Source organism: Gossypium raimondii, chromosome 1 (genome assembly GCF_025698545.1).
Source record: "Gossypium raimondii isolate GPD5lz chromosome 1, ASM2569854v1, whole genome shotgun sequence".
NCBI classification, from domain to species: Eukaryota; Viridiplantae; Streptophyta; class Magnoliopsida; order Malvales; family Malvaceae; genus Gossypium; species Gossypium raimondii.
In genome coordinates, this window is record NC_068565.1 from 2711092 (window position 1) to 2772039 (window position 60948).

The window sequence follows — 60948 nt, forward strand, 5'->3', positions numbered from 1 at the left end:
ATGACCTTTTTTAGTGTGGAACTCATAGTAACTCCTCATCCCTTTTGGTCTCTTCTCTGAATTTTGAATGATTAATCCCATGTCTATCATTTGTTTCAAAACCCATTTCAGTGGGGTTTTTACTTCTTCAACATTGGTTTTGGTTCTCTTTCCTCCATTTTTAATTATCGCGTTTACCCCTGGGTCTAGATGACTGGGTAATAGATTTCCTACCACATTAGGTCCTGATGGATCGTTAAACTTCACGATGCCTATCTTGATGAACCTTTCAACTAACTTTTTAAATGTAGTACCGTTTTCAATTGAGCGTCCTGTTATTCCCGCGTGGTATTCGCATTGGGCATTCGCATCATACCATTTTGGGAACGGAAGTTGCACGGGTTCCGAGTAGAACGGAGATACCACATGCGCATCAAATAGATTTTGATACAACACTCTATATGTCATCGGGATGGGTGTGAATTGGAGTCTTTCTGTGTTTGGCCTCAAGTTAGATTCTTGCCTTGATGTACCTTGATAGCTAGTGGTTACGACCCTCAGTTGGCCCATAGTGAACGATTTGGAATACCCTTTGTTATACATGCTCAGGTTATTCACTTCATTTTCTTTGTTCTTTGGGGTTGATCTTTTGATGCTTTACCCCGCATCTATCTTCTCACTTCTTATGGTGCTTTCAATCATCTCGCCAAACATTACAATATCTGAGAAGCTCTTCAGAGCACTTCTCAACATATGGTTAATGAATGGGGCTTTCAGAGTGTTGATGAAAAGCATCGTGGTTTCTTTTTCTAGAAGAGGTGGTTGGACTTGCGTCGCTACCTCTCCCCATCTTTGAGTATATTGCCTGAAGCTCTCACTTTGCTTCTTTTCCATATTCTGCAGTGTAATTCTGTCAGGTGTCATGTCTGTTACATGGCTGTATTGCTTCATGAAAGCCTGTGCCAAGTCCTTGCATGAGTGGATTTTTGCACGGCTCAGCTGGTTGTACCATTTGGCAGCCGACCCAATCAGACTATTTTGGAAGCAATGAATTAATAATTGATCGTTATTAACGTATCATTCTTCGGCAGAACATCGTGATGTGCTTCAGGGCAGCTAGTCCTATTATACATTTCAAATTCTGGAGTTTTGAATTTCGGCGAGAGTACTAGATCTGGGACCAAACTCAGATCCTTGGTGTCAACCCCGCAATGGTAATCAGCATTTTCTATTGCTCTGAGGTTTTCCTCCAACCACATGTGTCGATCTTCGAGTTGTTTTGGCAGTTCCACCCTTGCTTTTTCTATTTCTGCCATTTCGTCTAGATCAGGAACTATAGGATTGGTTGGATTGTCCCCCGGATTGGAACTTGAACCTGTCGGGTAGTTCATGGATGCCGAGGTACCGGTTTGATATTGTTGGGGTCTGATAGTAATGGGTGCCCCTTGAGGATGCTCGTCGGGTTAGACCTGGACACTTATCGGGGTAAAACCTGAAGGATGGGCATGGTCTTCATTATCATCTCCAGAGTTGACTGCTGAGCTTTTCCCTTTTTCAAGCCCCCCGGCTAGTAACTATATTAATTGGTTCATCATACTTCTTTAGGATTCCAGTATCTGATCTTTCATCTCTTGTTGTACCTTCGCTATTTGTTCTTGTATTTGCGCTTGCAACTGATCTTGCATATCCTTCTGCATTTGTTCTAATCTTTCTAATCTTTGATCCATTTCTTTGGTTTTGCAGTGGGTACCATAGCAATATTTAGTTGGTGGATTTTCGTTAGTTTCCAGGGTAACTGTAACAATTTTGATTAATTAGGTTCCTTTTGTGAAATTTAATGCGTGCAATGTAATACAGATGAATAGAATAAATGGAAAAAGAGGCGTTGATTCTGATTCAATTCTATTAGAACAACTTTACTAGAAAACAAATCTCTTTACATAAAATAGATATTTACATATACGTCCTTGCCCTAATACTCAAAGTGAAGACATCGATCATTTTCCTCATATCCGTACGTTAAGATTGAATCTCGTGAACTCTCTAAAGTGGTGCCTCCTCTATCTCTTTTTTGCTTGATCCAAGCCGCGACCCATTGTTCACTCATCCTCGTGATGCTTGTTAGCTTCTTTAAGAAAGTTGGAATGTTGGCGGCTCTCAAATAATCTTTGTCAGCTTGAATCTTTGGGTAATGAAGCAAAGTCGTGTACTTATTCACCAGACTATCACCATTCCCTCGTTACGTTTTCTTGGACCCTATTCGGACGACCGTATTGTCTTCCACTTTATCAAGAAATCCATTTTCCATGACAAGCTCTCTATTTAGCAACTAAACATGAATCAACACCTCTTTTCTATTATGAAAATGCAATGCAGTCACAGTCAAAGCAAAACAAAACAAGTCAGTACATTATACAAAGCTAAAGTGAGCAAGGAATAATAAACAAAGCACCTATTTGGGTGACCACTAGGGTTTGGTGTAGTTTTTCCTAGGGTGGGCTATTAGGGCTCACTATATGCGGTTTGGTTCTAAAGTAAACGTACCTAAACTGGTAGATTCCTCGATCCTTACCCATTATAGGCTCATATGGACCGAGTTCAGTTCAGGGGAACACATTTCCCTATGACTATGCGCAGATGAAAATCTCACGAAGACATAGGTATGGATATATCCCGAAAGTAATCCACTATCCCATGTGGAGGTGAAAACCTCACGAATGCGTAGTTTCTCACTCCTACTTAAAAGGGTATAATCGAGTGGTCATGCGATGCAATGCGCAGAAAGATATCAAAACTTAAACTGACATAACAATTAAACCATAATGATGAAGATCGTAATAAAGACAGATGAAATACAACGCAAGGATCGTACTTTTTAGTGTCTCCAGTGGAGTCGCCAAGTTGTCGAAACTATTTTTTTTGTAAAAGGGGCCGACTTTTTATTTTTTATAAACAAAAATGGGAGTCGCCACCAATCCTTTTTATTAGGTGTGATCGGATCACCTCGCAATTTGATCATTTTAATAAATAGTTTGATTTATTAAAACATTATTTTTCGGTCTACAAAAATCCAGAAAACGAGTTCGGGAGTCGGTTACGCACGAGTAAGGATTAGCACCCTCGATACGCCCAAAATTGGTACCTAGTTGATTAATTAATGTCTAAATGTCGAAAGTTGAAAATTTGAGAAGATTTTAAAATACGATCATTTTTTATTAATATTATCTTAAAAATGCTTGAATGAATCGAAAAGAAAATTAAAGACCCCCTTATCTCGGGGTAACGGAATGTCACGTCCCGTAAGTTGGGACACGACACTTGGAACCCTCGAGAATAGGCTTGCCATTAATTTTTATTGAAATTCCATGTATCTTGAAGTTTAAAAGGATATTTTACCATTTAGGTTTATCGAGAAAATCGAAACCTCGTAAGTTAGGGTACGATTTCTCGAATCACCAAAACGCGAAATGTTGCCCTATTTTGAAAATTTTCCTTTTTTGAATTTGAGTAAGAACTAACGTGATATTTAATAAAACATATGTTTAGTTTATTTAAACATCGTATGGAAGTGAACAAATATTTTTTTTTCTAAAACATAATGTATGATACAACAATAATGAAATAATGTAAAATAACCATGTGGGTAAAATATTTAAAAGATAAATAATGGGATACAACAATAATAATGATGTGATATTGATAATTAAATTGCAACAACAATAAATGAAGCAACATAAAATAAAATAAAATAAAATGAAAATAAGAACCACATAATAAGAAAAAGTAACCATAACTGAAAATCTAATAATTAAAAGAAATGATAAATCAATAAAATATAAAGAAACAAGCAAAATAATAATAATAATTATAATTATAATAATAATAATAATAATAATAATAATAATAGAGACAATAAAAAAATAATGATAAATTTTAAATTTTATTTTTAATGCCAAAGGTTGAAAAAGTAATAAATAAATAATAAATAAAAGTGAATAGGTAAATTAAATAAACAAAATAATAAATAAAAAAAGAGTTGAAATTATGCTGCCTAGGATTAAATTGCAATCTGGGCAATACTTTAGGGAGGATTTCTTAAAGAAATAAAAGATAGAGCCGATCGAGGGATTAAAACAAAACACGCTTAAGGTGCGTGGGCCGAAAGGGAAATATTCCCATGTCATTTGAACGGCGCCGTTTTAGGGGGCAGCATCTGCGCATGGTCTAAGGACCAAATTGAATCGGAAGCAAAACTTTGTGGCCAAAATCAAAAATAAAAAAGGCCGCATTGAATACGTCGCAAAGGTAGAGGGGCTTATTACACAAATAACCCCTTTAACGAAAATGCACGGATCCTCCCTGGCGGGTCAGGTCGTGCGCTCAGGTCAAGGGGCTAAACGACATCGTTTTGCGGCTTAAGGATGCCGACCAAAACGGCGTCGTTTTGTTTAGGCTATTTAAGCCAATTTTTTTTTTAAAAAAAACTCATTTCTCTCCTTCCCTTAAATTTTTCTTTTTGAAACACTCTCCCATCCCTCTCAGCCCCGATCTCTGGCCAGGAGTCCGGTCGACCGCCGTCGCGCCGACCACTGGCCACTAGCGACGGCGCTGACGTGCGCGGTGGTCTAAAATTTCAAAAAACCCCCTTTTCGCTCCTTTTTTTCAGTAAAGCCCCGATTTGGGGTTAAAACGGCCCGAAGGGCTCCCAAAATTCGAGAAAATGAAAAAAAGAGGAGAAAAATTAAGAGACTTTTCGGCTCTTCGTCGTCGCCGGTGGGGTTTTTGGCGAGCCCGTTGGCTCGCCCACCCTCAAGATCGGAGAAACCTCCGTCCACGGCGCTAAAGGTAAAAGATTTCTTTTATTTTCTATTATTGTTTATTTCGAAATAAAAATATATATATATATAAATAAAGCACCTTTTTTCTTTCGAATTTGTTGAAACTTCTCTATGTATTCAAAATCAATGTGTGTCCGAAAAAATTACAAAGATGATGGTCGGACTTTTATAGCCGAAGTACAATATTCGTTTTTGTTTTGTTTTGTTTCTTAGTTTTCTTTTCTGTTGTCTTCTTTTGCTTGCGTGTTGCAGGTGGTGGCAGAGGCGTGCGGCACGTGGAGGTGACATGCGGCTGCCAAAGGCAGAAGACCCAGGTGCGGCACACCTAGGGTTAGCAATTTTGTTTTTTTGCTAAGGGTATTAGGCTAGGTTTTTTTGTTGGGCTGTTTGGGTTTGATTTAATAGTGGGCTGGTCTGATTGGGCCTGCTGGACTCTAATTTTGGACTATTTATTATTTTTTTGGTTTTTATTTCTATTTATTTTGGGTTTTGGGCCCAGGCCAAAATTGGCCTATTACACTCGCGTTTCCATAAAAAGACTTCGGGCTAGTTTGGCAATGCTTTTGAAAAGTGCTGTGAAAAAGTGCTTTTGAGAAGTGCTTTTGAAAAGTTTGGTTTAAAATTTGAGTGTTTAGCATTGCTTTCAAAAAGTGCTTTTGAGAAATAAAATGTCCATTTTAGACATGTTATTATCAAGTAACAAATGTGCATTTAAATAATATTTAAATTAGTTAATATTATTATATTTAGTATGAATATAAAAAATTATTATAACTTGTTGCTAATATTTTAATATATGAAATATATATTTTAAATATTTAAATATAACCATTAAATATTTGTAATTAGTATTTTAAATAATATTTTTTATTTTTAATTAATGATTTTAACAGATTTGTAAGTAAGCACCAATAAAAAAAAAGAAAAGTACTATGTTATTGGAGGGGTGAAAAAATAATTAAGCACCAAAAGTACTTTTGGGAGAGGAAAAGCTAAAATTTTTAGCTTCTCATTTTCAGAAGTGCTTGCTAAAAATTTCAGCGAAAAACAACTTATTCTGCACAGCTTTTCTTCTAAAAGTGCTTGTAGAAAGCAAATTAAACTTGCATTTTGAGTGGAAGATAAATGAGTCTTCAAGTCAACCAAATTAAACGTGCATGACAAGCTAGAAGTATTGATTAATTTCCATGAACAAGGTGACGTGCTAGTTGAATACAATATTCTAATACAAAATAGGTAGTGATTAGTGCTTGAAGAAAATTCATATCTTGATGTAAACATTTGCAGCTGCCTTGAAATATCATTACATCATATCAAAATCAGACTGTTTTTTTAACTGAAAAAAAAAATTGAGTTCAGTTAAATATCATTCATAAATCATAGCGTCTCTTCCAAGTTCTGGGAAGAGATTATGGGAAAAACTATTAGCTGCTCTGTTTTACTAGCTTTAATATCTTGCTTTTACTTACTATTTGCCACTGCTTTAGACACAATAACACCATCAAAATCCATCAAAGACCCTGATGTTATAATCTCCCAGAATGGTGTTTTCCGATTGGGATTCTTCAGCTTGGCTAACTCCAGCAATCGTTATGTAGGGATTCTCTACAATCAAATCCCCGTACAAACTGTTGTATGGGTAGCAAATAGAAACAGGCCTCTCAAAGACTCTTCTGGGATTCTTACCATATCAGATGATGGCAACCTTGTTGTTTCCAATGGAAAAGCTGAGGTTCTTTGGTCATCACATGTTAACAATACAGCTCCTAATGCAACAACTGCCCAGCTTTTAGACTCTGGAAACCTTGTCCTTAGTAATGGTGAGGATGGAGCAAGCAGCTTATGGGAGAGTTTCGAAGATCCTTCTAATGCCTTCATTGAAACTATGAAGATCAGCACTGACGTTAAAACGGGTCGTAAAGTGGAGCTGAAATCATGGAAAAGCATTGATGACCCATCTGATGGTAACTTTTCTCTTAGCCTTGAACCTTTCAACAGCCCCGAGGTCATCATTAGGAAGAATAACCAGCTCTATCATCGGACCGGTCCATGGAATGGGAATAGCTTCATTGGCTTAATAGATGAGTACACTGCTTATCTTGAAGGGTTCGATGTTGTTGCAGATAATCCACAACAAGCGTACTATATGACTTACGATTTTTCTAACGATTCTATGTTGATATACATTGAATTAGATTCTCAAGGAAAATTCATTGAACGGAAATGGGATGAGGGGAAAGGGAACTGGATAAACAAGTACTCTAGTTATCAAACAAATTGTGATGTTTATGGATACTGTGGGGCATTTGGAATATGCGATTCATCGAAACGACCCATTTGCAGTTGCTTAAAAGGGTTTAAGCCTAGGAATATAGAGGAATGGAGTAGAGGTAATTGGAGTAGTGGATGTTTTAGGACTACCCCTTTGCAGTGCAAAAGAGATAACAACAATGGCAGTGGAGCAGGCCAAGGTGATGATGGGTTTTTGGAGATGAAGATGATGAAAGTGCCAGCATTTCCGCATCCGTCATCAATAAGTAACGGCCAGTGCAAAGACCAATGCATGAATATGAAGAATTGTTCGTGCGTGGCTTATGCGCATGATGATGGCATTGGTTGCATGTTGTGGAGTGGAGATTTGATTGATGTCCAGAAATTCTCCGCTAGCGGCGTCGATCTTTACATTCGTCTGCCATCTTCGGAACTGGGTAAAGTTTCTTAGTGTCGACCATGTGTTTGATAAATTGCGTCAATATCTGCCTTTTGGGGTTGAAGTTATTAACCAAGTTTTTCTATTTGCAGATAAAGGGAAAAGTAGTAAGGTCATTGTTATTACAACAGTAACTGCGGGCATAGTCGCTATTACAATTTCTGCACTCTTCCTATGGTGTGGGATGGCTAAACAAAGAGGTAAATTGTCGTCTCTATTTATTTAATTTATGTAATCACTTTTTTTTTTATAAGAAATATGTAATCACTTTAAGAGGACTCTTCGGGTACATCTGATAATAAAATCAATAAATAAAAAAAAATGTATTTCTACGAACTCATGTCTTCTTGACAACAATATCGCCATTGTTATTACAACGGTAATTGTGGGCATAGCAGTAATTACAATTATGTAGCCTTCAACTCATTGCTTCTTTGATTTCTATCTCAGGAACGAATAAAAGACACAAACAGATCAAACACAAATCTTATAGTGAAAATGTAGGAGAAAGTTTAATTGGTGTTAAACTCCAGCAGCTTCCACTATTCAATTTCGAAGAACTTGCCACCGCGACCAACAACTTCCATCCCGAAAAAAAGCTAGGGCAGGGTGGTTTTGGTCCGGTTTACAAGGTAATAAATAATAGCGATTTCCGGTGAATTCAGAGTCAATGAAATGACTTTTTTTTTTCAATCAAGTATTGTGATCTGAATTCTGAGTGCAGGGAACATTAGATGATGGAAAAGAAATAGCAGTGAAGAGATTGTCAAAAGCTTCGGGGCAAGGATTGGAAGAATTTATGAACGAAGTGGTGGTTATGTCAAAGCTCCAACATCGAAATCTGGTTAGATTATTTGGGTGTTGTGTTGAAGCAGAAGAGAAGATACTCGTCTATGAGTTCATGCCCAATAAAAGTTTGGATGCTTTTCTCTTTGGTTAGTAACTTATTAATTTTTTTTAGTGTTTAACAATCATATTAAACTCGGATCAAATTTAAAACTTCGGTTTGGAGGCATTTAAATTCTTACCATTCAATTCATTAGTCGTGGGTATATTTTCCTGGTTGCCTTATCTGCCTAATTTGATAAGTTTGACTAGATATAATTTGGGTATAATCTTAAGTGGCCCAATCCAACTTAAATCTAATTATATATTATATTTATTGCTAAAAATAAAGTGTCGTACAATATATGAATTGTATAACCTAGCTAAGCTAGGTACAATATATATGTATACATATATAATATGTTATATATATAAGTAAAAAAATGTTTGCATCACCATAAACTATTTTTCTAACTTATTTTGCTTTTTTATTATAAATTTTTCTAATTTTTATTTTTATTCAAAAATTAAGGAAATTTCAAAAGAAAATAGAATAACATTCAAGGTTATTAAATAAAATTACTATATATATTCAATTTTGTGTTGTCTACATTGTTTTCTGAATTTTCACTTTTTCCTTTGAATTTTCTCCTTTTTTTATCTATTTTATAAGGAGGATTATATATTTTTAATAGGAGTTGGTCTATACTCTAGGATTTAAATATTAGTGGCAACAGTAAGTTTTGTCTCTCTCTCATTTTAATATTTATTTCAATTGATTCACATAACTTCAATTATGCTACAATCATAATGAATGCAATATGATAGAAATAAAAGTGTTGGTTTTAGTTTAAATACTCAATTATAGGAATTAATTATTAATCTTGGTGGTAAATTTTGTTACAGATCCTGTTAAACGAAGACTCTTGGATTGGAGAAAACGCTTCAACATTATTGAAGGGATCAGTCGAGGATTGCTTTATCTTCATAGAGATTCAAGATTAAGGATTATACATAGAGATCTAAAAGCAAGTAATGTTTTACTTGACCAAGATTTAAATCCAAAAATTTCAGATTTTGGGATGGCCAGGATCTTCGGAGGTGGCGAAAATCAAGCCAATACTAAAAGGGTTGTTGGAACTTAGTAAGTTGGAACTTTCTCCCTACAATTTATTTTTATTCATTTTTTGATAAAATATGATATAAATATGTCTATGGTCAGGTTCGGTGCTTAAAGAAAATACATGTCCATACCCGTATCAAGTTTAATTTTGTTCAATTTGTGAACTCAATTTATTGTTTTTAATTTTAAATGATTTATTATTTATTCTTAATTCGGGTTGGCTCGTGGACAAGTTTAAATTACAGTTGTTATTGGTGTTGTTTTTTATGTTAAAATACAGTGGTTATATGTCTCCTGAGTATGCAATGCAAGGGCAATTTTCAGAGAAATCAGATGTGTTTAGCTATGGAGTTCTACTACTAGAGATTGTTAGTGGAAGAAGAAACACAAGCTTTTACAACAATAAGGATGACCTCAGCCTCTTGGGATATGTAAGTTCATAAGATAGTTAGAGATGTTGGTGGATGGAATTAGGGTGTAAGATGTTGTACTTGCGAGTTATTCGGGTTCAATTTGAGAAAACTTAAATTTGGCTCATCAATTATTGAGCCGAGCAATCATGTGAGTTGAATTTGAGAATCTTAATGCTTGATTCGAGTAGCTCGCAAGCTAACTTCAAGAACCCTAATACTTGAAACGAGTAGCTTGCAAGGCTTTTCAATCTTAATCAATATTGAAATTTTTTAATTCAAACTCGAACTTGATTACAAATAATCAAGTTTGAAGTTAAGCATAAGAGTGAAGCTCATTGTAGACTTAGCTAAAACAAGCCTAAGAGAGTTAGAACATTTCAATCTTTATCTTGAATAGAGCTAATCAAACTCTATTTAAACTTTAAGATTTTTGAGTCAAGCTAAGCCAAATAATTTTGGCATTAATTAAGTCAAAAGTTGTTTTTTGTTTTTAGGCATGGAGATTATGGAGGGAAGGCAATATTTGGCGATTAGTAGACGAGGTGATTTTTGAGTCGGAATCAGATTCAAATAATGAAAAAGAAATATGGAGATGTATACATGTCGGATTGCTATGCGTTCAAGAATATACTAAAGATAGGCCCACTATATCTACTGTTATTTCAATGCTTAATAGTGAGATTTCAGATCTTAACACTCCAAAGCAACCTGCTTTCACTCAAGCACCACTAATGAGCCATAATGTTAAAGATAGAGGTTCACTTAATGATGTAACTCTTACAAACCTTGATGGTCGATAAAAATGTAAATTAATTATTTGTATTGTTTAGAATTAAAGTTAAAGCATTGAAATTTATTTTTATATTTTGTTTTGATATGTTTTTGTCATTTTATTTGTTCCATTCTAAAGGACCATTTTACCAATAATGGCCCATTTCCAACTTTATTTACGAAAATGGGCCAATTTTTTCATTATTTACCAGAAAGGTAGAAAAATACAAAACGCGTCCACGTTGGATCATTTTTGAGTGAAATTTCAGTAAATCCTGTCCCTAGGGGAGCGATTTTGCCATGTCAGCACAAAACGCGCTAACGTGGCAAAATCGCTCCCCCAGGGACGCGACTTAGCCCATGTTTTTCTAGGGTTAGGGCTTTTTGCATGTTTAGTCACTAGGGTTTTTTGGTTTAGGGTTTTAGGGTTTAAGGTTAGGGTTAGGGTTAGGGTTAGGGTTTTGTTAAAATAATTTAGGTTTAGGGTTTAAGGTAGGTTTAGGGAATAAATCAAGGTTTAGAGTTTTTTTAAAAAATTATTAAATTAGATTTTAGAGGTTTTAAATAAATTAATTAAATTAGGGCTTAGAGTTTTTAAGAAAATTAACTAAATTATGGTTTAGTTTTTTAAAATAATTTTGTCTTTAGGTTTAGGGTTTAGGGAAAATTATATTAATAATAAAGATTTTGTTTTTTTCTATAGTAGCTCCTGAAAAAATAATTTTGAGAAGACGGTTTTGAAAATATAATGTCAAGAACGCTTCAAGCAAGATGCACTATCAGCAAAATTACTGAAAAAAGTGGAACGAAGGAAATGTTCAAGTGTACACAATCGCAACAAGTAATAAAGTGACAAGTAAATGTCGAGTTATCGTAACCATAGGGGCTGTGAAAAGAATTATTTATGAATGCAATTAAAAACACTTTGGTGAAGAAAAATATTTTGATTTGAGGAGGTGATTAAAACTAGGATTTTAACTAAGTAAAATAAATAAAAATAAAATAAAAGTTTCAATGCACAATTTCAAAAGATGATTTTAATCAAGATGACATAATTGTGCTAGATTATTTACATTTCTTAACTTAATTAGAATTATTAAACTCATTTTAATGTTGTTACGAATAAATTCACAACAACTCGGTAATTTGCTAACTTATGAACATACTTACCTACCAAAATCCATTTATCTCTTGACTACATCTCTATGTCAATTCAACCGATTAAATAAATTTTAATAAGCAAATGTGTTAATGCACATACATACTTATGAAATTAAAATAATCTTTTGTACATATCTCTATGACAATTCAAACAATTAATTCAATCTCATAAGCACATAAAAGATTACGGGAGGTAACAATGTATTTCTACCTTGAAACAGTTTAATCACAATAATCTTGCAAGTTATACAAGGCTAATGTATCGTTAGATACTGTTGCTAATTTAACCCTATCAGCTACCTTAGATGAATAAACATGCACTGATTAAGTATCGTGTCAATTAATTACAATTTCAATCCGTTTAAATAATTAATTCATTAGTTATCTTACAATTAATGCAAGAATAGCTTAGTTATGGTTTTACTTAATCAAGCATCTTACCGAAGCCTATAACAACACAATCATAATTTTAATAACTCAAGTAGACGAATGCAATCAACCTAACACGAATTAAATTGGATTAAAATTAAAATTAATTTTGTCCCAAATTCTAAATTTTAACTGGACATGACGTAAACACAATAATTCAATAATTCAACTAGATCAACTCAAATTCAAGTATGATCTAAACTCAAATGATTCAAACTTGAAATAATTCAAAGTTAAAATAAGCCGAATACATAACTTGAAATATCCTAAATTCAAGATAACTTGACCCCAAAAAGTTTAAACTAACCCAGAATTACTTCAACTTAAAACTAATCCTAAACCCTGCATTTGTTCTTGGACTTGAAGTACATCAGAAGTCGGAATGAAACATCTTAACCCAAAATATGTTAAATGTTGTTTTATCTTATTCTTTGCATTAATGTTGAAATAAATAAAACCAAAATATATATTAAAAAACTGTCGGTAGAACAAACCATTAATAAAATAAGATAGAGATGTTCATGACAGCCGCAAATGTTTACATCAAGATTAGAAGTTTCTAAAAGCGCTAGTCACCTTTGTATGTTCTTTCTTTTTCTGTCGACTTTTGCTTGTATGGGATTGGTGTAAACATTTGCAGCTGCCTTTGAAATATCATTACATAATATCAAAATCAGACTTTGAAGATTCCAAATATCATTTATAAATCATAGGTCACTTCCAAGTACTGGGGAGAGATCACGGGAAAAACTATCAACCGCGCCGTTTTACTAGCTTTAATATCTTGCTTTGACTTACTATTTGCCACTGCTTTAAACACCATAACACCATCAAAATCCATCAAAGACCCTGATGTTATAATCTCCCAGAATGGTGTTTTCCGATTGGGATTCTTCAGCTTGGCTAACTCCAGCAATCGTTATGTAGGGGTACTCTAGAATCAAATCCCCGTACAAACTGTTGTATGGGTAGCAAATAGAAACAGGCCTCTCAAAGACTCTTCTGGGATTCTCACCATATCAGATGATGGCAATCTTGTTGTTTCCAATGGAAAAGCTGAAATTCTTTGGTCATCGAATGTTACCAATACAGTTCCTAATTGTCCAGCTTTTAGCCTCTGGAAACCTCGTCCTCAGTAATGGTGATGATGGAGCAAGCAGCTTGTGGGAGAGTTTTGAAGATCCTTCTAATGTCTTCATTGAAACTATGAAGATCAGCACTGATGTTAAAAAGGGTCGTAAAGTGGAGCTGAAATCATGGAAAAGCATTGATGATCCATCTGATGGTAACTTTTCTCTTGGTTTTGAACCTTTCAACATCCCAGAGGGCATCATTCGGAAGAAAAACCAGCTCTATTTTCGGACCGGTCCATGGAATGGGTATACCTTTATTGGCTTAATAAATATGTACACCTCTTATCTTCAAGGGTTTGTTGTTGTTGCAGATAACCCACAACAGCCTTACTGTATGACTCATGAATTTTATACTGACTCTATATTGATATACGGTGAATTAGATTCTCAAGGAAAATTCATTGAACGGAGATGGGATGCTGGGAAAGGGAACTGGATAAACAAGTACTCTAGTTATCAAACAGATTGTGATGTTTATGGATACTGTGGGGCATTTGGAATATGCGATTCATCGAAACAACCCATTTGCAGTTGCTTAAAGAGGTTTAAGCCCAGGAATATAGAGGAATGGAGTAGAGGTAATTGGAGTAGTGGATGTTTTAGGACTACCCCTTTGCAGTGCCAAAGAGATAACAACAATGGCAGTGGAGCAGGCCAAGGTGATGATGGCTTTTTGGAGATGAAGAATATGAAAGTGCCGGTATTTCGGCACCCGTCATCAGTAAGTAACGGCGAGTGCAAAGATCAGTGCATGAAGAATTGTTCGTGCGTGACTTATGCGTATGATGATGGCATTGGTTGCATGTTGTGGAGTGGAGATTTGATTGATATTTCTCCACTAGCGGAGTCGATCTTTACATTCGTCTGCCATCTTCGGAACTCGGTAAATTTTCTTAATGTCGACCGTTTGTTTGATAAATTGCGTCAATATCTGCTTTTCTGGTGTTGAAGTTTTATTAACCATGTTTCTGGATTTGCAGATAAAGGGAAACATACTAAGGTCATTGTTATTACAACAGTAATTGCGGGCACAGTAGTTATTACAATTTCTGCACTCTTCTTATGGTGTAACTGTAGGATAGCTAAACTTAAAAGGAAATATATATGAAAAATATTTAAATGTATTTATAATTTATTAAGAAATTAAAAATTAAACTATAAATATACATACACGAATATCAAGACAAAAGAGTACATTCACCAATACGATACTAACTACATTAATCTTATCTCAGGCAATCAGGCAATAATAAAAAAACAAAAATAGATCAAACACCAATTTTGTAGTGAAAATATAGGAGAAAATTCAATTGGAGTTAAACTACAGTAGCTGCCACTAATCAATTTCAAAGAACTTGCCACCGCGACAAACAACTTCAATCACGCAAAAAAGCTAGGGCAGGGTGGTTTCGGTCCAGTTTACAAGGTAATAAATAATGGCGATTTTCAGCAAATCCAGTGTCAATGAAATGACATTTTCCTTTTTTTCTATCAAGTCTTGTGAGTTGAATTTTGTGTGCAGGGAACATTACATGCTGAAAAGGAAATAGCAGTAAAGAGATTGTCGAAAGCTTCGGGGAAAGGATTGGAAGAATTTATGAATGAAGTGGGGGTGACCTCTAAGCTTCAACATCGAAATCTGGTTAGATTGCTTGGCTGTTGTGTTGAAGAAGAGAATATGCTTGTCTACGAATATATGCCCAACAAAAGTTTGGACGTTTTTCTCTTTGGTTAGTAACTTGTTCTAATCTTTTTTTACTTTTTTTTTTTTGTGATTATTTGGTATTCGACTTAATCTAGAGTCCAATAAAGTTGTACCCTAAACGAGGGGCAAAGCTCTCCTAGAACTATTTTCTTAATCCACAAGACTTGAGCTCCTTATCACTCAATCCAATATTAGAACTTCTGTCGTTTTCCTTGATCTTTACAACTTAAACTTGTTCTTGACTACCCCATCTACTTAATCTGATAAGTCCGACTTATTTGACTTGGTTGGTGTAATCCATATATGTTGGATATAAATTGTAATACCCAATTTTAGCCCGGGCTCACATATGGAAACATAATTTTCGAGGATATACAATCTTAGATATGATATATGCAATCTTAGATATGATATATACAATCTTAAAAGATATGATTTTGTAATCTTAGAGATTCAATTTGTAGATACCCTTTAATCTTAGCCGTTGATGTAATTGATCTGTACCGTTGGATTTGGGGAGGCTCAGCTATAAATAGAGGCCTCTCCCTTCATTGTAGAAAAAAAAGGGAGGGAGGAATAAAAAAAAAAGAGAGCGATTGACAGTTTTTTAAAGGTGGCTTACTATTTTTTTCTTTCGATTATTTTTTTACTTATTTACGATTTTAAAAAAGGGGAGAAGGTGATACCACTGCGAATTTTATTTATTTTATTTTATTTAGCCCCTCCGCCTTTTAACGTTTTTGTAATTAAGTTTTCTTTATTTTTTTAATTTACCCTTTTATTTATTTTAAATTCCAATTTAATCTTTTTGAACGGCGCCGTTTTAGAGGAGAAGGGAAAATTTCCCTTCCAACCCCTCTATCTAATTCGAGCGTTCAATTAAGTCCTCCAGACTTTATTTATTTGCGAATTTACCCCGGATCTTTACTGGCGATCCAATTTAGTCCATTTTCATATTTTCTTTAAAAATCAATATTTTTGATAATGTAATTGTATTCTTTTATTTTTATTTTATAATTCTCATATGCAATTATTTTTTTTATATATGTATATTTTTAAGCATGTATTTATGTTTTTAATACTAAAATTTTTGCATACTTATATTTTATATACACATGTTTAATTTATTTAATTAATTTTAATATTATATTAATTGTTTAAAACTTATGTATTTTTTATGTGTACAGGTATTTTTTTATCATTCGCTTATTAATTTATGTTTGCATATTTTATTATTATCTTGCCTATTTATTTGATATTTTGCACGTCATTATTTTATATTCATTTGTTTATATCATTTCTATGCTATTGTTGGATTTGTTATCACAATATTTGCACATATAATATAACGTTACATCATCTTTTACTCAAATTTAAAAATAGAAAATTTTCAAAATTGAGATAATACTCGTATTTAGGATTTTCAAGGAAATTGAACCCTAACGTATTGGATTTCGATTTTCTTCGTTAAATCTAACAATCGAGCATTTCTCTTTAATCAAAAAATAAGAACTCATTATTGGGAATTCAACACGTTGTGTCCTAACGTATTGGATGTGATGCATTGATTTCTCGAAATGAAGATTTTTTCTAAAAACAATAAAGGAAATATTCCGAGTTTGGGATTTTAAAGGAATTGTGCCCTAACGTATTGGTCCGCGATTTCTTAAATCTTGGATAAATGGATATTCTTTTAATTTTTTTCATTATACGAGTATTCTGACCTAATTCATTTTGGAGGAAATTAGAATGTTGTGCCCTAACGCATTGGGTGTGGCATTTTTGCTTCTCTGAATTGAGAAGGGTCTTAATACGTAACGTTTTAAGTTTTTAAAGATTATATTTTTAAAATTTTCGACCTTTAGATACTAATTAATTAATTAGGTACCAATTTTGGGCGTTACGAGGGTGCTAATCCTTCCTCGTACGTAACTGACTCCCGGACCCGTTTTTTCTAAAATTCGTAGACCAAAATCATTTTAGGTGATCCAATCACACCACAATAAAATTGGTGGCGACTCCCAATTTTCATTTTTTTAAAAGTTGACTACCTAAAATTTTTTGTTTTCAAAAAAATGGTTTCGACATAAATTTCTTGAAAAGTTTTCAAAAATGAATAAACATAATTTTCTATCGAAAAATTGTTATGTAAGGAAAATCTTATGTATTTTTATCGAAAAATGAACTTCTAATTCTTTTTTATTTTTTAAGTTTTATAATTTTTAAAATCAAAATTAAATTGACAAAATGTGTAAAGTTGAGGGTTAAATTTGTTCAATTTTTAGATTTAGGACTAAATTGATAGATTTTGTAAACAATGGAGGGTTAAAATTGTTATTATGCCAATAGAAAAAGGTCACCATTAGTGATTTAATGAAGAGTGACTAAAATATTTAATTTTGATAATGTTAGTAACTAAAATAAAAATTTTAAACTTGGGTGACTAAAACGAAACACACTAATAGTTAGATGGTTGTTTTATAATTTTCTTTTAAACATATAATATTTAAAATTAATTAAATATTAAAATCACACACAAACACTTGTGACATTAAAAGTTAGTAATTATAAAATATAAAAGTATAATTCTAAGTTTTTTTAAGAAAAAAATTGGTCGCCTAATTGATTTAATGCAAATTTGTGCAAGAGGATATGAAAAATAGGTCATGGCTTCGTCCATGAACATGTCTGATGTAATTATTTTTCGATATTCGAATCGTAGCAACGTAATGTTTTGACTCTCTTCATTGTTGAATATTTATTTCAATTGGTCGACATAACATCAATTCTGTCTACAATCACAATGAATACAATATAGTAGAAAATACAACAATGGTTGTAGTTTAGATTCATTATTATAGGGATTAACTATAAATCTTGAGGTTTTATTGTTTAATTTTTGTAATCGATCCAGCTAAACAAGATGTTTTGGATTGGAGAAAACGCTTCAACATTATTAAAGGGATTAAGCAAGGATTGCTTTATCTTCATAGATATTCAAGACTAAGGATTATACATAGAGATTTAAAAGTAAAAATATTTTACTCGACGAAGAATTAAACCCAAAAATTTTGGATTTTGGGATGGCAAGATTTTTGGAGGTAGTGAAAATTAAGCCAACACTAAAAGGGTTGTTGGAAGTTAGTTTTTTTTTTTTGTATAAAATATGGTATAGATATATGTCTATCGTCAAGTTAGGTACGATGGTTAAAAAGAATACTTGTCTAGATCTAAATTGTAATACTCGAAAATTACTACAATAAGAAAGTAAGATAATATTCTCGATATAGTAAAATAAGAAAATAAAGTGATAAAAAGGGTAATTTTGAGTTATGTCAACATTGAGTAGCTTGCAAGGTGACATGGAGAGTCCTAATACTTAAATTGAGTATAAGCTCTCTATTTTGCTTTAAATATATATTGAACATTTGCAATTGAAATTCGAGTTTGACTACAATATCAAGTTTAAGTTGAGCCTAAGAATGAAGCTCAATTTAGACATAGGTAAACAACTTAAACAAGAAATTTTGAGCAGTTGGATCTTTATATATGTTGAATTGAGCTAATCAAAATCTATTTAGACTTTGTGTTTATGATTTTGAGTTGATTTAGGCTGAAAAGTTTAGTATAATTTAGACAAATTTTCTTTTCTGTTCTTAGGCATGAAAATTGTGGAGGGAAGGCGATATTTTTGGCATAGTAGACAAAGTGATTTTAGAGTCAGAAACATATTCAAAGAATGAAAATGAAAAAGAAATATGGAGATGCAGGCATGTTGGTTTGCTATGTGTTCAAGAATTTGCTAAAGATAGGCCCACTATGCCTACAGTTGTTTCAATGCTTAATAGTGAGATTTAAGATCTTAACACTCCAAAACAACCCGCTTTCACTGCAACACCACTAATGAGTCATGATGTTGAAGATAGGGTTTCACTTAATGATGTAACTCTTACAAACCTTGATGGCCGATAAAGATACAGTTTTAAGTATTGGAATTTATCTTTTATATTCAACCTATTTTTATCATTTTATTTCTATGATAATTGTAATTTTATTTGTTCCATTCTAGTGAATTTACCATTATATTTGAACATAGCAGTTTAATGCCAAAACCGAAAATTTTTGATGAAATTCAAATTCAAACTCAATCCAATTTAATTTGAACATAAAAAAAATTAACAATTTAAACTTGTTAAATCCAAACTTAAAAATAATTTAAAACTCAAAATAATTTAAAATTAAAATGATTCAAACCCAAATTTGCCTAACCCAAAAATCTTCCATTTTTTTTGGTGGATTCATTGTTTTGGGTCAAAGCATCGTTCCAATCTTGCGGCCATAATCTTCCATGATATAGTTAGTGTTATAAGTCTTCCACTAACTAAGTACAGTTCCTCTTAAGTTGGGGATGTATCTTTCACAGATCTTTCCCGGCAACTCCCCCGTATGTCCTCGCGTTTCCGTAAAGAGACTTTTTTTGATGTCTTAAATCAACAATGTAATTTTTAAGAAGAAAACAGTGGAAAGCAAATTAAACTTGCATTTTGGGTGGAAGATAAATGAGTCTTCATGTCAACCAAATTAAACGTGCATGACAAGCTAGAAGTATTGATTTCCCTGATTGTATTTGTGCGAACATGGTGGCGCATGAGTTGATTTTTTGGTACTCCAATGCAAGAAAGGGCCAACAAAAATATAGAAAATTAAGAGTAATTGACACTTCCAGAAAATTTCCATAAGTCAAAATGAGATTACGTATATACAAAGGAAATTGAGATGTAGAATGTAGATCAGTAGATGTAAACATTTGAGGCTGCCGTGAAACATCATTACACCATATCAAAATCAGACCCTAAGAGTCAATTTCTGTAGAAGGTCCTTTAATAGTCAATTTCTGTAGTAGAAGGTCCTTTAACTTCTCCCCTTTTTGGAAATGCTAGTTGAATACAATATTCTAATACAAAAAGGTAGTGATTAGTGCTTGACGAAAATTCAAATCTTGATGTAACATTTGCAGCTGCCTTGAAATATCATTACATCATATCAAAATCAGACTGTTTTTTTAACTGACAAAAAAAATTGAGTTAAATATCATTCATAAATCATAGCGTCTCTTCCAAGATCTGGGAAGAGATTATGGGAAAAACTATTAGCTGCTCTGTTTTACTAGCTTTAATATCTTGCTTTTACTTACTATTTGCCACTGCTTTAGACACAATAACACCATCAAAATCCATCAAAGACCCTGATGTTATAATCTCCCAGAATGGTGTTTTCCGATTGGGATTCTTCAGCTTGGCTAACTCCAGCAATCGTTATGTAGGGATTCTCTACAATCAAATCCCCGTACAAACTGTTGTATGGGTAGCAAATAGAAACAGGCCTCTCAAAGACTCTTCTGGGATTCTTACCATATCAGATGATGGCAACCTTGTTGTTTCCAATGGAAAAGCTGAGATTCTTTGGTCAACAAATGTTACGAATCTGGTTCCTAATGCAACAACTGCACAGCTTTTAGACTCTGGAAATCTTGTCCTCAATAACGGCGACAATGGAGGAAGCAGCAGCTTATGGGAGAGTTTTCAACACCCTTCTAATGTATTCCTTCAAACTATGAAGATGGGCGTTGATGTAAAAACGGGTCGTAAGGTGCATACGAGATCATGGAAAGGCCCTGATGATCCATCTGATGGTAACTTTTCTCAAGGCCTTGAACCTTTCAACAACCCAGAGGGTGTCATTCGGAACAATAACCAGATATATTTTCGGACTGGCCCATGGAATGGCCATATCTATATTGGTTTAATACATATGAATTCCGTTTATCTTGATGGGCTTTATGTGGTTGCAGATGATGAAGGAAAAAGTTATTATGAAACTTTCGAATATTCTAATAAGTCTATGTTGACATACTATGAATTAAATTATGAAGGAAGATTCGTTCAACGAAACTGGGATGCGGGGAAAGGGGACTGGATAAACAGTTGCCATATGCTTCAAAATGATTGTGATTTTTATGGGAAGTGTGGGGCATTCGGAATCTGCGATCCAACGAAACAACCCATTTGCAGTTGCTCAAAGGGATTTAAGCCTAGGAATGCAGAGGAATGGAGTAGAGGTAATTGGAGTAGTGGGTGTTTTAGGACTACCGCTTTGCAGTGCCAAAGAGATAACAACAATGGCAGTGGAGGAGCAGGCCAAAGTGATGATGGGTTTTTGAAGCTGAAGACGATGAAAGCACCGGCTTTTCCAGACCAGTCATCAATAATTAACGGCGAATGCAAAGATCAATGCATGAAGAATTGTTCGTGTGTGGCTTTTGCATATGATGCTGGCATTGGTTGCATGTTTTGGAGTGCAGATTTGATTGATGTCCAGAAATTCCCCACTCGCGGAGTCGATCTTTACATTCGTCTGTCATCTTCGGAACTTGGTAACCTTGTCTTCATGTTGACCATGTTTGATAAATTGCGTCAATTACCCAAGTATTATTAACCAAGTGTCTGAAATTGCAGATAAAGGGAAAAGTAGTAAGGTCATTGTTATTACAACAGTAACTGCGGGCATAGTCGTTATTACAATTTCTGCACTCTTCCTATGGTGTGGGATGGCTAAACAAAGAGGTAAATTGTCGTCTCTATTTATTTAATTTATGTAGTCACTTTCTTTTTTTTTTTTTTTGAAGAAATATGTAATCAGTTTAAGAGAACTCTTCGGGTACATCTGATAAATTTGGAACAATACCTAAAATCAATAAATAAAAAAATAATGTATTTCTACGAACTCATGTCTTCTTACTTGACAACAATATCGCCATTGTTATTACAACAGTAATTGTGGGCATAGCAGTAATTACAATTATGTAGCCTTCAACTCATTGCTTCTTTGATTTCTATCTCAGGAACGAATAGAAGGCACAAACAGATCAAACACAAATCTTATAGTGAAAATGTAGGAGAAAGTTCAATCGGTGTTAAACTCCAGCAACTGCCACTATTCAATTTCCAAGAACTTGCCACCGCGACCAACAACTTCCATCCCGAAAAAAAGCTAGGGCAGGGTGGTTTTGGTCCGGTTTACAAGGTAATAAATAATGGTGATTCCGGTGAATTCAGAGTCAATGAAATGACTTCTTTTTTTCAATCAAGTATTGTGATCAGAATTCTGAGTGCAGGGAACATTAGAAGATGGAAAAGAAATAGCAGTGAAGAGATTGTCAAAAGCTTCGGGGCAAGGATTGGAAGAATTTATGAACGAAGTGGTGGTTATTTCAAAGCTCCAACATCGAAATCTGGTTAGATTATTTGGGTGTTGTGTTGAAGCAGAAGAGAAGATACTTGTCTATGAGCTCATGCCCAATAAAAGTTTGGATGCTTTTCTATTTGGTTAGTAACTTATTAATTTTTTTTAATTTTAATAATGATATTGGACTCCGATTAAATTTAGAATCAAATAGAATTCCTAAAAGATTAAACAAAATTTAAATTTAAAACTTTGGTTTAGAGGAATTTCAATTCATTAGTCATGGGTATATTTTCCTGATTGCCTTATCTGCCTAATTTGATAAGTTTGACTAGATATATCCAATCCATGTAAGTTAAATTTGGGTATAATTTTAAGTGGCCCAATCCAACTTAAATCTAATTATATATTATTTTATTGCTAAAATTAAAGTGTCTTACAATATATGAATTGTATAACCTAGCTAAGCTTGGTACAATATACATGTATACATATATAATATGTTATTTATATAAGTAAAAGAAAATGTTTGCATCACCATAAACTATTTTTCTAACTTATTTTGCTTTTTTATTATAAATTTTTCTAATTTTTATTTTTATTAAAAATGATATTTCAAAAAGAAAATAGAATAACATTCAAGGTTATTAAGTAAAATTACTATATATATATATAATATATTCAATTTTGTGTTGTCTACATTTTTTCTGAATTTTCACTTTTCCTTTGAATTTTCTTTTTTTTTGTTTTATCTATTTTATAAGGAAGATTATATATTTTTAATAGGAGTTGGTCTATACTCTAGGATTTAAATAGTAGTGGCAACAGTAAGTTTTGACTCTCTCCACATTTTAATATTTATTTCAATTGATTCGCATAACTTCAATTATGCTAAAATCATGATGAATACAATATGATAGAAATAAAAATGTTGGTTTTAGTTTACATCCTCAATTATAGGAATTACTTATTAATTTTGATGGTAAATTTTGTTACAGATCCTGTTAAACAAAGACTCTTGGATTGGAGAAAACGCTTCAACATTATTGAAGGGATCAGTCGAGGATTGCTTTATCTTCATAGAGATTCAAGATTAAGGATTATACATAGAGATCTAAAAGCAAGTAATGTTTTACTTGACCAAGATTTAAATCCAAAAATTTCAGATTTTGGGATGGCCAGGATCTTCGGAGGTGACGAAAATCAAGCCAATACTAAAAGGGTTGTTGGAACTTAGTAAGTTGGAACTTTCCCCCTACAATTTATTTTTATTCATTTTTTGATAAAATATGTCTATGGTCGGGTTCGGTGCTTAAAGAAAATACATGTCCATACCCGTATCAAGTTTAATTTTGTTCAATTTGTGAACTCAATTTACTGTTTTTAATTTTAAATGATTTATTATTTATTCTTAATTCGGGTTGGCTCGTGGACAAGTTTAAATTACAGTTGTAATTGGTGTTGTTTTTTATGTTAAAATACAGTGGTTATATGTCTCCTGAGTATGCAATGCAAGGGCAATTTTCAGAGAAATCAGATGTGTTCAGCTATGGAGTTCTACTACTAGAGATTGTTAGTGGAAGAAGAAACACAAGCTTTTACAACAATAAGGGTGACCTCAGCCTCTTGGGATATGTAAGTTCATAAGATAGTTAGAGATGTTGGTGGATGGAATTAGGGTGTAAAATGTTGTATTTGCGAGTTATTCGGGTTCGATTTGAGAAAACTTAAATTTGGCAGCAATTATTGAGTCGAGCAATCATGTGAGTTGAATTTGAGAATCTTAATGCTTGATTCGAGTAGCTCGCAAGCTAACTTCAAGAACCCTAATACTTGAAACGAGTAGCTTGCAAGGCTTTTCAATCTTAATCAATATTGAAATTTTTCAATTCAAACTCGAACTTGATTACAAATAATCAAGTTTGAAGTTAAGCATAAGAGTGAAGCTCGTTGTAGACTTAGCTAAAACAAGCCTAAGAGAGTTAGAACATTACAATCTTTATCTTGAATAGAGCTGATCAAACTCTATTTAAACTTTAACATTAAAATTTTGATTCAAGCTAAGCTGAATAATTTTGGCATTAATTAAGTCAAAAGTTGTTTTTTATTTTCAGGCATGGAAATTATGGAGGGAAGGCAATATTTGGGGCTTAGTAGACGAGGTGATTTTAGAGTCGAAATCAGATTCAAATAATGAAAAAGAAATATGGAGATGCATACATGTTGGATTGCTATGCGTTCAAGAATATACTAAAGATAGGCCCACTATATCTACTGTTATTTCAATGCTTAATAGTGAGATTTCAGATCTTAACACTCCAAAGCAACCTGCTTTCACTCAAGCACCACTAATGAGCCATAATGTTGAAGATAGAGGTTCACTTAATGATGTAACTCTTACAAACCTTGATGGTTGATAAAAATGTAAATTAATTATTTGTATTGTTTAGAATTAAAGTTCAAGCATTGAAATTTATTTTTATCTTTTGTTTTGATATGTTTTTGTCATTTTATTTGTTCCATTCTAAAGGACCATTTTACCAATAATGGCCCATTTCCAACTTTATTTATGGAAATGGGCCAATTTTTTCATTATTTACCAGAAAGGTCGAAAAATACAAAACGCGTCCACATTGGATCATTTTTGGGTGAAATTTCAGTAAATCGCGTCCCTGGGGGAGCGATTTTGCCATGTCAGCACAAAACGCACTAACGTGGCAAAATCGCTCCCCCAGGGACGCGATTTAGCCCACGTTTTTCTAGGGTTAGGGCTTTTTGCATGTTTAGTCACTAGGGTTTTTTGGTTTAGGGTTTTTAGGGTTTAAGGTTAGGGCTAGGGTTTTGTTAAAATAATTTAGGTTTAGGGTTTAAGGTAGGTTTAGGGAATAAATCAAGGTTTAGAGTTTTTTTAAAAAAATAATTAAATTAGGTTTTAGGGGTTTTAAATAAATGAATTAAATTAGGGATTAGAGTTTTTAAAAAATTAACTAAATTATGGTTTAGTTTTTTTAAATAATTTTGTCTTTAGGTTTAGGGTTTAGGGAAAATTATATTGACAATAAAGATTTTTTTTTTCTACAGTAGCTCCTAAAAAATAATTTTGAGAAGACGGCTCTGAAAATATAATGTTAAGAACGCTTCAAGCAAGATGCACTGTCAGCAAAATTACTGAAAAAAGTGGAACGAAGGAAATGTTCAAGTGTACACAATCGCAACAAGTAATAAAGTGACAAGTAAATGCCGAGTTATCGTAACCACAAGGGCTGTGAAAAGAATTATTTATGAATGCAATTAAAAACACTTTGGCGAAGAAAAATATTTTGATTTGAGGAGGTGATTAAAAACTAGGATTTTAACTAAGTAAAATAAATAAAAATAAAATAAAAGTTTCAATGCACAATTTCAAAAGATGATTTTAATCAGGATGCATAATTGTGCTAGATTATTTACATTTCTTAACTTAATTAGAATTATTAAACTCATTTTAATGTTGTTACGAATAAATTCACAGCAACTCGGTAATTTGCTAACTTATGAACATACTTACCTACCAAAATCCATTTATCTCTTGACTACATCTCTATGTCAATTCAACCGATTAAACAAATTTTAATAAGCAAACGTGTTAATGCACATACATACTTATGAAATTAAAATAATCTTTTGTACATATCTCTATGCCAATTCAAACAATTAATTCAATCTCATAAGCACATAAAAGATTACGGGAGGTAACAATGTATTTCTACCTTGAAACAGTTTAATCACAATAATCTTGCAAGTTATACAAGGCTAATGTATCGTTAGATACTGTTGCTAATTTAACCCTCAGCTACCTTAGATGAATAAACATGCACTGATTAAGTATCGTGTCAATTACTTACAATTTCAATCCGTTTAAATAATTAATTCATTAGTTACCTTACAATTGTAATGCAAGAATAACTTAGTCATGGTTTTACTTAATCAAGCATCTTACCGAGGCCTATAACAACACAAATTAACATAATTTTAATAACTCAAGTAGACAAAATACAATCAACCTAACACGAATTAAATTGGATTAAAATTAAAATTAATTTTGTCCCAAATTCTAAATTTTAACCGGACATAACGTAAACACAATAATTCAAACTAGATCAACTCAAATTCAAGTATGATCTAAACTCAAATGATTCAAACTTGAAATAATTCAAACTTAAAATAAGTCGAATACATAACTTGAAATATCCTAAATTCAAGATAGCTTGACCCCAAAAAGTTTAAACTAACCCAGAATTACTTCAACTTAAAACTAATCCTAAAGCCTGCATTTGTTCTTGGACTTGAAGTACATCAGAAGTCGGAATGAGACATCTTAACCAAAATATGTTAAATGTTGTTTTATTTTATTCTTTGCATTATTGAAATAAATAAAACCAAAGTATATATTAAAAAAATGTCGGTAGAACAAACCATTAATAAAATAAGATAGAAATGTTTATGACAGCCGCAAATGTTGACATCAAGATTAGAAGTTTCTAAAAGCGCTAGTCACCTTTGTATGTTCTTTCTTTTTCTGTCGACTTTTGCTTGCATATGGGATTGGTGTAAACATTTGCAGCTGCCTTTGAAATATCATTACATAATATCAAAATCAGACTTTGAAGATTCCAAATATCATTTATAAATCATAGGTTACTTCCAAGTACTGGGAAGAGATCATGGGAAAAACTATTAACTGCTCCGTTTTACTAGCTTTAATATCTTGCTTTTACTTACTATTTGCCACTGCTTTAGACACATAACACCATCAAAATCCATCAAAGACCCTGATGTTATAATCTCCCAGAATGGTGTTTTCCGATTGGGATTCTTCAGCTTGGCTAACTCCAGCAATCGTTATGTAGGGATACTCTACAACCAAATCCCCGTACAAACTGTTGTATGGGTAGCAGATAGAAACAGGCCTCTCAAAGACTCTTCTGGGATTCTCACCATATCAGATGACGGCAACCTTGTTGTTTCCAATGGAAAAGCTGAAATTCTTTGGTCATTGAATGTTACCAATACAGTTCCTAATTGTCCAGCTTTTAGACTCTGGAAACCTCGTCCTCAGTAATGGTGATGATGGAGCAAGCAGCTTATGGGAGAGTTTTAAATATCCTTTTAATGCCTTCATTGAAACTATGAAGATCAGCACTGATGTTAAAAAGGGTCGTAAAGTGGAGCTGAAATCATGGAAAAGCATTGATGATCCATCTGATGGTAACTTTTCTCTTGGTTTTGAACCTTTCAACATCCCAGAGGGCATCATTCGGAAGAAAAACCAGCTCTATTTTCGGACCGGCCCATGGAATGGGTATACCTTTATTGGCTTAATAAATATGTACACCTCTTATCTTCAAGGGTTTGTTGTTGTTGCAGATAACCCACAATAACCTTACTATATGACTTATTAATTTTATACTGACTCTATGTTGATATACGGTGAATTAGATTCTCAAGGAAAATTCATTGAACGGAGATGGGATGCTGGGAAAGGGAACTGGATAAACAAGTACTCTAGTTATCAAACAGATTGTGATGTTTATGGATACTGTGGAGCATTTGGAATATGCGATTCATCGAAACAACCCATTTGCAGTTGCTTAAAGAGGTTTAAGCCTAGGAATATAGAGGAATGGAGTAGAGGTAATTGGAGTAGTGGATGTTTTAGGACTACCCCTTTGCACTGCCAAAGAGATAACAACAATGGCAGTGGAGCAGGCCAAGATGATGATGGGTTTTTGGACATGAAGAATATGAAAGTGCCGGCATCTCCGCACCCGTCATCAGTAACGGCGAGTGCAAAGATCAGTGCATGAAGAATTGTTCGTGCGTGGCTTATGCGTATGATGATGGCATTGGTTGCATGTTTTGGAGTGGAGATTTTATTGATATTTCTCCACTAGCGGAGTCGATCTTTACATTCGTCTGCCATCTTCGGAACGCGGTAAATTTTCTTAATGTCGACCGTGTGTTTGATAAATTGCGTCAATATCTGCTTTTTTGGTGTTGATGTTTTATTAACCATGTTTCTGGATTTGCAGATAAAGGGAAACATACTAAGGTCATTGTTATTTCAACAGTAATTGCGGGCATAGTAGTTATTACAATTTCTGCACTCTTCTTATGATGTAGGATAGCTAAACATAAAGGTAATACATATGAAAAATATTTAAATGTATTTATAATTTATTAAGAAATTAAAAATTAAACTATAAATATATATACACGAATATCAAGACAAAAGAGTACATTCACCAATACGATTCTAACTACATTCATCTTATCTCAGGCAATCAGGCAGGAATAAAAAACAAAAATAGATCAAACACCAATTTTGTAGTGAAAATATAGGAGAAAATTCAATTGGAGTTAAACTACAGTAGCTGCCAGTATTCAATTTCGAAGAACTTGCCACCGCGACAAACAACTTCAGTCACACAAAAAAGCTAGGGCAGGGTGGTTTCGGTCCAGTTTACAAGGTAATAAATAATGGCGATTTTCAGCAAATCTAGTGTCAACGAAATGACATTTTCCTTTTTTTCTATTAAGTCTTGTGAGTTGAATTTTGTGTGCAGGGAACATTACATGATGAAAAGGAAATAGCAGTAAAAGAGATTATCGAAAGCTTCGGGGAAATGATTGGAAGAAATATTTATGAATGAAGTGGTGGTGATCTCTAAGCTTCAACATCGAAATCTGGTTAGATTGCTTGGCTGTTGTGTTGAAGGAGAAGAGAATATGCTTGTCTACGAATATATGCCCAACAAAAGTTTGGACGTTTTTCTCTTTGGTTAGTAACTTGTTCTAATCCTTTTTTAGTTCTTTTTTTTTTTTTTTGAGATTATTTGGTATTCGACTTAATCTAGAGTCCAATTAAGTTGTACCCTAAACGAGGGGTAAAGATCTCCTAAAACTATTTTCTTAATCCACAAGACTTGAGCTTGTTTTTGTTACTTAAGGAGAATTGAGCTCCTTATCTCTCAATCCAATACTTGAACTTCTGCCGTTTTCCTTCTCTTTACAACTTAAATTTGTTCTTGACTACCCCATCTGCTTAATCTGATAAGTCCGACTCATTTGACTTGGTTGGTGTAATCCATATATGTTAGATCTTGGATATAAATTTCTTGAAAAGTTTTCAAAATGAATAAACATAATTTTCTATCGAAAAATTGTTATGTAAGGAAAATCTTATGTATTTTTATCGAAAAATGAACTTCTAATTCTTTTTTATTTTTTTAAGTTTTATAATTTTAAAAATCAAAATTAAATTGACAAAATGTGTAAAGTTGAGGGTTAAATTTGTTCAATTTTTTAGATTTAGGACTAAATTGATAGATTTTGTAAACACTGGAGGGTTAAAATTGTTATTATGCCAACAGAAAAAAGGTCACCATTAGTGATTTAGCGAAGAGTGACTAAAATATTAAATTTTAATAATGTTAGTAACTAAAATAAAAAAATTTAAACACGGGTGACAAATGAAACACACTAATAATTTGGATGGTTGTTTTTATAATTTAATTTTAAAAATATAATATTTAAAAATTAATTAAATATTAAAATGACACATGTGACATTAAAAGTTAGTAATTATAAAATATAAAAGTATAATTCTAAGTTTTTTTAAGAAAAAAATTGGTCGCCTAATTGATTTAATGCAAATTTGTGCAAGAGGATATGAAAAATAGGTCATGGCTTCGTCCATGAACATGTCTGATGTAATTATATTTCGATATTCGAATCGTAGCAACGTAATGTTTTGACTCTCTTCATTGTTGAATATTTATTTCAATTGGTCGACATAACATCAATTTCATCTACAATCACAATGAATACAATATAGTAGAAAATACAACAATGGTTGTAGTTTAGATCCATTATTATAGGGATTAACTATAAATCTTGAGGTTTTATTGTTTAATTTTTGTAATCGATCCAGCTAAACAAGATGTTTTGGATTGGAGAAAACGCTTCAACATTATTAAAGGGATTAAGCAAGGATTGCTTTATCTTCATAGAGATTCAAGACTAAGGATTATACATAGAGATTTAAAAGTAAATAATATTTTACTCGACAAAGAATTAAACCCAAAAATTTTGGATTTTGGGATGGCCAAGATTTTTGGAGGTAATGAAAATTAAGCCAACACTAAAAGGGTTGTTGGAAGTTAGTTTTTTTTTTTTTTGGTATAAAATATGGTATAGATATATGTCTATCGTCAAGTTAGGTACGATGCTTAAAAAGAATACTTGTCTAGACCTAAATTGTAATACCCCGAAAATTACTACAGTAAGAAAGTAAGATAATATTCTTGATATAGTAAAATAAGAAAATAAAGTGATAAAAGGGTAATTTTGAGTTATGTCAACATTGGAAAGTATATTATGATATATTAATTCAAGAAAGGATTAAATTGCAAAAGTGAGAAAAATTTTGTTGCCCAAGAGTAAATACTCAAAATTTAAGGGGTTAAAGTGTAAATATAAAAATTGAAGGGCCAATAGTATAAATATTTTAAGGGTGAAATAATCTAGAAACTAAGTAAAATGGATGAATTGGGACCAAATTGAATAGGTGAAGAATTATGAGGACCAAATCATAATTTTACCAAATTAAGTGATGACTCAAGGTTGAAATTTTAAAAGATCTAAAGGGTAAAATGGTCAATTAATAAGAAAGAGAAATCTAGAAAATAATGATGATGTTGGAGATATTTTAGATTAATTAAATAAATATTAGTTTATTAGTATTTTAATTTAATTTTTAAATGATATTTTTTATTATTTTATTATTTTATTTAGTATATATATATGTGGAAGGAAAGATGAAGAATCATCATCTTTCCATGCATTTCACGTTAGAAGAGAAAAGAAGAAAGAAAGTTTTGCTTTCTTTACAATTTGGTCCTTTCACCAAAAATTCACTATTTTTACTTAGAAATCAAAAGAATTTCCATAGCTTCCAAGAGAGAAAAATAATAAGGAGAGAATGGGGAGCTAAAATATCAAGTTAGATTCAAGAAATAGAAGCTGGAGGAGAAAGAAAATTAAGTTAAAGATTGAAATCAATAGCACAAGATAAGAACATCAAGATTTCAATATATTTTTGAGTTTGATATTATTGAAAAGTAGGAAATTAATGTTAATGTAGAGTTTCATTATATAAGGTTTTATATTCTTGTTATCTTAGTAAAGGAAATAAGAGGAAGTGATGGAAAATATTGAAGAGAAAGGAAAGGAAGGTGTTATAAATTTAGTTATCAATATTTTACACTAAAACAGTTTTGAGACAAAGCAGAGAGTCTGAATTTGAAAATTCATCAAAAATCTAATAAATTTAATTAGAGGATGAAAAAATATGAAACTAAATTTTATTGAGTCTAGTTTCTCATAGAAGAAACTGTAAGTAATGGAATTTTAAATTTTGAGATATAATAAATTTTGTGAGATAAGGTTAGAATGATTTGGGTTCCCTGTTTTAACTTTGAAAAATCATAAAAAAATTGGAGAAAATTAATTAGGGGCTTAAATTTATATTATTAAATCCTTAATGAGTCTAATTTCAATAGAAACAAACAGTAACATCATCCGAATCCCGCACGAGGAGATAATTAATTTTAGTAAAGAATGGTTGAAACTGTAAGACAGCAGAATAGGGATGAATTTAAAGAATAAAATGTACTTATTGGATAAATAAAATATTCTTAAAATTTTATGGCAATAAGATAAGTGAGTCTAGTTTCATATAAAATTAACGGATCTCAATTCGGAGCTCTGTAGCTTAAGATATAATTAATTTAGTGATCATGACTCAAGTGAACAGCTTGTTATGAGTAAACAAGTAAATAGTGGTATTATGTATATACTAAGGATGTGGAATGGAGAGGAGGAGAAAAATATATAATTCTTCAACTAGCATGAGTTTTCATTAAAAATGGCTAATTTGCATGTTTTAGTTTCAGGTAGAGGTGCTCATGGGCCGGGCCGGGAAAAAATTTCGGCCCGTGTCCTAGGTGCGGGCCTGGCCCAGCCCGAAATATGGGCCTGAATTTTTGTCCAGGCCCGGCCCAGAAAAAAATCCTAAGCCTGAGCCCGGCCCCGTCTGGCCCACTATTTAAATAAATACCAAAAATTTATTTTAAAAATAAAAAATTTTAAAAAAAAAAGTATTTAAAAATATTTTAAAATTAAAAAATAAAAATATATATTTATTATATTCGGGCTGGGCCTGGGCCAAAAAAGTTGTGCCCGAGGCCCGACCCGTTTTCTAAACGGACCTCATTTTTTTGCCCAAGCCCATATTTCGGGCTTATATTTTTTCCCAAACCCTCCCATATTTCGGGCGGGCCGTCGGGCAGGGTGAGCACCTCTAATGTCAGGGACTAAATTGAATAAAAGTAATATTTTAAAGGTAAATTTGTAAAAAAATGTCAAAAAGTGACCAAATTGCATGAAATGAATTGTTTTATTATTTAAATTAATAAATTGAACGAAATATTAATTTAGATCAAGATTGGGTGGAAACTCGAGGAAAATAGAAAATTACCAAAATGTCCCTAAATTTTGGCATTTCTGCAATTTAGTTTGGTAAGTTCGTGTAACTTTAATTATATTCTTAAATGCTTCAGATGTATGTTATTGATGTGAATATGATTTGAATGTTCATTGTATGAAAATTGATGAAACATTGATATATTTGATAAAAAGGGGAAGAAATCCCGGTTGAATGGAAGGAAAATTAGATGGATCTTTGAAAAAGAATTGACGGTAAAAAAGATCTAGCCCAGACGAGTGATCCTATCCTGATATAGCCCTCCCGAAGAATATGTGGAAAATGGATTTATCCCGGACGAGTAATCCGAATTAGGGTCTGAATTTAGCCTGGACTGGTAATTCAGATCCAAGCTCATTAGAGTAATTGTCATTGCAGGGGATTTAGCCTAGACTGGCAATCCCGACAATACTCTATGAGTTTATATTACAGGGGATTTAGCCTGGACTGGTAATCTCGCTGTAAGTATGAGGTCCGCAGGAATGTGCTCTCTGAAATGGAAATGTGCGCACATGAATATGAATTGACGGACCCAGATTTGTACACTAAAGTGTACCCCTGAAAATCCATCGAAATTCCTAGAAATTCAACGGGATAAATATGAAAAAAAAAAACAAGGGAATGGAAATCGTGGTATTGATGAGCTCATCAATCATAGGATATATTATTGATACATGGAAATTATTGGACTAACTTGAATGTTAAGTTTGTGCATGTTAGGGGAATAATGCATTGAATGGATGTATGAATGCTTATCACACTATCCATTAATTTTATCGGTAATTTTGGATGTTTTGATTCTGGTTATAATGGCATGTATAAGTTAAATTGGCCAACGTTAGCTCATTAATGTTTTGATTTTGATTGGTTTTAAATATGAATGCTTAATGAAATGAAATGTCTATAAATTAATTTGTAAGCTCTGGTAATATTCTATAACCCTATTCTGGTAATAGATACGGGTTAGGGGTGTTACATAAATTGAGTTTGGCTTAATTTGATTTATGATGTCATTTTACTATATTTAGAAAATAAAACACTAAAGAATATATTATTTTATACTTTTATTATTTAATTTAAATTTGAATTGGCTCGTGAACAAGTTTAAATTAGGGTTGTAATTGATGTTGTTTTTAATGTTAAAATAGCGTGGTTATACGTCTCCTAAGTATGTAATGCAAGGACAATTTTTAGAGAAATTATCAGATGCATTCAATTTTGGAGTTATATTGCTAGAGGTTGTTAGCGAAAGAAGAAACATAAACTTTTACAAAAATCAGTATGAGCTTAGCCTCTTGGGATATGTAAGTTTATAAGATAATTTTTTTATATAATTTCTACTACTATTTATAACTCCTCCAAACCTTTAATTTAGAGGATAATGCGTAAGCGCGATTGAACCACGTTTTCTTGTAAGATGCAACAAAAACTAGAATGCATGGTGTAAGAAGTTGTATTTGCATGATATTCGGGTTTGGTTCGAGAAAACTTGAATTCGGCTCCGAAATTGTTGAGTAGAGCTATCATGTGAACTGAATTCAAGAATCTTGATGGTACTTGTTTATTTCGATTTTCTCAAATAATCTCTTTGATTTTTTTCAATTCACTTCATGTGAATCTTTGTATAAATGATATACATGTTACTAAAAAATAATGAAATTTTGTACCAATCACTTACATAGTTTTACCAATTGCTTGCTCATATCCTCTAGGGCACGAGTGTTCGCCACTTACATAATTTTGAACTTGCATGCTTCATACTCCTCTCTTCCTCTAAGCCACTTTCTACACTGTGTTAACCTCCATCCTCCATCTTCCATCTCTTTTAATACTTAACAAATCAAAAATAGACCAACTTAATCATTTTATTAAGACCCTTTGAACCTGACTCGAAAGTACCAACGTTGTATTGTTTTCTCGAATGCATCATATCATTATCCCTAATATATCTTCATCTCCCTAGAAATTTTCAAAAGGTTAATCTGCCTCAATTTCTTAACTTTTCAGTAAGAACATTTGGTACCATCATATATCTTAGTGCGAATCACTTAGAAAATCATTTTTAAGGCAACGTATTCGATCAAAATAATTATATACTTTCCTACAAATGATCAATATATATGCATAGTGTTACTTTCTTTCTTTCTTTTTAGTATGAGATCCTTTGGTGTTTAGTAGTTTCATTAGGTTAAGATTACATTTAGAACCAAGACGGGTCGGGCTTTTAAATAGAAGTAAACTCTCTCAACACTTTATTCTCTGTCTACAAAACTAAACTTAAAATTTTACTTAAAGAACATTAAACTCAAGGGTGTCGTCAAGGGGGCCGATAAGGTCTCGTTCGCCTGCTTGCCCTCATATCCAGTACCCCACCCTCAAAAATGAAATCTCACTTTTGGTGTTTTAAAGTTTATAAAATTTTAAGTAATTGCACTTTGACCCAAAAAATGATAAATTTTTTATTTTATCTTTTAAAATTATAAAGATATAAGTTATTAAAGTGGTGAAATTACATTTTATCTCTCACAAAATATATAACTTAATTTCAACCCTCAAAAAATTTTTGACTTCCCCTAATTAAACTTTTATCACTGAATCCAACATCTGCAGCTAAACAAATATTCTTATTTGTAAGATTCATATAGAAAATGGATCAATATCAAAACTACACATAAACCCCGATTTAATACGCATGATATATGAACTTTGATTTGATGTAATTATACACATTAAACTTTGACTATGATTCAAATATATATATGAAACATTTAAAGGAATAAATACATTATTTTATTTTTCTTAAAGGATTGACTCAATCCGTTAAGTGTTGAATTTAAGTTATAAAATTTATTTTATATATTACTTAAAATTAAATATTAAATATAATTATATTGTTTGATAAAAGTTAATATAATCTTAAATAAAATAAAATAAGCAATTCAATTTATTCTATATTAAGTGATAAGTATTTACTAATTATTTTTACTTTTTTATAGAAAAATTCTATCAAATAGTTCCCATTGTAGGTTATCAAATGTGATTAAATAATTAAGTTATTGAAAACATTAATTTTCAGCTGATTAAATTTTTCAATATTTTATCAAGCAGACCTAGATTAACGTGTATGTGTGCTGAAATAATATTCTATTCAATTAAGGTCAATTTCAGTTTATGTAATTTTAAAATTTTGAAATTTCGACTCAATCAGTAATAGTTAAATATAATAGGCGAGCTCTATCATTAACTATCATATAAGTTATGGAGTATTGGACTTAGTCACTATCCTCCAAATTGATCACATTTAGACTCCATACTTATTGAAATTTAAAATTTTAATTTTGACTTAAATAATAGTTATTAACTCTATTAACTAATATAAAATATAATCTTTTGTGAGTATTACATGAAAATAATAAGTTAACTCGATATTACATATACGATAATATTTTAAAATTAACAAAATATACCCTATACGATTAAATTTTTAAAATTACTAAGTTTTTCGCAACTTACACAAATAGACATTGTGATAAAATACTACAGTCAAAATTTTAATTAATTTATAAATCAAAATATAGTGTTGAGCCGTCAACCCAATCTGTGATGTAATGACAATTATTTTTACTAAAATAAAATACTAATTTACATTGCTTGCAGAATATAATCTTAGGGGTTTTTTACCAAATTATTATAAAAAAATAAAAAAATACCAAAATATTATATTTTTTTTATTTACCAAAATATGCCAAAAAAAAAAAGGAGGCTGATGGTGCCATTCTCATTGGCGGCACCAATGGTGCCATTTCCATTGGCGGCAGAGGACTAAAATGTAATGATCTAAAGTTTCAAGGACCTGATGTGAAAATTTACCATTTTAAATTTTGAAAGTTAATTGCTGCCGCTGTGCGTGTGGGGCGCACTAAAGTTGAAATATGCCTAATTGCCTTCTAAGCCCTCCTTATTTATTATTTTCTTTTTATTCCCCTTCAACTCACTTTTTTATTTAATAAACAAGCCCTCAACCTATTTTTGTAGTTAAATAAGCTCTTAATCTATGATTTTTACTCATAAAGGCCCTTTATTTTATTATTAAAGTAAATATATTTTATGTTTATGTGAATTTGAAGAGAATAATTTATTAAATAAAAAATTTACTAAACTTGATGAGAATAGTTTATAATTATAATTTTTTTTCTATTTGGGTTACATTTATGGGTGATCAGCTTTATTATTACTTTTGGTTTTCACTAAAGCATGCCTGGTATTTCTATTAATTTTTTATTTAAATCTAATATTAGTTAAGTGATAATTAAGATACTTAAAATTCTAATTAAGTAATAACTCTACTTTACTTTAATAAAAGTAGTATTCAAATTTTTAACCAATAACAATAAATTATAATTATAATTATCGCAATTTTTTTGTCTTTTTCCTATATTTTATGTTTAGAGTTCTATTTAAATAACAATTCTATTTTAAAATTAGCACAATATTTTTAATAATAATTGCAGTTTAAATTATAATTATTTTGAAATATATAATTCTCACAACTTCTATTAAATTATAATTATTTTTAAATTTATAAAGAGTATTTATATATAAAAATATTTTATTTAATTAAAAACTTGAATTCTTATTATTTTAAATTCATCCAATCATATTCAATGATTTTATAGATTTATAGTTTTATTAATTAATAATATATATTTTTTTAAGTAGAGCCTTTATAATATATGACCAAATTAATTAATTTCACATTAATATATTATTATTTTAATTAATCTTACTTTTTATTATTATATAATAATATTAATAAATTGTTATTCTAATGTAGTTTAGTAATATAATTAACAATAAATGATTTTTGTCAGTTCAAAAGTTTTTCAAGACTCGTGCTTTTATATATATTATAGATAGATATTTTATGATTTTTATCGGATATATGAAAGATTAAATCACAACCTATCATATTTCATCATCTAATTGGTCTCATTAATTGATTTTAATGGTTAATGTAACGAAATGTGAAAATTATTAATGTAAGAGCTTAATTAATTTTCGAGTTAATGATAAGGGCTCATTGGGTTCAAATTAAGTCAAGGGCTTAGTAACTTTTTTGGTTTTTCTTAAGGGACTATTATAGCTATAAGCCTTTGATAAACATAAATTTTTTATTTAATAAATTATTCTCATCAAATTCACATAAACATAAAATATATTTACTTTAATAATAAAATAAAGTACTTTTATGAGTAAAATCATAGATTAAGAGCTTATTTAACTACAAAAATAGGTTGAGGGCTTGTTTATTAAATAAAAAAGTGAGTTGAAGGGGAATAAAAAGAAAATAATAAATAAGGAGGGCTTAGAAGGCAATTAGCCACATTTTAACTTTAGTGCGGTAAATTTTCACATCAAGCCCTTGAAACTTTAGATTATTACATTTTAATCCTATGCCGCCAGTGGGAATGGAACCATTAGTGCCGCCAATGAGAATGGCACCATCAGCCTCCCTTTTTTTTGTATATTTTAGTAAATAAAAAAAATATATAATATTTTGGTTTTTTTATTTTTTTATAATAATTTGGAAAAAACCCAATCTTCGGATAACCCAGTACTGTTGGTGTGAACATGGAGACACATGAGTTGATATTCTAAAACTCTAATGGAAGGAAGAGTCAACAAATAATATATATATTGTACTGATTGTACATTTGTTCGAGATCTTTGAATGGATTATTTGAAAAAAAAATAATTGACATTTCAAGAAAATTCCCATAAGCCAAAATGAGATTACGTATTTGACAATAAAAAAAAAACAACTGTAGCTGCCATGAAATGTCTTTTCATCACATCAAAACCAGACCCACAAGAAGTCAATTTTTATAGAACGTGAACCAGCCCACTTATCTCCCCCACCTCTCCTCCTGTACTTTTCTGTGTTGAACACTAATATTAATAATAATATATTTACGATCTGGTTGAAAGAAATATTAAAGAAACCAAAATAGGGTTCAAATACTAAAGTGGAAATTTGGGAGATTTTAGTATCCCATTTTGGAAACCCATCGTGTTTGATTTTTATTTCTAAATTTATTTTTGATTTTAGATTTATCCTTAACATATTTTAAAATTAATTCATAACATGGATTCAAAAAATAAGCTGAATAATAATATAGATAAATAAAAAATTGGTATCAATCGGGTGACACATGCTTGTTGGTTTTGTGGGTACTCCAATGCAAGAAAAAAGCAACGGAAAAGAATAAAGAAAATAAAGAGGTGATTATCGCTTGAAGAAAATTCAAATCTTAATGTATACATTTGCAGTTGACCTCAAAATCATTTCATCATATCAAATTCAGACTTTTCAAAAAAACAGAAAAAAAAAAGATAATGCGAAAATTTGTTGAGTTCATTTAGGATAAATTCTTAAAGATCCCAAATATCATTCATAAATCATAGCATCGGTTCCTAGTTCCGGGAAGCGATTATGGGAAAAACTATAAGCTGCTCTGTTTTCCTAGCTTTAGTATCTTGTTTCTATTTGCAGTTTGGAACTGCTTTAGATATCATAACACCATCAAAATCCATCAAAGACCCTGAATCTATAATCTCCCAGAGTGGAGTTTTCCGATTGGGGTTCTTCAGCTTTGCTAATTCCAGCAATCGTTATGTAGGGATACTGTACAATCAAATCCCCGTACTAACAGTGGCATGGGTAGCAAACAGAAACAAGCCTCTCAAAGACTCTTCTGGGATTCTCAACATATCAGATGATGGCAACCTTGTTGTTTTGAATGGCAAAACTGAGATTCTCTGGTCATCGAATGTTACCAATACAGCTCCTAATACAACAACTGCCCAGCTTTTAGACTCAGGAAACCTCATCCTCAGTAATGGTGACGATGGAGGAAGCAGCTTATGGGAGAGTTTTGAAGATCTTTCTAATGCCTTCATTGAAACTATGAAGATCAGCACTGATGTAAAAAAGGGTCGTCAAGTGGAGCTCAAATCATGGAAAAGCCCTAGTGATCCATCTGATGGTAACTTTTCTTTTGGCATTGAACCTTTCAACATCCCAGAGGGCATCATTCGGAAGAATAACCAGCTCTATTTTCGGACCGGTCCGTGGAATGGGAATATGTTTCTTGGCTCAATACTTATGACCGCCGTTTATACTGATGGGTTTTATGTTGTTGCAGATAATCAACAACAAACGTTTTATATGGCTTTTGAATATTCTAATGACTCTATGTTGATATACTGTGAATTAGATTCTCAAGGAAAATTCATTGAACGGAGATGGGATGCGGGGAAAGGGAACTGGATAAACAGGTACTCTAGTTTTCAAACAGATTGTGATATTTATGGATACTGTGGGGCATTTGGAATATGCGATTCCTCGAAACGTTGCAGTTGCATAAAGGGGTTTAAGCCTAGGAATATAGAGGAATGGAGTAGAGGTAATGGGAGTAGTGGGTGTTTTAGGACTACCCCTTTGCAGTGCCAAAGAGATAACACCAATGGCAGTGGAGGAGCAGGCCAAGGTGATGATGGGTTTTTGAAGATGATGGTGAAGAAAGTGCCGGCATTCCCGGTCCGGTCATCGATAATTAACGGCGACTGCAAAGATCAGTGCTTAGAAAACTGCTCGTGCGTGGCTTATGCGTATGATGCTGGCATTGGTTGCATGTTTTGGAGTGGAGATTTGATTGATGTGCAGAAATTCTCCACTAGCGGAGTCGATCTTTACAATCTTTACATTCGTTTACGATCTTCTGAACTTGGTAAACTTGTCTTAATGTTGACCATAAATTGCGTCAATTAATCTGCTTTTTTGGGTGTTGATGTTTTATTAACCATGTTTCTGGATTTGCAGATAAAGGGAAAAATACAAAGGTCATTGTTATTACAACAGTAATTGCGGGCATAATCGTAATTACAATTTCTGCACTCTTCTTATGGTGTAGGATGGCTAAACAAAGAGGTAAATCTCATAAAATTGGAACGATGTATTTTCTTTTATTAGGTTTAAACATAGAAGTCCAAGCTTGGCTTCAACTGAAAATAAATTATTCAGCTTGGCTCCATTAAGTAATAATTAATATTATAAATACAATGTATCAGACTTACTAGTTGCTTAAATCAAGCTCACTCCATAGTTGGATCAACTCTGATTTCTCTCTCAGAAAGGAATGAAAAACGCAAACATATCAAACACAAAATTTATAGAGAAAATTCAATCGGAGTTAAACTCCAGCAGCTGCCACTATTCAATTTCAAACAACTTGCCATTGCAACGAATAATTTCAATCACGCAAAAAAGCTAGGCCAAGGTGGTTTCGGTTTGGTTTACAAGGTAAATGATTAATGGCCATTTCCAACAACTCCACGTTCGATGAAATGACATTTTCTTTTCTACCTAGTTTTGTGATCTTAATTTTGTGTGCAGGGAATATTAGATGATGGAAAGGAAATAGCAGTGAAGAGATTATCGAAAGCTTCGGGGCAAGGCCTGGAAGAATTTGTGAATGAAGTGGTTGTGATTTCTAAGCTCCAACATCGAAATCTAGTTAGATTATTTGGGTGTTGTGTTGACAGAGAGGAAAAGATGCTCGTCTACGAGTACATGCCCAACAAAAGTTTGGACTCTTTTATCTTTGGTTAGTAACTTATGCTAATCTCTTTCTACTATTTTTGGGAATGTCCTTATTAAATCTAGAGTCAAGTTAGGTTGAACTCCTTAAACAGGGACAAAGCTCTCTTAAAATTCCTTTTCCCGTCTACAAACTCGAACTCAAATTATTTAAGAGATATTAAACTTTTTATCACTCAAAAATTAATGGTATCATTTTCTTTCTTTATACGATTTAAACTTATCTAAGACTATTTCATCTGCTGGATCCTACAAGTTTGACTTGTCTTACTTGGTAGGTTGAGTCCATATGGGCTACATCTAGGATATAATTTTACCTTTTAACTAACTCATTTAAACTAATTAGGGCTCAAAATACTTTTTTTGTTTTAAATTTAATTAATAAATACAAAAATTAATTTAAAGTCTTTTTAAAGCAAGAAATTGGATGTGAAGTTGATCTTCTGCGAGCTTATTTGAGAGGATACAAAACATAATAGATCATGACTTAGTCCAAGACCATGCATAATGTAATTATTAATATATATATTTCAATTGATGGAGATAACTTAAATTTTGTTTACAATATCATTATGAATACGATACGGTAGAAATTGCAACGATGATTAGATCCTTCATTATAGGAATTAATTGTTAACCTTAAAGGTGTTTTTGTATAATTTTTGTTATAGATCCGGTTAAACAAAAAATCTTGGATTGGAAAAAACGCTTTAACATTATTGAAGGGATCAGTCGAGGATTGCTTTATCTTCATAGAGATTCAAGACTGAGGATTATACATAGAGATCTAAAAGCTAGTAATGTTTTACTCGACCGAGAGTTAAATCCAAAAATTTCAGATTTTGGGATGGCTAGGATTTTTGGAGGCAATGAAAATCAAGCCAACACTAAAAGGGTTGTTGGAACTTAGTAAGTTGGACTTTTTCCGTGGCATTTCTTTTTATACATTTTTTTTTGATAAAATATGGTATAGGTATGTCTGGGTTCGATGCTTAAAGAAAATACATGTTCAGACTTGAATCGATTTCAACTTTGTTTGGTTTGTGGACTCCTTTTATGTGTTTATAAGTAAAATATTAAAATTATATTTTTATATTTTTATAGTTAACTTTAAATTATTTATTCTTAATTTGGGTTGGGTTGTGGACAAGTTAAAATTAAGGTTTATAATTGGTTTTTTATGTTTAATTACAGTGGTTATATGTCTCCCGAATATGCAATGAGAGGGCAGTTTTCAGAGAAATCAGATGTGTTCAGCTATGGAGTTCTACTACTGGAGATTATTAGCGGAAGAAGAAACATAAGCTTTCACAATAGGGATGATCTTGGCCTCTTGGGATATGTAAGTATATAAGATAGTTAGAGAGGTTGGTGGATGGAATTAGGTGTAAGATGTTGCATTTGTGAGCTATTCGGGTTTGGTTCAAGAAAACTTGAATTTGGCTTAGTAATTATTGAGTCGACCAATCATTTGAGAAAATTTGAGAATCTTAATGCTTGAATCGAGTAGGTTACAAGGCTTTATAACCTTAATTAATATTGAAAATTTTCAATTCAAACTTGAACTTGATTACAAATAATCGAGTTTGAAGTTAAGCATAGGAATGAAGCCCATTGCAGAGTACTTAGGTAAAACAAGCCTAATCAAGAAAGTTTGAATAGCTCGATCTTTATGTCGGATAGAGCTAATCAAACTCTATTAAAGCTTTGAGATTAAAATTTTGAGTCAAGCTAGGCTAGATAATTTTAGTATTAATTTAGACAAAGTTGGTTTTTTTGTTTTCAGGCATGGAAATTATGGAATGAAGGCAATATTTGGAACTTAGTAGACAAGGCGATTTCAGAGTCCGAATCAGATTCAAAGAATGAGAAAGAGATATGGAGATGCATAAATGTTGGTTTGCTATGCGTTCAAGAATATGCTAATGATAGGCCAACTATGTCTACTGTTGTTTCAATGCTTAATAGTGAGATTTCAGATCTTAACACTCCAAAACAACCTGCTTTCACTCAAGCACCACTAATAATCCAAGTTGTTAAAAATACGGATTCAATTAATGATGTAACTCTTACAAAGGTTAATGGCCGATGAAGATGCAAATTAACAATACTGAAGTTTATTTTTATATTTTGTTTTGATTTATTTTTGTCTTTTTTATTTGAATTTTTTTTTTCATTTTATTTGTACCATTTTAGAGTGAATTTGGCATGTGACAACATTAAGCCAATCTGTCTCCCACCGAAGCTATGGAAAAGTGAACCGTTCGATCCATCACCAAAAAAAAATCACTCATTACCTAAATTTCAAAAAGAGTATCCAATTTTAGAGGAAAAGAGATCCTACCCTTCATTCCTTTTATTTTGAGTAGTATAGAACCAAAATCAACCATTTTCATAAACCTCAATGCCTAAATTTGAGATGCTAAATATTTATTTTGATTATTGGATTTGGTGCTTCATTTGCTCCTTTTATGAGAGGGGCATGAATTTCAAAGGGCATGCAAAACGAAAAGGAAGAAGAAAGAAAGAAAGAAAATTACTGAAAACAAAAAAAAAAAAAAAGGAGAAAAACAACTTCCATCACGCAAAAAAGCTAAGGCAAGATGGTTTCGGTCCGGTTTTTAGAGTAATAACTAATAAACAATGGTGATTTCCAGCAAATACATTATCGATGAAATGACATTTTTCTTTCTACCAAGTCTTATGAACCGAGTTTGATTATAAATAATCGAATTTGAAGTTAAGCATAGAATGAAGCTCATTATAGACTTAGGTAAAACAAACCAAATCAAGAAAGTTCGAACAGTTCAATCCTTATTTCGAATAAAGCTAATGAAACTTTATTAAAGCTTTGAGATTAAAATTTTGAGTCAAGCTAGGCTAGATAATTTCAGCATAAATTTAGACAGTTGTTTTCTGTTTACAAGCGTGGAAACTATGGAATGAAGGCAATATTTGGGGTTTAGTAGACATGATTATTTCAGAGTCCGAATCAGATTCAAAGAATGATCAGAGATATGGAGATGCATATATGTTGGATTGCTATGCGTTCAAGAATATACTAAAGATAGACCAACCATGTCTATTGTTGTTTCAATGCTTAATAGTGAGATTTCAGATCTTAATACTTCAAAACAACCTATTTTCACTCAAGCACCACTAATGAGCCATGATGTTAAAGATAGGACTTCACTTAATGACGTAACTCTTACAAAACTTGATGGGTGATAAAGATGCAAATTAATTATTTGGAGTGTTTACAATACTGATAAAGATTTGAGATGCTTTCTTTGTTGTAAATATTGGAGCTGGTGCTTCATTTACTCATTTTATTAGAGGGGCATCAATTTCAGAGGGCATGCAAAAGAAAAAGAAGAAGAAAGAAAGAAAATTACAAAAAAGAAAAGGAAAGATTATGACACCATGCATTTGGGGCTTTCAAATCTTAACAAACATAAGAGTAATAATTCTAACTACGTATCTCCTCTGAGGGTAAATTTTCTACGACAATTATCATTTGTTGTCTCATTTTGAGCTTCATCGAATTTTCTTGAAAATGAACTCAGTCATGACTTGTTTTATGAACATAGTAATAACAATGTGACTTTATTCTATATTTATTTCAACTGGACATAAATCTTTTAAAAAATATTGTTATTTTTTTCACAACTTTCACCTCAGTAATTTTTTTACATCACCTGTCACTTTAGACTGGGAAAAAATGAATGATTTAGAAACATTTAGAGTAACTAATTAATGGTCAATAACAAATTTCGTAGTTCAAATAATAGATGCAATTTTTCAAATCAACATTTGAAGTTTCACCTGTTTATTTTATTTGTTTTCTGTCGACTTTTCCTTGCATGGGATTGGAGTACCCAGAAAATCAACTAGAATATATCACCCTCTTCATACCAATTTTGCTTTATTATTATTATTACTCTGTTTCATCATGAGTTAATCATAAAATATCGTATGAAAAGATTAATATCAACAATAAATTAAAAATTGGTATGAACAATAATAATAAATTAAAGATTAATATCAACAATATTTTATGATTAACTCATGATGACACAGACTAATAATAATAATAAAGCAAAAACTGGTATGAACTAGGTGACACGTGCTAGTTGATTTTGTTGGTACTCCAATCCCACACAAGGAAAAGTCGACAGAAAAACAAAGAAAATAAAGAGGTGACTACCTCTTCAAGAAACTTCAAATCATGAAGTAAACATTGGCAGCTGCCATGAAACATCATTACATCCTACCATCTTTTAAAAGAAAACACTGGAAAAGAAAATTGAGTTGAGTTCATTTAGAGTAAATCCTTGAAGATCCCAACTAATTCCAAGTTCTGGGAAGAGATTATGGGAAAAACTATTAGCTGCTCTGTTTTACTAGCTTTAATATCTTGCTTTTACTTACTATTTGCCACTGCTTTAGACATAATAACACCATCAAAATCCATCAAAGACCCTGATGTTATAATCTCCCAGAATGGTGTTTTCCGATTGGGATTCTTCAGCTTGGCTAACTCGACCAATCGTTATGTAGGGATTCTCTACAATCAAATCCCCGTACAAACTGTTGTATGGGTAGCAAATAGAAACAGGCCCCTCAAAGACTCTTCTGGGATTCTCAACATATCAGATGATGGCAACCTTGTTGTTTCCAATGGAAAAGCTGAGGTTCTTTGGTCATCACATGTTAACAATACAGCTCCTAATGCAACAACTGCCCAGCTTTTAGACTCTGGAAACCTTGTCCTTAGTAATGGTGAGGATGGAGCAAGCAGCTTATGGGAGAGTTTCGAAGATCCTTCTAATGCCTTCATTGAAACTATGAAGATCAGCACTGATGTTAAAACGGGTCGTAAAGTGGAGCTGAAATCATGGAAAAGCATTGATGATCCATCTGATGGTAACTTTTCTTTTGGTATTGAACCTTTCAATATCCGAGAGCTTGTCATTAGGAACAATAACCAGCTCTATTTTCGGAGTGGTCCATGGAATGGGAATATCTTTATTGGCTTATTATATATGTACACCGATAATCTTGATGGGTTTGAGGTTTTTACAGATAAGTCACCGTACTATATGACTTATGAATCTTCTAATGAGTCTATGTTGATATACTATGAATTAGATTCTCAAGGAAAATTCGTTGAACGAGAATGGGATGCGGGGAAAGGGGACTGGAGTAAAAATTACCCTACTATTCAAACAGATTGCGATGTTTATGGGAAGTGTGGGGCATTTGGGATCTGTGATTCAATGAAACGAACCATCTGCAGTTGCTTAAAAGGGTTTGAGCCTAGGAATATAGAGGAATGGAGTAGAGGTAATTGGAGTAGTGGGTGTTTTAGGACTACCCCTTTGCAGTGCCAAAGGGATAACAACAATGGGAGTGGAGCAGGCCAAGGTGATGATGGGTTTTTGGAGATGAAGATGATGAAAGTACCGGCATTTCCGGCCCGGTCATCAATAATTAACGGCGAGTGCAAAGATCAATGCATGAAGAATTGTTCGTGCATGGCTTATGCGTATGATTCTGGCATTGGTTGCATGATGTGGAGTGGAGATTTGATTGATGTCCAGAAATTCTCCACTGGCGGAGTCGATCTTTACATTCGTATGCCATCTTCTGAACTGGGTAAATATTCTTAGTGTCGACCATGTGTTTGATAAATTGCGTCAAGATCTGCTTTTTTGGTGTTGAAGTTATTAACCAAGTTTTTCTATTTGCAGATAAAGGGAAAAGTAGTAAGATCATTGTTATTACAACAGTAATTGCGGGCATAGTGGTAGTTATTACAATTTCTGCACTCTTCTTATGGCGTAGGATGGCTAAACATAAAGGTAATATATATATGGATAATATTTAAATGTTTATATAATTTATTAAGAAATTAAAAATTAAATTATAAATATATATAAAAATTTAAAAATATCAATAAATTGGAAATGTAATATTAAAACATGGTGATACCGTTACATATTAATATTAATATATATCATGAGTATTAAAATAAAAATAATACGCTTATCAATATGATACTAACTACTTTGATCTTTTATTTCAGGAAGAAATAAAAAACGAAAACAAATCAAACACCAATTTTGTAGTGAAAATAAAGAAGAAAATTCAATTGGAGTTAAACTCCAGCAGCTGCCAGTAATCAATTTCGAAGAACTTGCCACCGCGACAAACAACTTCAATCACGCAAAAAAGCTAGGGCAGGGTGGTTTTGGTCCAGTTTACAGGGTAATAAATAATGGCGATTTTCAGCAAATCCAATGTCATTGAAATGACAATTTCCTTTTTTCTATCAAGTCTTGTGAGTTGAATTTAGTGTGCAGGGAACATTAGATGATGGAAACGAAATAGCAGTGAAGAGATTGTCGAAAACTTCGGGGCAAGGATTGAAAGAATTTATGAATGAAGTGGTGGTGATCTCTAAGCTTCAACATCGAAATCTGGTTAGATTGCTTGGCTGTTGTGTTGAAGGAGAAGAGAAGATACTCGTCTATGAATATATGCCCAACAAAAGTTTGGACACTTTTCTCTTTGGTTAGTAACTTATTTTAATCCTGTTTTATTTTCTTGTGACTCATCAGTATTCAATGGTTATATTAGACCCCCACTAAATCTAGAGTCCAATTAAGTTGGACCCTAAACAAGAGGCAAAGCTCTCCTAGAACTATTTTCTTAATCTACAAGACTTGAACTTGTGTTGTTGCTTAAGGGGAATTGAGCTCCTTATCACTCAATCCAATAAGCATTAATATTGTTTTCCTTCTCTTTACAACTTAAACTTGACCCTGACTACCCCATCTGCCAAATCCGATTAGTCCGAATCATTTGACTTGGTAGGTGAAATCCATATAGGTTAGATCTTGGATATAATTTTCCTGAAAAGTTTTTAAAAATGAAGAAACATAATTTTCTATTGAAAATGTTTTTTGTAATTAAGGAAAATCTTATGTATTTTTATCGAAAATGAACTTTTAAATTTTTTTATTTTTAAAGTTTTTATATTTTTAAGAATTAAGATTAAATTGACAAAATGTGTAAAGTTAAGTGCTAAATTTGTTCAATTTTTAAAATTTAGGACTAAATTGATAGATTTTGTAAACATTGGAGGGTTAAAATTATTATTATGCCAATAGAAAAAAGGTCACTGTTAGTGATTTAACGGATGATTGACCAAAATATTAAATTTCGATAATGTTAGTGACTAAAATAGAAAATTTTAAACTTGGGTGACCAAAACAAAAACATGCTAATAGTTGAATGACTATTTTATAGTTTACTCTTAAAAATTCAATAATTAAATATTAAATCATACTAAACACATGTGACATTAGAAGTTAGTAATTATAAAATATAGAACTATGATTCTAAGTTTTCTTTTAAGCAATAAAATTGGTCACCTAGTTGATTTGGTGCAAACTTGTGTAAGAGGTTATGAAAAATAGGTCATGGCTTGGTCCAAGAACATGTCTGATGTAATTATATTCCAGGATTTGAATAGCAGCAACGTAACGTTTTGACTCTCTTTGTTGTTAAATATTTATTTCAATTGATCGACATAACATCAATTCTTTCTACAATCACAATGAATACAATATGGTAGAAAATACAACAATGATTGTAGTTTAGATCCAAAATCTTGAGGTCTTATTGTTTAATTTTTGTAATAGATCCAGCTAAACAAGATGTCTTGGATTGGAGAAAACGCTTCAACATTATTGAAGGGATTAGTCGAGGATTACTTTATCTTCATAGAGATTCAAGACCAAAGATTATACACAGAGATTTAAAAACAAGTAACATTTTACTTGACAAAGAATTAAACCCAAAAATTTCAGATTTTGGGTTAGCCAAGATTTTCGGAGGCGATGAAAATCAAGCCAACACTAAAAGGGTTGTTGGAACTTAGTAAGTTGGAACTTTCTCCCTATCATTTAATTTTATACCCTTTTTTTATAAAACATGGTATAGATATGTCTATCATCAGGTCAAGCCCGATGCTTAAAAATAATACATGTCTAAACCTAAATTGAGTTTGGCTTAGTTTGATCTATGGACTCATTTTACTATTTCTTAAAAATAAAACACTAAAGAACATATTATGCTATACTTTTATTATTTGATTTTAATTTGGACCGGCTCATGAACAAGTTCAAGTTAGGGTTGTAATTGATGTTGTTTTTAATGTTAAAATACAGTGGTTATATGCCTCCTGAGTATGTAATGCAAGGGCAATTTTCAGAGAAATCAGATGTATTCAGTTTTGGGGTTCTATTGCTAGAGGTCGTTAGTGGAAGAAGGAGCACAAGCTTTTACAACAATCAATATGAGCTTAGCCTCTTGGGATATGTAAGTTTATAAGATAGTTAGAGATGTTGATGGATCATATTAGGGTGTAAGATGTTTTTGCAAGCTATTCAGGTTCGAATAAAGAAAACTTGAATTCAACTCAGTAATTATTGAGTTGAGGATCATGCAAGTTGAATTCAAGAATCTTAATGCTTGAATCAAGTAGCTTGCGAGGTGACTTTGGGAACCCTAATACTTGAATTGAGTATCTTGCAAGGTTTTTTTTTTCTTTTAATTTATATTAAACATTTTCAATTGTAATTCGAGCTTGACTACAATACCAAGTTTAAGTAGAGCTAAGAATGAAACTCAATTTAAACCTTGGTAAATAAGGTTAATTAAGCAATAGATTTTGAGCAGTTCAATCTTTATATATGTTGAATTGAGCTGATCAAACTCTATTGACACTTTTGAGTTTATAGTTTTGACTTGATTTAGGCCGAAAAATTTAGGCATTAATTATGACAGCCTTTTTTCTATTCTCAGGCATGGAAATTATGGAGGGAAGGAGATATTTGGGGCATAGTAGACAAAGTGATTTTAGAGTCAGAATCATATTCAAAGAATGAAACAGAAATATGGAGATGCATACACGTTGGATTGCTATGTGTTCAAGAATTTGCCAAAGATAGGCCCACTATGCCTACTGTTGTTTCAATGCTTAACAGTGAGATTTCAAACCTTAACACTCCAAAACAGCCTGCTTTCACTCAAACACCATTAATTACCCAGGATGTTGAAGATAGGTTTTCACTTAATTATGTAACTGTTACGGACTTTGGTGGCCGATAAAGATGCAAATTAATTGTTTGTAGTGTTTACAAATTAAGTTTTAAGTATTGAAATTTATGTATCTTAATGCTTGGATCGAGTTGCTTCTAAGATGTAAACCTAATTGAGTTTTTTTAATTAATATTGAGAATTTCCAATCCAAACTCGAGCTCAAGTACAAAGAATCAAGTTTGAAGTTGAACATGAAAATGAAACTCAATTTAGACTCGAGTAAACTAGCCTAATCAAGAGAGTTTGAGCAATTCAATCTTTATATTGAATTGAATTAATTAAACTCTATTGAGCCTTTGAGTTCAGAATTTTAAGTCTAATTTAGGATATTAAAAGTTTTCAGGTGTGGAAATTACGAAATGAAGGCAACATATAGGGCTTAGTAAACAATGTGATTCCAGAGTCGAAATCAAATTCAAGGAATGAGAAAAAAAAATTTGGAGATGCATTTATGTTGGAATGTTATGCATTCAAGAATTTAATAAAGATAGGCTCGCTTACCATGTCTACGGTTGTTTCAATACTTTACAATGAGATTTTTTATCATAACACTCCAAAAAACCTTGCTTTAAAAAAGACACCACTAATTACCCAAGAGGTTGAAGACTTGTTTTCACTTCATGATGTAACTTTGATGGCAAGCACAGATACAGATGATTTATTTTTATTAGTTTTTAGAAATATAATTTAAGTATTGAAATTTATCTTTATAATTTCGTTTTGATCTATTTGTGTCATTTTATTTCGGTCATATATGTCAATTTTTTTTTCTCAGTCGATAAGAATATATTAATAACAGAAAGACGTTGGATAATGCCAACCTCTTTCATAAACAAAGATATTACAAAACTCCCAAATAATTTAAGATATCCATCACCTTATCAATAAATAAGTGCGAGGTGAACTCGAGTCAGTTGGATAATACAACGATCAATACCTAAAGTTATTATTATACTTGTCAATTTTATCTCAAAATTTAAACTTTAACCCAACATAATTTAAACACAACAATTCAAATTAAGGCAATTCAAATTCGAGTGTAATCCAAACTCAAAACGATTCCAACTTAAAATAATTTAAATTAAAATGAATCAAATATATAACAAACTCGAATCACACTAACTCAGAAGGCCAAAATTACTTTTAACTTAAAATTAATCCTAAACCCTGCATTTTTTCTTGAACCGGAAGTACATTCGGGGTCCGAAATGAGACGTCTTAACCCAAAATGTCTTCATTGTTATTTGATCTTATTTTTTGCATTGTTGAAATAAATAAAAATAAAAGATTGTGTTGTCAAATCAACCAAACGTGGCGTCAAAATGTTAAGCACCCAAGTAGCCAAAGACTTCCAAATGTAGCCAATACAACTATTGAATCAATGTTCAAAAATTAATTTGTCTCAATCTCATTTCGTACCACATAATTAAAGTGAGTTTCCTTTTTCTACAAATGATCCATATGTATGCACCTTCGCAGGAAGAAAAAAAACCTCAACGTCAACTACTTAGGGATTGTGGATTAAAATCTGTAACCAAAGCACACAAAGTTATTTAATAAAGTGAATACATCAAATGGGATTTATTTACATGTTTAAATTGACTTAATTCGTAAAACAAATGGATAAATCTACATAATCTTGTAGATAAACTTAATATCGATCGTCTATATAATTTAAATTGTATCGTTAGATTTGAAAAGGCTTAATTATAAATAGAAGTTTATTACTTTCTTGTGGTTTTTTTGTTCGTTTGTTACTTCTTTACTTTTGAGTTTGCTTTCACTAACTTCGGTACATTAAAGAATTTCTTTTATAAATTCTCATTTTTTTTAAGAGTTAAACTAATTTAAGCGAATTTGAAGTTAAGTTCTCGGCTAAGGCCACAGGTTTGCCAAAATTAGTTCTAGTCATATTGCACTTTCAAATAGAGAACCCATATCCGAACCCTAAAGATACAAACACTGAACATAGACCATATATGATAAAACAAACATAAAAAATACTTGATTTGTTCACAAATTATTTAGGTCCACCGTTTACTTATGTAAAAAATAAATAAATAAATAAAATATGGTTGTCATCATCAAATCGAGACTCAAGTTACTTAAAATTTAAATTAATTTAATGAATTTAAGATTCTAACTCAATTTAAATAATTGAGATGTATTCATCCTTTTAAGATGTACACCTAATCATGTTGAAATTGGAGTGGTATTAGTGTTCTTTTATGTGTAAACACGGGAAGATTGAAAAAGTCAGCAAGACAAAGTCAGCAAAATTGAAAAAGTCATTAGCGCTCGAAGAAAATTGAAATCTTAACGTAAAACATTTGCAGTTGCCTTGAAACATCATTACTTCATATTCCAAATCAGGGGGTTGCAGAAAATTTTTTCATTTTAAGTTGTTTTATAATTTATAAAATTTTAAATTAAATTGAATTTTGACTTGATAAAAGTATAATTTAATCTTTTAATCATTCATAAATCATAGCCTCAGCTCCAAGTTCTTGCAAGAGATGGAGAAAGTTATTAGCGACTCTGTTTTACTAGCTTCTGAAATTTTATTATTGTCTTGTTTTTACTTACAATTTGGCACTGCTTTAGACACCATAACACCATCAAAATCCATCAAAGACCCTGAATTTATAATCTCCCAGAGTGGAGTTTTTGGGATTCTTCAGCTTTGCTAATTCCAGCAATCGTTATGTAGGGATATTGTACCATCAAATCCCCGTACAAACAGTGGTATGGGTAGCAAACAGAAACAAGCCTCTCAAAGATTCTTCTGGGATTCTCAACATATCAGATGATGGCAACCTTGTTGTTTTCAATGGAAAAGCTGAGATTCTTTGGTCATCAAATGTTACGAATTTGGTTCCTAATGCAACAACATCCCAGCTTTTAGACTCTGGAAACCTTGTCCTTAGTAATGGTGAGGATGGAGCAAGCAGCTTATGGGAGAGTTTTGAAGATCCTTCCAATGCCTTCCTTGAAACTATGAAGATTAGCAATGATGTAAAAAAGGGTCGTAAAGTGGAGATCAAATCATGGAAAAGCCCTGATGATCCATCTGATGGTAACTTTTCTATTGGTATTGAACCTTTTAACATTCCAGAGGTTGTCATTAGGAACAATAACAAGCTCTATTTTCGAACCGGTCCATGGAATGGGAATACCTTTATTGGTGTAATTATGAAGACCGTTTATATTGATGGGTTTTATATTGTTGCAGATAATCAACAACAAACGTACTATATCACTTATGAATTTTCTGATAACTCTAGGTTGAGGTACTATGAACTGGATTCTCAAGGAAAATTCTTTGAACGGAAATGGGATGCGGGGAAAGGTGACTGGATAAACAGGTACTCTGCTTCTCAAACAGAATCTTCTGTTTATGGACAGTGTGGGGCATTTGGGATCTGCGATCTAACGAAGCAACCCATTTGCAGTTGCTTGAAGGGGTTTAAGCCAAGGAATATAGAGGAATGGAGTAGAGGTAATTGGAGTAGTGGGTGTTTTAGGACTACCCCTTTGCAATGCCAAAGGGATAAGAACAATGGCAGTGAAGCAGGCCAAGGAGATAACGATGGGTTTTTGAAGCTGAAGACGATGAAAGTGCCGGTATTTCCGAACCGGTCATCAATAAATAACGGCGAATGCAAAGATCAATGCATGAAGAACTGTTCGTGCGTGGCTTATGCGTATGATGCTGGCATTGGTTGCATGTTTTGGAGTGGAGATTTGATTGATATGCAGAAATTCTCCACTCACGGAGTGGATCTTTACATTCGTCTACCATCTTCGGAGCTTGGTCCACGTCGACCATGTGTTGAATTGCCTCAATTAATCTGCTTTTTTGGTGTTGAAGTTTTATTAACCAAGTTTTTCGATTTGCAGATAAAGGGAAAAGCACTAAAGTTATTGTTATTACAGCAGTAATTGTGGGTATAGTAACCATTACAATTATTATGCTCTTCTTATGGTGTTGGATGGCTAAAAGAAGAGGTAATATTGTTTTTTTTATTAGTTATTAAGATATTCAAACTCAACTCCATTACTCTGTTTGAAAATGATTGAATCCAATTTGAGATTTTGCTTTTTAATTAGGTAACTTTGAATTCAGTGTATCTCTAATTTAGCAATTTGCATCTCAGGAAGGAAACCAAAACACAAACAGATCAAACTCCAACTCAACAAAGGAAATGCAATGACAAAATTTTCTAGTGAAAATGTGGTAGAAAATCCAATCGGAGTTAAACTCCAGCAGCTGCGGCTATTCAATTTCGACGAACTCGCCACCGCAACGAGCAACTTCGATCACGCAAAAAAGCTAGGGCAGGGTGGTTTCGGTCCAGTTTATAGGGTAATACATCATGGCAATTTCCAGAGTCAGTGAAATGACATTTTTTCTTTTTGCAATAAAGTCTTGTGAGCTGAATATTGTGGCAGGGAACATTAGGTGATGAAAAGGAAATAGCAGTGAAGAGATTATCAAAAGCTTCGGGACAAGGATTGGAAGAATTTATGAATGAAGTGGAGGTGATTTCTAGGCTTCAACATCGAAATCTGGTCAAATTGCTTGGGTGTTGTGTTGAAGCAGAAGAGAAGATGCTCGTTTACGAATATATGCCCAACAAAAGTTTGGACGCTTTTGTCTTTGGTTAGTAACTTTAAAAGAGACCTATGAAAAATGCATATCATTTTAAATTCATATACACACCTCTATCATTTTCTCTTCTCTACCCTTTTGAATATGGAAGGATTGGTTTTTATATATACATTATAATGGAAACTGATCATCCCTCATATTTTCTTTCCTCTCACTTTTCCTCCCAATCAAGCATACTCAAAATTTATTTTCTTTTCAATTTTTCACAACATCCTCCTATCCTTCCACTTTTCCACCAAATCAGACACACCCGAGATTTAAATAGTAATTGTTACCTGATGCTTTGACTGTCATCACTATTCAATATTTATTTCAATTGATCAAAGTAACATCAAGTACATTTACAATCACAATGAATACAATAGGGTAGAAAATAAAATGATTTTTGTAGTTAGATCCTTGGTTATAAGAATTAATTGTTCGTTTTTAAGATCTTACTATTTAGTTTTTGTTATAGATCCAATTAAACAAAATGTCTTGGATTGGAGCAAACGCTTTAAAATTATTGAAGGGATCAGTCGAGGATTACTTTATCTTCATAGAGATTCAAGATTGAAAATTATACACAGGGATCTAAAACCAAGTAATGTTTTACTCGATCAAGAGTTAAATCCAAAAATCTCAGATTTTGGGATGGCGAGGATTTTCGGAGGAGATGAAAATCAAGCCAACACCAAAAGGGTTGTTGGAACTTAGTAAGTTCGGAACATTCTCTCTGTCATTTCATTTCTTTTTGTTCATTTTTTCCAATAAAATATGGTGTAAATATGTCTATGATCGAGTCTGGCCATCGCATGATGCTTGAAGAAAATACGTGCCCAAATAGGGTCTAGCTGAGCTCTGTCTGTTGGCCTGTTTTATTGTTTAAAGAAAAGGCCTTTTTAAAAATTTATATATATATATTTAAGTCAAATTATGGTTTTGTCCATTATAAATTGGTCAATTTTGAAATTTAGTATCTATACTTTAATATGATATAATTTAGTTCTTTTTTTTTATTTTATTATTAGTAAGTACAAATAAGTAAGACATTTTTTTCTTAAAATATTCCTTCCAACTCATCATGTTGACATGGAACTTTTATAATAGAATCATTGTTTTAAGAAAATCCACATCAGTACTTAACAGGAATAGTTAATAGTATTATCTATTTAAACTAACCAATGGCATTATAAAAATAGAGGAGATAATTCATGTCAAATTAAAATATATGAGCTAAATCTTAAATTTAAGTATAGTGGAGGATCAAAATTAAAATTTGATTTTATATTTATATTTATATTCTTGTATGATTAAATTTAATTAAAAATAAACTTTATTATTTAATTCTAATTTTTACCCAATTTAAACTAGGATTGAAATGGTTTTTTTTTTTTGTGATGGTTGTTTTTTAATGTTAAAATACAGTGGTTATATGTCTCCTGAGTATGCAATACAAGGACGATTTTCAGAGAAATCAGATGTGTTCAGTTTTGGAGTTCTACTGTTAGAGATTGTTAGTGGAAGAAAAAACACAAGCTTTTTCAACAATCCGGATTATTTTAGCCTCTTGGAATATGTAAGTTTATAAGACTGAATTAGGGGTGTAAGTCATCATATTTGCAAGTTATTTGGGCCACTCATGCTATCTGAATTTGAGTATCTTAATGCTTGAATAAAATAGTTCACGAGCTGAATTTGAGAAATCCTAATACTTGATTGAGTAGCTTGCAAACCTAATTGAGCTTTTTTTATTTTCAATTAATAATTAGAATTTCCAATTCAAACTCGAGCTCAAGTATAAACAATCGAGTTTGAAGTTGAACATGAGAATGAAACTCATTTTAGACTTAGGTAAACAAGCTTAATCAAAAGAGTTTGAGCACCTCAATCTTTATATTGAATTGAGCACTTCAATTGAATAATTTTGGCATTAATTTAGACAAAGTTGATTTTTGTTTATAGGTCTGGAAACTATGGAACGAAGGCAACATTTGGAGCTTAGTAGACAAGGTGGTTTTGGAGCCAAAATCTAATTCAAAGAAAGAGAAAGAAATAAAGAGATGCATACATATTGGATTGCTATGCGTTCAAGAATATGCTAACGATAGGCCCACTATGTCTGTTGTTGTATCAATGCTTAACAATGAGATTCCAAATTTTAAGACGCCAAAACAACCTGCTTTCACTCAAACACCACTAATCACTCATAATGTTCAAAATAGGGCTTCGCTTAATGATGTAACTCTTACGGATTTTGATGGCAGATAAAAGTTCAAATTAATTACTTTTAGTTTTTAGAAATAAAATTGTAAATATTGAAAAGGTACAAATTAATTGTTTTTAGTTTAGAAATAAAATTGTAAGTATTGAAACTTTTTATTATAATTTCATTTTTGATGAGAGTTGCCAATTTATTAACTCGAATATATAGTATGTTTACAATTAAACTTAAACTTGTAAGAACATGAAAACTCAATCTACTTAACCTAAATTCGATTTTGAGTCCAATCTCAACTTAATTTAAATATAAATCATCATTGAGTTGGAACTACTCCAACTCAATTCGAAAAGGACTTAAGTCTAAAGTGTTTCAAATTTAAAAAGATTCAAACTCGAAATAACCCACATACTAACCCATTTGGAGGGTCAACTTGGAGAACAGGGCGAGGCCTGCGAATTGAAGAGAAAGGAAGCCTCCCAAGAGCATCAACCTGGAGAAAAGCATGAGGCTCAGTATTCGCACGTGCTCCGGGAGGAAGATCCCTAAATGAGTTGGACAAAAATGATGTCTCAACTTCGCCCCAGCAGATTTTCTTTCAAGACAAGCCTGGTGGTAATAATCATCCACGTAGGGGTTATTGCTGTGGGTTGCAACAAGCTGCATTCTAAGAATGCCCTCAATCTCATCAGTTTACATGTATTTGGATGTAAACTGAGGCCATCCAAAATCACTCTTCAGCGCCCCACTGTCAAAGCCTCGTAGACTCTGCCTACCTTTCTGAGCTGATTTGGCTCTTTGATCTCTCAGATCACCAATACCAAGTATAGCTTCAACCTTGTTCATTACAGGTGGGGACGGAGAAAGATGAGGATTAAATTGTTGTGACTGAATCCCAGAAAAGTGGCTAAATGAAGGCTGAACAGGATGCTGCAGTCTCTGCTGGTGCGACTGCAGCTGTGGCATTAACTGCGGTGGAATCAAACCATTTTGATGAGTTAACTGTTGCTGCAACATATTGTTCAAAACACTGGAATTATCTCCATACACTTTTGGCCGGCTCCCCCATTGATTTGACGGCTGACTACTGACAGACGGACCAGGAGCAAATTGAGGCATATTCCCACGATAATTTGGCCCATGGTGTAAGCCTGGCAGTTGAAGCTGAGAATTTGGGAAGCCAGAGAGGTTGGGTGAAGATGCCATCTGTGGTCCACCAGCCATATAAGGAATATTTAGGTGTCCAGAATGTTGGTTTGGTGACGCCTGAGGAGATCTGCCATCGGGGGGAGGGTAAGAAATATAAGAAGATTTTGGAACTAAAATTGGTTCACTAGAGAAATGTTGGTGGTACTGTTGTTGTTGTTGTTGCAGTTGCTGCTGCTGCTCAGGGTACGAGGATGTCCTGTAGAGATGCTTTGCATCCAAATTGGCCAATGGTTGTGATGACCAGCGTTTGCCATCAGGAATACTTTCAGTTTCAATTGGCTGCTGATCAAGCCAGTGAGGAAATTCCTCCTCATGTGTCCATTCGGCAGCAGATGAACCTTCAACAACATAATGATAAATGTCAATATTGGTATGTTGATCTGCGTAATTGGTCCCTTCACTGTGATGTTGTAGGATTTTCTAAGTGTTTAAATCTCTTAGTATTCTCAAATTTGTAGATAGATTTAATCTTGATCGTTTATATAATTTAAATTGTACTGTTAGATCTAGGAAAGTTTAATTATAAATAGAGGTCTTCCTTTCCATTTGTAAATAATCTCCTTTACAGTAATTGATATTACTGCGAGCATTTACTCAAACACTTTGGTTCATGGTTTTTCTATTACGCCTGTAATACAATACTAACCTAATCGGTGAAATCCACCGATTTCTAATACACCCCATTTGCTCAGATTAGGCGCCGCATAGGTTTACCATCCCTGTTATACCCTCCCATCTGCTTCCCCGTTTCTCTTCTGTTCCTTCTAGCCTCTACCGATTTCCTTGTTGGTAAGTTAATCCCCTCCAGATTTGTTTCACTCTGCTGATTCTGCATGTAATCGGTTTCCCTTTTCGATTCTGACTTCTTCTTCATCGTGACTGTGCTGAATTTGGTCATTTACTGAGTTAGTGTTTTGGGTTTTTAAGCTTTCCATTCCTCCTAATTTATTCCTCTTCTTGGTTGCCTTGCTGCGCCTAGTTATCGCCATTTCGCTTCTTTCCAAGCTCCACTCAAGGCTTCAATTTATTTCAAAGGAAATCCATATTCATTCTGAGTCAACTAAACCTTCAATTTACAAGCCATATGTAATCATGTTTCCTTTTTTTTTTAATTTTGGGTCTCTGCAAGATTTGTTCTTTTTGGGGTTTTGAATTCTTTTTATTGTTATGTTTAGTTAATCCTTGAATTTATGTTGTTTAGAGATGGTGAATTTAACAGAAGTAATATAGTTGATGTCAGTATTCATGTCTGTGGAAGAAATGATTAGAAGAGTTAATTATAACAAGAGAAATGGAAATAAGGTACAATTCACTGCGTTAAAAACAGTACCTTTTCGTTGAACAAAACTCCACCAGTAGGGTTATCTTTGTCTTCAAGCCTGGACTGTTTTCTATCTCAAGAATCTTTAAGGCTGGGAAGTCAACAGTATAATCTTCATGGAAAAATCCAATGAGTTTCTGAAGATCTTTCAATTTGAGGGAGTTCAATCGAGGGAAGCAAATTAATCCTATGTTTTAGAATGCTTCTTCGATCTGCTTCTCCATTGATATTATCTCCTGCATGCATTTGCATTCACTTACTTCCAAGCATTTGAGCTGCTGCAAATATTTAATCATGGAGTCGGATACCACATGCTTTATGTTGACGCAACCCTCAATGATCAAGCTTGTCAAATTTTGAGTTGAGCAAAATGCTTGGGGAAGCCATATTCTTTCAATGCCAATTGAGGATAGTTTCAACTTCTCTAGCTTAGGAAACAATATCTGCACAGCATACTATTAAAGGATTACTTGATCATTGCGGTTTCAGTTTCACATTTATAAATGGAACTTTTGAATTTATACTTTATTCTTGTACTTTCTCGCATTTTTAGCAATATAATTTGTGACTGAAAGCATGTAAAATAATTCCATGCCTTTCTTACGTGTTTAATATCTCCTTTTCTCTTTGCTCCCTTTCACTTATGGGCCTCTTCATTGCTATATGACTCGTCTTTAAGACGTTGCTTTTCTCTTAATTTTATTGCCTTCTTTGTTTACCTTCAGTGCTGAGTGTGAGAAAGTTATCTTATTTCCTTTCAGGAGGAGCTAGAAGGAAAATTCTTTAAAGACAGAAGACCTTT

General features: G+C 32.4%; 4 protein-coding genes and 2 pseudogenes across 4 annotated transcripts; 5 read left to right on the forward strand and 1 right to left on the reverse strand.

Moving 5' to 3' along the window:
* The first annotated feature begins 6200 nt into the window (after positions 1 to 6200).
* LOC105775673 (G-type lectin S-receptor-like serine/threonine-protein kinase At1g11330) lies at positions 6201 to 10701 on the forward strand. Its single transcript, XM_052629602.1, has 7 exons — positions 6201 to 7525; positions 7620 to 7727; positions 7978 to 8159; positions 8252 to 8462; positions 9259 to 9496; positions 9756 to 9906; positions 10383 to 10701. Exons 1-7 carry the CDS (start codon positions 6229 to 6231, stop codon positions 10686 to 10688), a joined length of 2493 nt encoding a protein of 830 aa, XP_052485562.1. The 5' UTR covers positions 6201 to 6228; the 3' UTR covers positions 10689 to 10701.
* A 2574-nt stretch (positions 10702 to 13275) lies between these two features.
* On the forward strand, positions 13276 to 24796 carry LOC105786640 (G-type lectin S-receptor-like serine/threonine-protein kinase SD1-13; annotated as a pseudogene).
* A 2111-nt stretch (positions 24797 to 26907) lies between these two features.
* Positions 26908 to 34230, forward strand: LOC128039841 (G-type lectin S-receptor-like serine/threonine-protein kinase At1g11330; annotated as a pseudogene).
* Positions 34231 to 39291: 5061 nt separating this feature from the next.
* Positions 39292 to 43716, forward strand: LOC105786641 (G-type lectin S-receptor-like serine/threonine-protein kinase At1g11330). The gene is made up of 7 exons (XM_052629613.1): positions 39292 to 40704; positions 40797 to 40904; positions 41107 to 41276; positions 41370 to 41580; positions 42245 to 42482; positions 42768 to 42915; positions 43360 to 43716. The coding sequence occupies exons 1-7, from the start codon at positions 39408 to 39410 to the stop codon at positions 43663 to 43665; spliced, it is 2478 nt and encodes an 825-aa protein (XP_052485573.1). The 5' UTR covers positions 39292 to 39407; the 3' UTR covers positions 43666 to 43716.
* Positions 43717 to 45920: 2204 nt separating this feature from the next.
* LOC105775621 (uncharacterized) lies at positions 45921 to 57812 on the forward strand. The gene is given in 15 exon segments (XM_052628515.1): positions 45921 to 47231; positions 47327 to 47437; positions 47662 to 47843; positions 47939 to 48149; positions 49283 to 49520; positions 49811 to 49961; positions 50448 to 50768; positions 53249 to 53412; positions 53414 to 54682; positions 54748 to 54752; positions 54902 to 55110; positions 55197 to 55407; positions 55874 to 56111; positions 56824 to 56974; positions 57361 to 57812. Coding segments are annotated over 15 exon segments (5052 nt in total). The 5' UTR covers positions 45921 to 45946; the 3' UTR covers positions 57667 to 57812.
* Positions 57813 to 58004: 192 nt separating this feature from the next.
* On the reverse strand, positions 58005 to 59699 carry LOC105786642 (protein PAT1 homolog). The gene is made up of 3 exons (XM_052628520.1): positions 59540 to 59699; positions 58314 to 59163; positions 58005 to 58161 (listed from the first exon to the last, which is right to left on the reverse strand). Exons 1-3 carry the CDS (start codon positions 59697 to 59699, stop codon positions 58005 to 58007), a joined length of 1167 nt encoding a protein of 388 aa, XP_052484480.1.
* Between the last annotated feature and the right edge of the window lie 1249 nt (positions 59700 to 60948).

Coding starts and splice junctions, on each gene's coding strand:
- LOC105775673 (XM_052629602.1), top strand. CDS start 6,229: ATGGGAAAAACTATTAGCTGCTCTGTTTTACTAGCTTTAATATCTTGC. Junction 7,526..7,619: donor TCTGCCATCTTCGGAACTGG/GTAAAGTTTCTT, acceptor TTCTATTTGCAG/ATAAAGGGAAAAGTAGTAAG. Junction 8,160..8,251: donor GTTTTGGTCCGGTTTACAAG/GTAATAAATAAT, acceptor TTCTGAGTGCAG/GGAACATTAGATGATGGAAA.
- LOC105786641 (XM_052629613.1), top strand. CDS start 39,408: ATGGGAAAAACTATAAGCTGCTCTGTTTTCCTAGCTTTAGTATCTTGT. Junction 40,705..40,796: donor TTTACGATCTTCTGAACTTG/GTAAACTTGTCT, acceptor CTGGATTTGCAG/ATAAAGGGAAAAATACAAAG. Junction 40,905..41,106: donor TAGGATGGCTAAACAAAGAG/GTAAATCTCATA, acceptor TTTCTCTCTCAG/AAAGGAATGAAAAACGCAAA.
- LOC105786642 (XM_052628520.1), bottom strand. CDS start 59,699: ATGAAGAAGAAGTCAGAATCGAAAAGGGAAACCGATTACATGCAGAAT. Junction 59,164..59,539: donor GGGAGGGTATAACAGGGATG/GTAAACCTATGC, acceptor ATGTTGTTGAAG/GTTCATCTGCTGCCGAATGG. Junction 58,162..58,313: donor CAGTTTACATCCAAATACAT/GTAAACTGATGA, acceptor CAACTCATTTAG/GGATCTTCCTCCCGGAGCAC.